General features: G+C 33.5%; 3 protein-coding genes across 6 annotated transcripts in view; all 3 read left to right on the plus strand.

Annotated features, from left to right (window-relative positions):
* Window positions 1-1,614: 1,614 nt before the first annotated feature.
* LOC113398386 (trehalase-like) lies at window positions 1,615-48,051 on the plus strand. 4 transcript variants are annotated; one of them, XR_010309689.1, is made up of 16 exons: window positions 1,615-1,747; window positions 17,818-18,124; window positions 26,609-26,746; window positions 27,774-27,886; window positions 28,732-28,887; window positions 29,550-29,715; window positions 30,280-30,432; window positions 31,426-31,503; window positions 32,198-32,310; window positions 32,811-32,977; window positions 34,003-34,173; window positions 34,339-34,554; window positions 34,681-34,789; window positions 35,808-35,937; window positions 46,000-47,312; window positions 47,349-48,051. XR_010309689.1 is itself a non-coding variant. In XM_064219179.1 (16 exons), the coding sequence occupies exons 2-16, from the start codon at window positions 18,045-18,047 to the stop codon at window positions 47,445-47,447; spliced, it is 1,920 nt and encodes a 639-aa protein (XP_064075249.1). In that variant the 5' UTR covers window positions 1,615-1,747; window positions 17,818-18,044; the 3' UTR covers window positions 47,448-48,051. The 4 variants fall into 4 exon arrangements, 2 of the variants coding, with proteins under 2 accessions (XP_064075249.1, XP_026492894.2); XR_010309690.1 differs by having other exon boundaries at window positions 35,823-35,937; XM_064219179.1 differs by having other exon boundaries at window positions 46,000-46,125; window positions 47,444-48,051.
* Window positions 48,052-49,902: 1,851 nt separating this feature from the next.
* Window positions 49,903-59,312, plus strand: LOC113398388 (procathepsin L-like). The gene is made up of 8 exons (XM_026637110.2): window positions 49,903-50,248; window positions 51,645-51,797; window positions 53,014-53,136; window positions 53,586-53,719; window positions 55,274-55,406; window positions 56,990-57,150; window positions 58,702-58,836; window positions 59,191-59,312. The coding sequence occupies exons 1-8, from the start codon at window positions 49,913-49,915 to the stop codon at window positions 59,249-59,251; spliced, it is 1,236 nt and encodes a 411-aa protein (XP_026492895.2). The 5' UTR covers window positions 49,903-49,912; the 3' UTR covers window positions 59,252-59,312.
* An 8,014-nt stretch (window positions 59,313-67,326) lies between these two features.
* The window catches only part of LOC135194166 (facilitated trehalose transporter Tret1-like), a 3,430-nt gene continuing 1,597 nt past the window's right edge, over window positions 67,327-69,159 (plus strand). The window contains exons 1-2 of the mRNA XM_064219120.1: window positions 67,327-67,489; window positions 68,918-69,056. Coding sequence (XP_064075190.1) covers window positions 67,454-67,489; window positions 68,918-69,056 — 175 coding nt within the window. The 5' untranslated portion in view covers window positions 67,327-67,453. The remainder of the gene's footprint in view (window positions 67,490-68,917; window positions 69,057-69,159) is intronic.

The raw sequence follows: 69,159 nt of genomic DNA on the forward strand, positions 1-69,159 counted from the left end.
TATGATACGATCTCCCAATCATTTTCTGGTCCAATATCGATCGAAACGCTCCTGATAGTTATGATAGATCAAGTCATTAGAACCCTTATGCAAATGTTAGTACGTATATCTATTATTTTTCCGTTATTACTAGAAAATAGAGAGTTGCGTCGACTGCGTAGTTTAAATATGGAGCTGATACTAAGTTCAAAGAAATACAGCATTCTTGTGGTCTAACAATTTATGCAAATGGAATCTTGTGTTTCACATTTTTATAAAGCATCTTATTGAAATATTGCTTAAACTGCTAATATACATTATTTTTTAAAATTTTTAATCTATTACCTTTAAGTTAAGATACAGCTTCAAGAAAACGGGAACATCAAATAACTAACAATACAATACGAGAATTAGTTTCCAGTTTTTTCAAAAACAACAAATGATCTTCTCGTACAACCAAGATTCAGAAGACCAATGACAATTTCAAAATATCCTTTTTACACATATTGTAAATATAAGACGTCAAACCAAAAAGTATCTATTATATTTTAAATAATTCTATGATTGATTAACTCAATAGATGGCAGCTAGACATGATAATGATTAATAAATATGTTATGTAAATTAATTTGGAGGCTCACATATGTTTCATTACACTTTCTCCAGAAGATAATAATACTACCGATGATGTAAAACTTAAGAAGATAACTGAAAAAAAGAATTAAAATACCAAGATAATTAGGTCCTAGTAGCGTCATGCGATCGTAAGACTACGTTCGACCAATCAGAAAGAAGACCGCAGCCGCACCTACAAACAGATACACAAGAAACTCACAGCGATACAGCAGCGCTTGATAATTTAAACAAATAGGACATTAATATTTTCGAAGCGCTGACGGTATAAACATTCTTCTGACGCGTAATGTCGATGGTTATGTAAATCAAGGTCCAATAGCTTAATTTAGTCATCATAATGAATGTAGGTACCAAATATGCAGCTTTCGTAATTTTACTTTATGCATCGACGTTATAGTAGAGTTATGTAATCCTATTATCCATTTGGTCTTAAACTGATAAAGGTTTAATGGAAAAATACTAAATAGTTCTATCACTTATAATCTTTTTTGATTGTAAAAAACGTGCAATAATAAGTTTTCTCTGTAATAATTTATGGACTTTTTTTTAGATCAACGATAAAATTATCTAATCTCAAATTGATTAAGATTGTTATATTATATTGTGTAATAAAAATTTCCGTAAACGAAGGAATTAATTCACAACAACAGTTCGGGTGGATTAAAGGGCAGGACCCATTTATTAATATTTTAGGTCACTCAAAACTGATGAGTAGTATAATCTGATGTATTTGTGTGTGTATGATTTTGATATGACAATGCATAAATTTTACTCCATATTCGAATTCGTTAAACAATCATATTTGTGCAAAACTCTCACGTCCTTGTCTAAAGTCTTTCTAAAAACCACTTAATTCGACAACGAACGATATCGTCAATGCGTCATTGTAGATGTATCGTTGTTATTACCCACACAAACAAGTAGTATGTGCACGTCACTTTCATCCAATGGATGATGTATGTGTGCGTTGGTCAATGTAACTACACTTTACTCTGCGAAACAATCGTTTTTCAGTCAGTTGATACCGGATTTTCGATAGAGACGGACGTGTTGATGATCGAGACTCGAACTCGTCGTAAATTGTAAATTGTGAACTAGTGTCTTGTTGGGATTAACTCGTACATAGTTCTCGGTGAGTTGCATTGTATCTATTGTATTGTTTGTTCACATTGATCTTCATACGCTTTGCATATTCTACATCCAGAAATAAACTTTTTGGCACAACTCGCCGCGCTTTACCCTTGAAGTGGAGACGAATTGTAATTTCATGTATAAGATTTTTTTTGCAAATGACAATTATGTCCTCATTATGTTTGCAAATTTTAATAATACGTATATTAAACTTTACTTAAGTGTTGCATAATGGATTAAATCGAATAAAACATGCTTGAATTACGTTGATTGTCATTGACGTAATCTGACAACTGTCGGTTACTGTCAGTGCTGTTAGGACTTTGTTACCTAACAGAATACCACATCAATCATCATTTACTACAATGTTATATTTTCTTGTATTAATACTATTTAAATTATAAAAATATTATATAAAAAAAAAAAAACTGAAATTAATTTTTTACTGTTTGCAAATCCATGTGATGCAAGAGATTTGTTGTAAGAAGTTAACAACTACTTACGTATTAACTGTATTAACTGTTATGACAGGTACATCGTTGTGGTTATTTTATTCCGTTTCCGTGCTAACCAAAGCTTCGTTATTTTAATAATCTTTATAAACCTTATAAAGATATTTATTATATGTAATCTTTTTATTGTGGTATTAAAATGTATCCATTGTACTTAATTATATATCTCCAGTATGTTCGTTGTGTTTAAACAGGCAGATGACAACTTTGTTACGATAATTTGAATGCTAACTTACTTAGCAATGAAAATTGTAATTAAAGTTTTGGTAATAACGTAGTTACTTCTTAATATAAAACTAATTTTACTTTCTTATATAAAATTTAAATAATCTGATTCGCAAAGTTAGTTCTTAAGGTCAAACAACAGGTGTTCCTTGAAATGCCATTCACTATGTGATATACAGGTTTCATTTAACGTGTAATCATTTCATTATCACGAGTGCTGTGTTCCTGTTGCGGATCAAAAAAGTATTTAATTAGATTTATAAATTCGATACGATTCGTTAATAGCTATTACGCACTACAAACGGTTATTGTTTAATATATCTTTATTCGTAATATTAAACTTTTATTCGTATCGAGTTTAATTTTACTTCCAAAGTGCCAGTAGTAACTTCGTTGACATTAAAAATGCATTATTTTAAGAATCCTCAATGAATACTATAACTAACTAACGAACAATATGAAGTTAACATTGTTAAGTTTTCCAAATTTAAATAAATTAATCATTTTCTATTTTTTTTTAATGTCAGTTATATTGCAGTTCATCTAATACACTACTCCTACCTTTTTTGCTTAATTGATCAAGTGGTTACAAGATTTAATATCAGTGTCGAGATATATCAAAGGCGTTTTTACAATGTTCAAGACTGTTCAATTATGTCTGGGCATCGTAATTTTGAATCTTTGCCAGTAAAATATTTGAATGTACATAAAAAAAAAGATATGCATCGCATTTGAAATGATAAAGATGTCTTTGAACGTACCGAATGAAATATATTAAGTTGTTAAATTTAAAATAGTATAAGCCGACTTAGTGACGTAAAACAAAATAAAATTATGTATGATTGTTAGGTAACATATTCGTATGTGTCTGTCAATAATTGTTTCGCTTCACAAGGAAAAGGTGATCGAATTTTGAATTTTATTTGTTGTAAGCAATTCATCTGTTTTAATTTTTTATTTTTTATTCGTTAAGATTTTTAACCATTTTCATGACTGCTTATTTATTTTTAATTTTTATTAAATTATAGATTGCCCAATTTAAAATAAAAAAGATATATTATGTTTGATACTTAACAAAATAACTAGTTAATTTTTAAATTTCGAATATATTTCATCATCATCATCATTAGCCAATCACAATCTGCTACTTACACACACAGGCCTCTCCCAGAGTGCGCCAAAGCCCCCGATTGTCCTTCCATATCCATCTGATTGGAATATATTTATGTCACAAAAAATAATTCGATATCGAATCTGACATCCAAATCTGTTGAGCTATCTTTACTAGCTCCCTTCCTAACTTGGAATCCTGCGATTTGAGTTGATTTGACATTAGAAACAGTTTTAGATTTACCTTATTTATTTTCTTCATTCATTTATTACATATGAATCAAAATGACGTTTTTTTTTTTAAATCAGTATTTAAACAATTGTCATTATATTATGTCATGCTATTTATACATATGTATACTACTGTAAGTATCCGTGTTTATTAATGTTGTTTAAATATAATTTTTTTTATTTAATTTGAAGTAGAAAATAACATGTTTGTTGAAATGATTAGACCGATTTATTGAATTTTATAAATAATTTTCGGTTTAACACATGTGTGATAGATCTACTAAGTATTTAAAATATGTACCAATACAATAGAGGAAGTCAAGAATTTATCTTGCAAATAACGGAATATTTCTTAATACAGTTGCCGACAAAAATAAATTTAAGCCTAAAGAATATTTTATAATAATTTTTGTAACTATTTTACATAATCAGCCTGTAAATTTCCCACTGCTGGGCTAAGGCCTCCTCTCCCGTTGAGGAGAAGGTATGGAGCATATTCCACCACGCTGCTCCAATGCGGGTTGGTGGAATACACATGTGGCAGAATTTCGTTGAAATTAGACACATGCAGGTTTCCTCACGATGTTTTCCTTCACCGCCGAGCACGAGATGAATTATAAACACAAATTAAGCACATGAAATTTCAGTGGTGCCTGCCTGGGTTTGAACCCGAAATCATCGGTTAAGATGCACGCGTTCTAACCACTGGGCCACCTCGGCTCTAAACTATTTTATTTTCAAATAATTTCCACATACTAATCGTCCTTGTTTAATTTAAATTAATTACTGATTTTTATTGCTAGTAGTAGAATACACGGCCTATAATTTAAATATAATTGCATATATTAATGCAGCGTCGTTTCTCAGAGAACTTCTCAGAAATAAGAACATTGTATTATAAAACTTCACCAGTAGATGATAAATTCTATTCTGTTTTTATAGAATAGATATGAATGAGATCGTGGGTTACGAGTAGATTATATAACTCGTGTTGACAACATATTGGCAATGGTATAGCCGATGCATAATGCCAATGAATAAAAGTGACGTACCATCTCTTCTAAAATATATAATTGCAGCCATACGACTGCTCATTATATTATTTAAAATATGTCATGGAATATGATAAATAAATGGAATTAAAAATATATTTAAAGAGTACATCAAATTGGATTTAATTTGAACTTATTACTTAATAGTAAACCCATCACCTAATCCCACACCCCGCTCTTAAGGACATCAATACCAAATTTCATTCGAATCCAGAAGTTCGTGCAATATTAATAAATGTCAAAATACACATATTTTCCGCATATAATAATATTAATAAAGCACATTCTTATAAGTCAGTCTTAAACTATTGCATTATAAAATGTATTATATTCAAGTATGTATAACCATTCTGCAATTTGCTCTAATTTAAGCTAATTTTCCTCTTATTGTCGCCCACGGAGGACTGTTCCCGACGGATGTGACGCTATTTATAGAATGTTCGAGAAACAAATAAAAATACTGCTCAGAAAATTTTAAAAGGAATGCGAAATATTTTTGACCTTAGGGACTTCAAGGTTGAACGTGGTGTGAGTCGCTTCTAGAAACTTCTTTATTCTAGGTACACATAAAAATGATAGACTATTCGAAGCTACAAGAAACTTTAAAAAATCATTCGAAACTTTTGGCTGAAGTTTGATAATAGAAACTTGTACAATACATTAACAAAATGGACACAATTGTACCAAAAATATTGCCTTTTCTAAATTTGTCTATTGACTGATTATATCTGTGGACATTGTTAACTGGCTGTGATTTGAGCAAACAAATCTAGTAATGCTATGTATTGTAACTGTGTTCGTACTGATACATATGTATATAGATATTTAGTCATTGAATTTGTTATGATTTGCCAAACGATCGCAACTGATCCCGATCTTCAATTCCAATGCTATTAAACCATGATCGAAACGTATCGATTTTCAAGGGTTATGTTTTGCTTTCACATTCACCTTTGAATATGTAACTATTTTAATGTAATTATATAATATAGAATAATAATTTATTTAAGGCAAATAGTTGTCCGTTTTGGGATATATCTGGAGGGTACAAGAGTCTCTGTTGTTTTAGGTTAAGCACTAATAATATCTTTACTATTGCTTTAAATTAAATTGAATTCATATGTAAACTGTTCTTCAATATTATTCATTCGACTGTGTATTCGTGAAATTGATTGGAACTAATTCAGTAAGAACTGAAATAAATGATGAATTTATTTAGTCAAATGATGAATTAATAAATTTAGTAATATAACCTTTGCTTTTTGGCCTCATAAGGCTGCTAGCGAAGAATTTATTTGAACAGTACATTCTTACCGATGAACTCTTACTTATTGGTAAGAATATTCAATAAAATATAGAATAATCATATTCATTCAATAAAATTATAGTTAAAGCAATGCTTGATAATCCAAACGTCATCAAAGTCGTTAGTTAGATGCCCACTTGACGTCAGACTTGTGTTAGTGACGCCACAAATTACAATACTCAAAAATTTTTTTTTTTGCCGTTAGCGTAATTTGATATTTATCTTAAAATAAATTATATACGTTGTAATTAATATTGCGTTCAATAATTATGTACATACTGGCGCGATATTTACTGATATACACTTGATGATACTAGAAGTTGTAAAATTATCTTCAGTGATATGACCATGCGTGTTCAGATGATGAATACCAATAGCACGAGTCGAGCATCTGTCCTGTCGTGTAAGTCATTTTTTAAATATATGATTGGTAGTCAACCAGGCAAATAGGCACCTAAAGAGCTATTCTATTAACACAATGAACTGGAAGCAACTACAATCATATAACGGCTATGACCGATTCTATTTATTTATATCGGTTATGACACGATCTCGATCTAATTCCGATTTAACTTCGACCAGCCAAAAGGATCGTTGGTTCAGTAGAATAGGAAGAAGACTGAACGGCAACGATATCGTTTCGATTCAATTGCGATTCAGTAAGAATTTATTGGTAGAATTGTCGTCCTGAATACAGAACACGATCGTTAAATGTCAGAATATGATATACTTTAAATAATAATAATAAATGTTTATTTCATCAATAACCAACACAGTAGTTAATGGTAGTAACGCGCGCGTGTGTGTGTCTCTGTATATGTGTGTGTGTGTACGTATCTAAATTTCGTGTGAAATTTTCATGTGTAAATGGCTAACTGTATTGATATCCAATCCAATCTACAAAAGATGATAAAGTAATAATTCAAATTGAATAATCTAAATAACTTATACTGTTAGATGGCTTTCAATATTTCATGGAATAAGGTCAGATTTTAGTACTATTCGAAATATTAACCACTTTTTATTAGCTGACTTTCATTGCTTTTTTGTGAATAAAAGTATGACATTGTCTGACTCATAACAACCATGGGACAATTCAGATCGATTCGTTCCTCCTTGCTGTATATAAAATAAATATAATCATAATCAGCCTGTAAATTTCCCACTGCTGGGCTAAGGCCTCCTCTCCCGTTGAGGAGAAGGTATGGAGCATATTCCACCACGCTGCTCCAATGCGGGTTGGTGGAATAAACATGTGGCAGAATTTCGTTGAAATTAGACACATGCAGGTTTCCTCACGATGTTTTCCTTCACCGCCGAGCACGAGATGAATTATAAACAAATTAAGCACATGTAAATTCAGTGGTGCCTGCCTTGCTGTATGATAGAACAAATAAACAAATACACCAACGCTTTAATTATACTAGTAGAGATTCCATATTTAAAAAATCAGTAATTAAATAGCCCATGAAACGGTTTCTTAATTATTACCTAGAAACACCTCATCACGGTATAAACTTGACTCGTACGGACAACTAACCCAAGAATTGTTACGTCACATCCCATTCCAGTCATAATGATTACACGAATAATTCCTACACGTGATCCAAGTCTATAAAATTGTATATTCAGATTGTGATTTTGACATCTTGTTAAAGATTTGCAAAGCAATAATTTTTAAAGACTTACATGACTCATGACTTAAGACAAGGTTAGCTTACGTCTATTTTTGAACCAATGATAGATGAATTTCACTATCGGTTGTCAAAGTCAAAAATCTTTATTCAATATAGAGTTGTTACACTTGCTTATTGATAGTCAATAATCTAACACCAGTTCGGAAATTAACACCTCGAACCTCAGAAGAACCGGCGAAAGAAACTCAAAAACTCAGGTGGAATGGATAAAACGTGAAAATGTAACAAATTAATAAACTCATTTTCGCATTAATAATATTAATTTTTGACGTCAAGCTTATCATCAGGTATATAAATAATACTTTTATTTATATATAAAATAACCATCAAGAAATTATTTTCCACCAACTATATAATACATATAGTTATTACACAATTTATTATACATAACCTGCATTTACATAAATTCTGTTAATATTATAAATGTGAAAAATTCGATTTCTCTTACTTTATTTGATAATTCATTAAGAAAAACGGCTCAGCGGATCTTGATAAAATTCTGAATAGCGGATTCTAGCATTAACATAGATTGTGAAGAGTCAAGCTTGTAGCTTCTGTTTCTGACAGAGATTATAATGGATTTATCTTTTTAATAAATATTGCGATAGCCCAATCAGTCTAAAGCAATCCATTACTTTTTACAAAGACAAAGGTTTATGTACTACTAGTAATATGCAAGTATTATATATTATAAGCACGAGGCAGATGGAAAAGTACTGACTTTAAGTCTCAGTTACTATTGTGAATATTTTCTCATAAGCATATTAATGACAGACGCGGTCGTAGATAATTTGTTAACAAATGATACTGAAAATAATATAGGAGAAAACAATTACATTTTGAAATTGAATCACAAATTGAATTGAAAAAGCTGTAACAGAAGACTTATCAAATCAATTTGCGTAAATTTGGAAGTCAAATCAGACTTCTGAATCAAATTCCAATTGATTCAGAATGTGGTTTAAAACTCGTCATTATTATATTATTAACAATTCTAGAATTATCCAAATAATTCTTCCTCCCCTCCTCTTCTTCTCTCATATTAAGGTTCCTCGTTTACAACCTCTTTTCACCTAACCTCAAAATATCTTGACAATATATAAATCGAATTCTAATGAAGATATTTTTTATCCACATGACAACACTAATGTTAATTGTAATACTTGGTAATATTATGCAATATTTAGTTGCACAGCGTATTAGATGAAAACACGTGCTAGACGTTCACGCAATTGTAACCCGTATTATGTAGACACAAAAATCATCATCGCTTGCATAAAATATAAGATAATTTCATGTAACGTGATACCTCATATGACGATTGTTAAAATAATGTCTTTGTATATAAATAGAATTACGATTAATTGCTTTTTTTTAAATATAATTTATTTAAGTAGGCTTTTATAAAATATATTCGAAGATTCGATATGTGTGTTAGTCTTGCACGAAGTTTTTAATTGGAGTGTAGCCTCTATTAAGAATCGCCGTCAAGAACACCCGGGCAAGTGCTTCTGAATTTTCATATACTTAATATGTGTTTATAATTTATGTCGTGGTCAGTCTTAAAGCTGAAAATTGTAAAGCTGATAGTTCTATCAAACAAGTATACACTAAAACGCAAGTGTTGTGGTATAAACTCCAAAAAATGCCTTAGTCCAGCAGTAAGACGTTTACAAGCAGTTACTTACTTTCCTTTTTTCTTAATTTAGCAACTAGCAGTTTGGATAATGCCCAAAAAATTGGTACGAATTATGCGTTCGAGTAGAAGGCTTACTAGATAATTTCTCATATACATTATTGTGTTTGTCGTATTAAATTTTTGGTATCGTTTGTCGTTTTTTTGCTGAAAAATATCCTGGCAATTATATTCTACTTTTGACAATACTCTGGACGAATCACATAAAACCTTGCTCCGTTACGCAATATATCATTTAGTTTGACGTTGAGTAACAGGTAGCTAAACTCATTAATATTATTTTAAAGCTTAAAACGATGTTTTGACAAGATGGTGGGACGTTGTGAGTGATCGTTATAAATTGGCTTTGTCTTTTGAAATTTGTAAACCGCTTGAAATAATTCGTCAAATAATATGGTCTTAACAATTTCACCGATACACAAATCATAGCTCTACAATATGCGTTTAATCTTACCCCTTGTAAAACTTTTTTCAATGTTTATAAGGAGAAGGTCAAGGGCCATGCTCTGATGAAACGTTGCTTATGGATCACATAAGGTCATTGAACTACAAGAACAATGCTGAACGTATCATAACCGTCGTTGGTTCAATGGTATTGAATTATAATGTATATATTTTTTTTATTGATAAAATTTAATTTATTGGTTTTTAGAGTTCGAAATGCAAAATAAATTATTTTTTATTAATTAAATTCTATCTAAGGAACAACTTGCTTATGCATTTATTTCGATAGAGCCTTGAAACTCTTGAAAATTAACAGTTGAAGTTTGAAGTGTAAATTATTGATATGCCTTTTTTACCTGGTACTCCTCCTATTTGTTCATTTTACTCAATATTTTAAGTACAAAATAAAAATGTACAAAACGAAAAAAACGCGTACTTATGTACGTGCGCGTTCTACTTCTTCGGCATAATAAAATGGCTTTTAATAGCATGCACATAACTAATTAGACTAAAATAATAATTTGGTACTCTTATCATTTTGTCATCAAATGCCAAAATGTATAAATTCAAAAAATAAATAAAATTCAAATTTTTAATCTGCATAATTTAACTAGATAGAAAAAAAAATAGAGTATACAAATATTCGTTTTCGTTATATTATACTTGCTTTAAAAGTGAACACACTTAATTTAAAACATAATAAAAGATGACTAATATGCACTTAAAACTCTCTAAATGCCAAAACATTAATAGAATTGTCTTAAACACCTGATCCTACAGGTCAAATGACTTAGATGAGCCTAAAGTTTATATTTAGCCGAACAAATGACCAGTCATAGGAAAATTTTACTTGATGCCAAATTGACTTGCCAAGTCTGTAACCGTAAACATCACGGTTTGATCTAAATCCATTCTTGTAGAGGACACTCCCTCAATTGCCCTCTTAAATATGTGTAACGTATTACACGGGTTATCCAACATTTTGGCACCTGAATTTTCATTATTCTTTTCCAAATACCTACAGAACTTCGTTAAAAATAGATTAAGAATAGATTAATTGTAAATTATTACCGATGGCTCAGTCATATGTGAACATAAGGTATTGTAAATACAGGTATTCAGACATACATTTTAGTAACAAAAATTGAGTCACTCAATCCTGAAATCCGACGGCAGAAATAATCGTTTGTCGCTGTTTTTATCTATTTTACATTCGGATTTGTCGGAAACCAACTTGAGGCCGGTCAACTTAAATTGCGCGTATTATACGCAAAAATTTACGGTACTAAATTAGTAATATGGAACAAATTATCTTGTCCATATTTGGCACTATCCCAAAGTATGTTGTAGCCATCCATTGATGGCATTCAAAGATCATCCGACATTGATACCATTTTAGTCCTTGACGTCATCACACCTGGGGGTGTGCCGATTGGAAGATAGCCGAGCGCGTGCATTACACCCTGTGCGCAAGTCTGTGGGAGTAACTCACGTGATTTTGTTTATAGTTCGTTTACGTCTTTTATATTGTTTATTCAATACAGTTTAATCTAGTAAATCTCTCCGAGATATATTTTATGAGATGACATAAACAGGTACTATTACCCTTCTATCTTTAAAATATAATAATGGAATGGCTCCAAAAGCGGCATATCTTATTATTTCCAGAAATTCAAAAATAAAGCAACCATGCAAAGGACAGATTACATTCAAAATGATGACCTAAAATGTTGTAATACGTCCTCACCCTAACTAATATTATAAATATGAAAGTTGGAGAGTGTGTTTGTTTATTTGTTTGTTCGTTACGCTTTCACGTCTACCTACTCAAATAATCATGAAATTTTTCATACACGCTGTCATAAGTACTTAGAAACACATGGTACCTAACATAAGCCCCCTTTACACGCGGTGAAGCCGAGAACGGAAGCTGGTCATGTATAAACAAATAATTTTGGCACAATAATATTCCATTTACCATACAAGCCACAAAATAACGTACGTAAAAGTCGCCCGTATTATGAATCCGAATTTCTAAAAAAAAAGTTTGGTTTATTAATTGGCCCAATATTTGAAATGATAAGACCAAGGCTGGCCAAAGGTAACCCGTAATCTTCCAATTGATACAGCGCAGTCAATTGGCCGTAAATCAAGCGACGGAAGTCTACACTTTGTTGTTCCGTGTTTGTTTGTCTTATAATCGCTGAAACGCCGTTTTTCAAACAAATATCGTTTTTAAAGGAAAAATCGGTTCTTACATCACTATTTGCATTATTATATCTCGTTCGTTTTATAATATTAGTGTTTATTTGTATTTGAAAATATCATTTATATATTTTATTACTGTATTTCTTCAATTTGGACCAACTTGGTACCATTTTCCTAGATTCTATTAAAATAAATTTTATGTATGTAGACTGTTTATAATGTTACTTGAAACCTTTGTTGATTAAAAAAAATGTAATAAACATAATGAATCAAGTAACTTTAATAGTTTTAAATAGGAAATAATGTTTCAAAACATTTCAATTTTTTTTTAATTATAACTATACTCTGACGATGTTTTTTTTTTAAATTCAATGACATAAATACAGTTTCATAAATTCTTACAAACTTTGACGCATAAAATAACAAAAGTTATTAAACACCATGCTAGATGCACTTAGGGTTTTATTGCTACTTAAACTAAATATAAATATGTTTACACGTTGTATTGTACTTGCTGTCGCATCGTGGGCGTGGAATTTTGTTTGTGAGTACATAAGTACTTACTTAGATAATTTATATATCTAGATTATTTATTTATATATTTATTTGCGGCACTGCAAAAGAACTAAAACAAATGAGCAAACTTTTTTATCTTGGTGTGCGTGACAGCTTGATAATCACCAAACGTGACTTTACTTGTGTGCGTGAGGTGCATAGCTTTCTTAATTACGATTATGATAGTAGTGATATAAAAATAATTAATTGAATAAACACATGTTGCTAAGATTTGCGTTGTTGCGAGATTGCAGTGTACATTTTACAACACAGGCACAAAATGTATCAGTACCCAGTTGATGCACAGTGGGCAATTTACGTATTAAGACAAACCGATAATGAAATCGCAAATAATAATAATTATCAGAATCCGTGGAAAGTAGTACGGAGTCAGAGCGACTTCGAATCCGTAATAAATGAAAAGTAGTCGGTTAGGTAAAAAGGTAATATTACTGTGCTTAAAAATTATACTGAAATTTAATTTGCGCTGACGACCATGAAATGTTAAGGAATTACTATAATTGTATATTTAAGTAAAGTATTATTCTTATATTATTTCTTGGTGCCACGCTTCGTGAAAGCCTGTTTCGGTAGGTACCACCCACTCATCAGATATTTTACCGCCAAACAGCAATACTCAGTATTGCTGTATTTCGGTTTGAAGGGTGAGTGAGCCAGAGTAATTGCAGGCACATGGGTCGTAACATGTTAGCACCTAAGGTTAGTGGCGTATTGATGTGATGTAAGGAATGGTTAAAATTACGTACAGTATCAATGCCAACGGTGGTGACCACTTACCATCAGATGGCTCATTTGCCCGTCCGCCTACCGATTACGTAAAAAAAACGGATGCATTTACGAAGGTCATTATTCCATTAAAAAACGAAACGCAGTTACGATAGATTGAGATAAATAAAACCAAATTGAAGCAGATTCAGTGTCAAATGACGCTGGACCATTTATATTAATTTAAGCCGTGACGTAGGTAAGAAGTGAAGAGGCGTCAATGGTAATGTTCGGTCATGATAATGCTAGCTGTGTATTATTTAATCTCTTATGAGTCTAAGTTTTAAAGGTCAACCTCCGGACAACTATAAAGTTATTTCGACACCCTCCACGCATAAAGTCGTAACATGATTTTTGGTCAAAATGAGATTTTGGTACTATAAAGCGAAAAGCCATATTATAAAACTATATTTTTTTTATTTCCTCTAAATACCGAGATTTTAACTCCCTAACGGCCGAATACTAAAACGTCCCTCAAATCAAACACTCAGTTGAGCGCTACTAACTTTGAGCAGCACCTAAATTTAAATGATATTCTCAAACGTCACTCGTGCAATTTGAGGGCGTGATTAGCTGAGTGATCCTCAAATGTTTTTTTTTTTATGAAAAAATATAAATAAAAGAGTCGGTTTTCGATGACCATTTTATTTTGAGTTCGGTTTACGCAGAATGTAATTGTCGTAATGATATAATACTACTATACTAATAGTCTTATCATATTTAAACTCCCGCGCATATCGTCCGCGTCGTGTCCTCGGTCGGGCCGACTTGCGTTGATTTATATATTACAGCGCGCACAAGTGAACCATGCCTCAGTTCCGACGTCGTACAATGTAAGAACAGAATATTACTAAGGTGTTAAAAAAGTAAAAATACAAGAAACTGTTTGTTTTTTATATTTTAATGTTTTGTGAAGAAATTATATATTTATATATTATTTTTATTTTTTACCAAAATATGAATTTTTCATTCAACGAAGAAGCCTTATAGTCTCTAACCTACAATCAGTGCTTTGTTCTAAAATTAATCACAAACTGTATTTGGTGGCTCAGCAATGCAAAGTTGATAATTAAAAATAGCTCTCTTGAAAAATCACAAATTTTGTTATACGACTTCAAGCACGGGAGTGATCGATTGTAAGTACTCATTCCCAAGCCTTAAGCCATACTTTGGCAGCGCCTGAACTGTCTCCTATTTTATAGGATTAATATTCCATCGGACTATGAGAACGAAAGTGTTCCTTCACTCAAATACCATGTGTACATTTATAATTTATCCTAACTAATTTGATATATGCAAAATTGGGTTTGTATGTTTGTTAAGCTTTCACGTTTTAATTACTCGACTGATCATCAAACCTTGCACCTTCCTCGCCTCACCAGCAGACGAAGCCGTGAGTGGAATCTAGAGGCACTATAATTTCTTTGGCGCAGTTTGCCATTCGCAACGCGTTCTGGCCCCGGTGAGAATTAAACCGTTTAAGAAATATTGCTGTTCCATTAATATTATTCGAAATAACAACCGCAAAAATAGCAACATAATTTCAAAAGAGGCCGAGGTGATTGTGCCTAGATTATCCTAGGGGCCTTTGAAGTGTTTAACAATTTAGTCCCCTCTTTGCAGTCATACGACATTTAACAGCCAATGAGTAAGAACTTTAAAGTCGCACGATTATTAATACCCCTGCGTTAAACGTATGAGCTACCCGTTTCGAATTCGCACGGGTACTATGGCCAATTGATCTATTCGCCCATACGTCATTCTAACCAGTGCCAATACAATGGTCTGTGTTTTTATTGTGTCATGTTGTACAGGAAATCAAACTACAGAAGCACCAATAAACATTGTTTTAGTTTGAACGAGAGAAGCTAGTTATTAAATAAAAGAAACAATAATGTTAATACACTAATACCGATTTAACTATAAACCAAAAGTAAACTTATTAAATATATTACGTTGCAAAATATAATATAACACAAAGTAATTATATTTTTAGAATATAATAACATCGTTTTACAGTACGAGGCATAGTTTTCCGCCTAGTTAACAGATAAAACATTTGCTTACATTGAAAACATTGAAGTGTTCCGTACAATACTAAATGGACATATCGGTAACATCTATATAAATAAATAACTAGCCACTTATCGCTTATTAACTTATTTTATTAACGATCTAAAACACCCAGGCCTCAAAAACAAATTAAAAAAATCATCGAAATCAGTCAACAGAAACTGTTTAGGAGGAGTTCAGTTACATACACATCTACGGAAGATTTATATGTGATAAATATGTATATAAAAATAAATATTTTTTTAAATTGGTTTTGGCATAAGAATGAATTATGGAATCTTCTTAATGCAATTTGAGAATGCATTATAACAAAGTTATCAAGTGATAATTCCACGGCTGTTCAAACTCAGAATTCTTAAACATGTATTTTTTTAAACTAAGGTCTAAAGAGCTGACTAAGGCGAGCTGACAAAGGGAGGATTGATTGAGTTGAAATGAGTTTAAATCATACGAGTGGCAATAATATTTTTTAATTTACCTACTTCGATTGTAACTCTTGAAGGTCGGATAATTATAGAATTCTTAGCGTAGATAAAATTAACTGTAATTAGTTCATCGGATGGTATGATTTGTGTTATTTTGCTTATTAGATAATAAGTAGGTTTGATATTTCAAAATGGGTAGGCAGACTGCCAAGTGGACCACGTGATGGCAGTTACCCCTTTCCATAGACATTGGTACTGTTAGAAATATTGATCCTTAAATCAGCGATGTCCCACCAACCTTGGGAACTAAAAAGTTATGTCCCTTGCGCCTTTAGCTACACTGGAAACTTAAAACTGGAACCCAACAATACTAAATTGCTGTTCGTTGAGTGGGTGCTACCCAGACGGTCATGCACAAAGTCCTGTCACCGAGTTTTTTTTTGGATCTGTTTTCTAACAGTGACAATGGCTTATCCTGAAATGCTGAAGAGCCACTTGTAACCGTTTCAAAATAAAAAAGCCTTATGTTAGCCTAAATTAGTTGTAAGCTAATTGTAAAATTCCACAAGTAAAACTCCAATGTGTTGAACTGTTAGGCGTAATAATTGGGAGTGCAAAATAATCATAATTTAATTTGAAACGTCATATTAATACTATAAAGCAGGGCTGTGCCAATAAAAATTAATAAATGTACTGGTAGACAGTGTTCAGGTGGTCAAATAAGCTTCCTTCAAAATTATCCATCTTTGTGTAATATTGGTGCGGTAAATCAAAAACACGTCGCGGGCCGCATAAATATAAGCTGCGGGCCGTGTTTTGGACAGCCCTACCATAAATAATGAGGCTCTGAATTAGTAATACTTTGCCAAACGTGATAATCATATGATATTACAGGATTTGGCGCGAATTAAATTTGTTGATTTGCGCCAATTTGTGCGCAATATGTGCAATGTAGCGAATAAAAAAAAAATGAAAATTGACAGAAATAGTACAATTTATCCATCATAATAGTTTATTAATTAAATGAGAACAGAGAGACAAATTAATGCTAACTATGAAAAGGAGACATCTCCCACAGATTTAAACTATCATTCAGCTGCAGCAGCGAATCATGTTATCCAAGATGTCATGTCTAATATCTTATAAAAAAAAACAATATTAATATTCTTTTTTCAAAATTTAATTACATTGGTATCAGACCAATCAGAATCTTATTACAAATGCGAAAATAACTGTTTTTTTTTGTTTTCTCATCACGTCTGAACCACTGAATCAATCCTCATATGTAAGAGCTATTCAAATCCTGGATAAAGATATAATTTATAAAAGTACTAGTTATGATCCGGGGATTTAAGGTATTTTAAAAGTAATCTATGTTCTTCGTGGAGTAATAACTTGTTCATACCACATCAAAATCGGTTCAGTAGTTTAGCCGTGAAAGAGTTACTTTCGCATTAATAATATTAGCATAGATTATATAGTTGGTCCGCACTGGATGCGAAAATACAGAGAACAATGGCTATCTCTGGAGGAGGCCTTTGCCTTTCGTCGAGACGGTTCTTGCAATAATAAACTATACAGAAAAGAAAAAAAATAATGCATGCACACTGTTTCTAAACTGTACAGTACAGATACCGTGAAGCTAGAAATAAAAGACTTTTTATTTCTATTTAAGTATTTATTATATAGTTCGTCAAGTTTTATTATAAATTTTGTTCATATAATACTAATCAAATATATATTTGTTACAGAATCGGGCACATGTTCTCCTAACGAAGTTTTTCAAACACGAAAATACCGCCCAGAATGACCTACCTACCCTTCAGGAGCAAGCCGTTCAAAATCCTCTGCAATTACCTGAACACGTAAAACACGTAAAAAACCAAAGGGACACAAGCTCATAGTGATATTATAATAGTTCCTCTATTTATTCAAATACAGTGATATTAGTTATAAGTAGCTAAGTGCCATATTGACAATGATTGTGTTAAGTGTACTTTTAGTTTTGTTGAAAGTTGTGGTGGCGGACAGGAGGCACTTGCCCCCTACGTGTGAAAGGTGAGTTATTTAATTATATATATATTAATACTGAAGACAATAATGACAAAACAAAAGTAAATACTAATAATAAATATTGGACATCACATACATTACTCTGATCCCAATGTAAGTAGCTAAAGCACTTGTGTTATGGAAAATCAGAAGTAACGACGGTACCACATACACCCAGACCCAAGACAACATAGAAAACTAATGAACTTTTTCTACATAGACTCGGCCGGGAATCGAACCCGGGACCTCGGAGTGGCGTACCCATGAAAACCGGTGTACACACTACTCGACCACGGAGGTCGTCAATTATGGCATTTGTTTAAAGATTTACCGAATTACAATGTAACTTTGTACATAATATGAATTTATGTTACTGATATTATTAGTGCAAAATTTTAGATGGATGTTTGTTACTCAATCATGCCAGTACAGAACAGCTTAATGGATCTTAATGTCATTTGGCACAGAGTTAGTTTGTAGCCTGGAATAGCACATATGCTACTTTTTATCCCTAACACCGCGTGCAAGGGGAGGGGATCACCTAATACGCAAGCTAATACTAGTGTATATTAATCTTTACTAATATTTATCTACGAAATTATGAAAAAAAAATCCATGGAGGTAGTTTGTTACCGGGGAGGGACATAGGTTAATTTTTTTTAATCCACCCCTTGAGGGGTATAATGCCGTTACGGTTTTTGTGCTATAGGTAGAGTTGGTAAATTTCAGCTAGTAGCTTGTATTCCTGGATTCGATCTAGGGTATATTATAAAGCATCGTAATCCGATACGACTAGAGAGAGAAGTACCATTGCCAGCTTAACTATAACCTACCCAGGAAGAGCCGAGATGGCCCAGTGGTTAGAACGCGTGCATTTTAACCGATGATTACGGGTTCAAACCCAGGCAGGCACCACTGAATTTTCATGTGCTTAATTTGTGTTTATAAAACAACGGGAGGAAACCTGCATGTGTCTAATTTCAACGAAAATTCTGCCACATGTGTATTCCACCAACCACCTTGGAGCAGCGTGGTGGAATATGCTCCAAACCTTCTCCTCAAAGGGAGAGGCGGCCTTAGCCCAGCAGTGGGAAATTTACAGGCTGCTAATGTAACCCAGGACGAAATATGGAACGTTATAATATTATATCACTATATGGATGTGACATTGAAAACACGATTTTTATAAAAATATAAATATATACCTATGTATGTATAATATATAAAATAAATGAGACGGGTTTTTTTAACGCCTAACTGTAAACTTATTAAACCAACATAATAAAACGAATACCAGACAATGCGCGTTTCTGTGAGTTTTGATATATAAAACTAGTTTTCGGCCGCTTTGACCTCGTATTTATTTTGGGGTTTGGTTATAGGTATATAAAAGTAGCCTATGTCCTTGCTTGGGGTTCAAACTTGCTTTATACTAAATTTTATCAAATTCGATTCAATATTTTGGTCGTGATAGCGTAACAGACAGAGTATCTTTCGTATTTATAATATGAGTAGACATTTTATTAGTAACCCCGCGTCGCAGTTCACCCGCTTTAATTTAAACTATTTACGTGACGAGCGTAAACTTCATATACTACTTGGTGGTAGGGCTTCGTGCAAGCCCGTCTGGGTAGGTACCACCCACTCATCAGATATTCTACCGCCAAACAACAGTACTCAGTATTGTTGTGTTCCGGTTTGGAGGGTGAGTGAGTCAGTAACTACAGGCACAAGGGACATAACATCTTAGTTCCCAAGGTTGGTGGCGCATTGGCGATGTAAGCAATGGTTAATATTTCTTACCACGCCATTGTCTATGGGTGGTGGTGTACACTTACCATAGGTGGCCCATTTGCTCGTCCGCCAACCTATACCATATTTTTATTTATAAAGGAATTAAAATAAAATTTGAATATAAAAAGACTCATTTCAGTCAAGGTGAACTAACTAAACTGTAAGAAATGTTCGTCAAATTTCGTTATCAGCAAAGTAATTATATTACATTTAAATTTGGCAATCCAATCCAATCAAAAATTTATCTCATGTCCTTGATTCGATCTGAATAATGGCTACTTGAACTCATTTCGCCGCTATATGCGAACAATTGACATTGAGGTTTAAATGAAGACATATCGGTCGCTAGGAATCGCTTTAATTATAAATCAAAGTCGCTCCTCATCTGTCTGTTTGTGAGAAAACCGGCCCAGTGCGAGTAGGATTCGCATACAAGGGGTTCCGTACCATTATCTACAAAAACGGTAAAAAAATCATGTTTGTTGTATGGGAGCTGCCTTAAATATTTTATTTTGTATGTTAGTATCTGTTGTTATAGCGGCAACAGAAATAGATTATCTGTGAAAATTTCAATTATCTAACTATCACGGCTCATGAGATACAGCCTGATGACAGACGGACGGACAGCGGAGTCTTAGTAATAGGGTTCGTTTTACCCTTTGGGTACGGAACCCTAAAAACTGATTTCCATACGTCTTTTAACAATGGACGAATTGGTTAGGAAGCTTTACGTGTATGTGTAATTAATTAGGGTTTTTAAATTGGATAAATTATGACAGTGATTATTTAAGATTTAAAAAAATCATGCCGACTGCGTGCATTGACGTCCCGTAAACCAATGGTATAATATGTTTTTTTATGTAAGCCCTTATTGTATCCAAATGATACCGGAACGTTCTGGAAACCTTTAATTGAAAAGGTTTTGAGCTTATTTCTTGTTTCATATACATGCGACGGAATATTTGAAAACTTATCCATAAAGAGCAGCTTCTTCTTTTCCCTGTTCGTGTTCCAATCTATTTGGGATCGGAGCATGCCTTATCTTTCTATTCTCCTTTATCATAAATCTCTCTCAAATCTCTCCACACACTCCATCCACGTCTTCTTAGGTCGTCCTCTTCCCATCCCTCCCTTTATGCTCATCCGCATAGAGCAGCGTGGTGTAACTTCCTCCTCAAACGGAGAGGCTACCCAACAATGAAACGTTAAACTCACAAGTAGTAGATTATCAAACACATACAAGTAACTTTAACTTTAACCAAAAAGCACATGAAAATTTATTGGCGTTTAGGTTACTCCACAATAATCGGTTAAGATTCAGGTGTTTTGTTCAGCGAACGTAGGTTTAAAAATGTTAAGCGCAGTTACTTTCCAATTTAGGTGTACCAAGTACAGTAGGGATCATGGCAACGGTACTTATATACTAATATTCTATAAACCAAAACCTCTATATTAAAAAATTGGCCTCTTTATTTATTTACATTAATTAACATTCTATTTTAAAAATAAACATTATATAAAAAAACTGTTTCTTTAAGCAACAGAATCACTATTGTAGATTGTCCTTTTAAGTTTTTCTTTTACTAGTGTTGTTCCTTTTAAAATACATTAATAAATGTCAGTGATATTCATAAAATAATCATTGAGTAATCTAGTAAAAGAAATAAGTCATTATTTTATCTTGAAAATGTTGCCCCTAGAGGCCTCACTTACCTTAGGGGCCCTAGTGCACCGCATCGCCTTGCACCATGATAGCTACGTCACAAACAACAAATTATCCATACTATATATATACACATAGATACGCTACATATAGTATGTAAAAACGGATGTCATATCTATATATTATGTAAAAAGAACATTAATGCAAAATTGTAGATAAAATGTTTTATTTAAAAACAAAGCTGAATGCAGTCGCGATTATACCGGAAGGCACGTGGCCTTGTCCGTTTGTATGTCGTATTAGTACCTCCAATTAAATCATAATATGATTAATAGGGTTGCCATTGCTAACATAAGACCAAAAAAATATAGGTGATTTTCGAATTTTGATTTTAGATTGTGTCAGAATCGTTACACACAAACGTTGCACTCAAATTCGATTCGACATTATAATTTTACGTTTACCACACCTAAGCCCTACTTTTTTTTTATGTTAGAGGTGGTAAACGAGCAGGAGGCTCACCTGATGGAAAGTGACTACCACCGCCCATGGACATCTGCAACACCGGGGGGCTTGCAGGTGCGTTGCCGGCCTTTCAGGAAGGAGTATGCTCTTTTCTTGAAGGTTCCCAAGTCATATCGGTTCGGAAAAACCGCCGGCGAAAGCTGGTTCCACAGAGTGGTTGTGCGAGGCAGAAAATGTCTTAAAAATCGCGCTGTTGTAGATTTTCGGACATCTAGGTGGTATAGGTGATATTTTGAATTTTGACGAGATGTCCGAAGGTGAAATTCAGCAGCCGGGATTAATCCGAACAATTCCTCGGAACATTCCCTTTGATAAATTCTGTAGAAGATGCAGAGTGATCCAACATCTCTACGCAAAGCCAAAGGATCAAGCAGATCGGAAAGGGCTTGATCGTCGATAATTCGAGCCGCTCTACGTTGGATACGGTCAAATGGAAGGAGCTGGTACTGGGGAGTACCCGCCCAGAGGTGAGAGCAGTACTCCATGTGTGGCCAAATTTGTGCATTGTAGAGTCTTAGACGATGGGCCGACGTGAAATACTGTCTTGCCTTGCTGAGCACACCGAGCTTTTTTGATGCCAATTTCCTTCCAATTTGCCTTCCAATTTGCCTTCCAATTGACCGCGGAACTGAACGAGGCTTGTAATATCGACGCCAAGTATTCCGATACTAGCTGTGGCGGCTAACGGAATGTTCTCAAATCGTGGAGATACGAAAAATGGTGTTTTTTTAGCAGTTAACGCGCAAACTTGCGTCTTTTTGGGGTTGAAATGGACTAGGTTTAGCTGGCCCCAGTTCGAGACTTTATTTAACGAAGACTCGATTTCAGACACAAGTTTGTTCCGGTTTTCTTCGACGTTTTCCCGAGAAATACTAGCACGGCCGATGTATGAGGTGTCTACGGTGCTATCGTCTTCATAGCAGTGAATGTTACTGATTTGCAACAAGTCATTGATATGCAGAAGAAACAGAGTGGGTGATAGAACGCAGCCTTATGGAACACCAGCATTGACGAATTTAAAGTCGGAGCTTGCACCGTCGACAACGACTTTGATGCTCCGATCTGCCAAAAAACTGGTAATCCAGTTGCATAATTTCCCGGGAAGCCCATATGAAGGAAGCTTCGAAAGAAGCGCTTTGTGCCACACGCGATCGAAGGCATTCGCTATGTCCAGACTGGCTGCTAATGCCTCCCCCTTGCTCTCAACTGCTCCGCTTGGTGATGTACGTCCTGAGCATGGATGCCCAGAGAGGGATTCTCCACCGCAGTCGCTGTTGGTACCCTCCTGGGGTAATGAAACCAAATTCTGCACAACCATTATGTTTTGGGGGGTGGGGGATCGGGCCTCCGGGACTCTCACATACCGGATGAAATGCGGTAGCATAGCTACCACTTTACGCCGATTTTAAGTGTGAGAGTGGTACTTCCCCGGGTGTGCCAGCCCATTCGGCTGCAACCCGAAGGTATGCAGTGTGGCACTACCACTAGGAAACTTTTGTAATTAAATTTATTTGTACGATGAAGTATGTAAATGATGATTACATTGTATTCATTACAATCGGGATGAGCTCTCGCTTCTTATTCGATATTCGGGAACATTCGGCCAGACTCGACACCACTCGACAATTTTCGCAGTACTAATAACTATATTAAAATGACGACGATGCTCTTGTTAGTTTAAAGAATCATGATTCAATATAGAAGCGTTACACTTGCTTATTGATAGTCGTAAATCTACCACCGGTTCGGAAATAAACACCTCAGACTTCAGAAAAACCGGCGAAAGAAACTTAGCGGGATTTAATGTCAAATATTACAATGATTTTCATATAATAATAAAATTCTATAAACAAATGTGTAATAAGTTGGACTTTAAAGGTCTCGAACGTGGAAGTTCTGCGACGCGTCAACCAAAAACGGCAACTTTTGGAGATTGTCAAGAAGAGAAAAGTTGCATATCTCGGACACGTGCTTAGGCATGAAAGATATGAACTTTTGCAACTCATTATGATGGGAAAAGTTGCCGGAAGGAGAGCTGTTGGGCGCAGAAAAAAGTCTTGGCTGTGCAACATCCGAGAATGGACGGGAATTGCGAGTGCTGTCGATCTCTTTCGCCTCGCGAAGAACAAGAAGGAGTATTCAAAGCTGACTGCCAACCTTTGCTAGTCGGAGTGGCACTCGAAGAGAAGAAGAAAACAAATGTGTATGCCGGGATCACGCGGAACCCTGCTTTCGTTTCTCATATACACATATGCGTAATCATGTACCAAGTAGATCGGTAAAGTGCTAGACTCAGCGAAAATAAAACTAGATTTTCATTTCCTCTGTATATCATACTAGCGTCAGTCTAGTGGCAAGATTATAATGTTGTAGGCCTCGAGGTCCTAGGTTCTCAGTACCCGCTCGGAGCCTGGAAGTTTGGCAGCGTTCTCCTCCCTCTCTCCCATACCTCGGAAAACATTTAAATCTTGTCCTGCAACTGAAATCTTTCCAGTCCTATCGAGTGAGATTAAGGTAATGCAGAGTGAATTTGTGTTTTCATACAAACTATAACGCTATAATACGTCCCCGTGCAGAAGGCTAGTCACTTCTGAAAATCGTCGCCGTATCCGAAATCGTTACCACACATATTTATCGATATCATAGTTATATGAAATAAAATATTAGCATAGTCATTACGCAATCTCATACACAATATTATTCTCAAACAAATTTAAATTATAATAATCAATGCAAATCAGAAAACAGTAAACAGCCCTGCATTTCAAACACAATAGTTGATACAATTATAATTCTTATAACGTTAAACTAAAGATCATAATACGTTGCATATATTATACTTTTCTGACATGCTAGCCAACATGTGATCCGTGTAAAGGAATCCAGATAAAACCGGTTATGACTCGGCTGTGAAGCACATGGATACTATCGCTGTCTTGATTTCATAATAAAATAGACAAGGTGAAAATTAAGGTTCATAATAATGGGAATTAAAAATAAAGTTTAAATAACGATAATTCAAATTAAGTAAAAAAAAAGACAAGATATTTTTTTTCATTTTCGATGTGATAATTATAGGAAAACGTATCTTTAGTCAATTTCAATGGCAAGGGGAGTAAAGATTAATAAGCGTTAACCTTGAATTGACGTGACATCATTGGTCGAGATCTAAACATTATGCAGATTATTGTGGATTCGTGCAAAACTTACATTTTGAGATGATTAAGAGCCGAGATGGCCCAGTGGTTAGAAAGTTTGCATCTTAACCGATGATTGCAGGTTGAAACCCAGGCACACTAATTTGTTCATGTGTCACCAACCCGCATTGGATAAGCGTGATGAAATATCATCCAAATCTTCTCCTCAAAAGGAGAGGAGACCTTAGCTCAACAGTGGGAAATTTAAAGTCTGTTCTGTTGTATTGTTGTTACATTTTGAATATCGATTGTCAATTTTTAAGTAAAATAATTGATATAATTAGTAAATTGGAATAGTGTCTTATTGTAAATGAAGATTTATTAATCAAGAACAGATTGCATAATATTAGTAAATCGCATGGAATATGTAAATCTAAGGTTTGTTTATCTTTGCTCATCCTGCTATTGGAATAGACCACAGAAACGGAGCGGCTGTTTCTATAACAATACTATTCAATTCAATATTCAATGATTAATCATTTTGAATGTTAAATAAATATTTTTTATAAACTGTAAGCAGTGAGTACGATAGAAATGTTAAAATCATAAAGTTAATTTATCAAACAACAGAAAACACAACATACTTCAAAAGTACTAGTACATAGAGTGGACAATGTTTTTGTAAATCTTAGGATGGAATTCCATGTAAATAATAATTAAGAAATAAATACTTTAAAATTAAATAATAGTTAACTGACTCCAAATAATGGAGATTATTCTATAATATGTCTTCTTGGCATATTTATAAAAATTATTTTACACGGTGCAATAGTATCTTCCAAATCCCGTTTTGCGAACGGTATTTATGGACACTCTAGTAAATAACAGCAAGTGATAATTAATACACGTGACAGGAATTAAACATTCTTCATTGGAATAGTTTTACTGAAACTTTAGATATAGTATGTACGTTGTGTCTATATTTATTTAATCTATTACATACATACATTAGCAGCCTGTAAAATTCCCACTGCTCGGCTAAAGCCTCCTCTCCCTTTGAGGGGAAGTTGAGAAGTCCATTTCTGGTTGTCTGAATACACATGTGGTAGAATTTCGTTGAAATTAGACAAATGCTGGAAACCCCTCACGATGTTTCCCTTCACCGCCGAGAACGAGATGAATTATAAACACAAATTAAGCACATGAAAATTCAGTGGTGCCTGCCTGGGTTTGAACCCGAAATCATCGGTTAAGATGCACGCGTTCTAACCACTGGGCCATTTCGGCTCTTATTTAATCTATAATCAGTAAAAATTAAGAGATAAAATTGTTGTTTTACTAAGTAATTAACTAGACATGTTTTCTTTTCAGTACGATATTCTGCCATGGCCCCCTCCTAGACACGGTCCAGATGGCTGGCCTGTACCACGACTCCAAGACCTTCGTAGATATGAAAATGAAGCTGTCGCCCAACATCACATTGGAACATTTTAATCAGATGATGACCAGGTAATCACTTGTCTCCAATTAACAATTGCAACGAGTTAACTAATTATTTTGGTGGTACACTGCTGATTGTGAACCCTTTGTCCAGAAAAGCACTTCAATACTTGGCCCTTAAATTGCAATGATACGTTTATTCATCATTCACTACCGCAATAAAAATTAACATTTTGATATCTAAAAGAGCTGTTACACATCTTCAGTCTAGTGTCAGCATAAAAAAAATGCCTAAGAATAAGGTAAACTCAGTTTATTACTTAAAAATAAAACAATAAAGAGAAACAAACGATTTTACTATAATCGTGTGAATTCCAAAACCCAACGCTGATTTTCTATGATACTATTTATAGGCCGGCTGTGATAACGTGTCTGTATAACGACGTAACACGAATCAAGATAAAATAATACACAAGATGAAAAAAGTCATATTATCGTGGGCACTCTTTAAATATTCAGCTCAATAATATTATAGAAATTACGGGTACAAGTGATATAATATCTTAGATTAGGTTAGCACAGCGTTAACGGCTTAAAAGCTTATACTTCTTGTCATGGTATTGTCTATGATCTACTTACCAACAGGTGGTCCATTCACTTTACCAAACCATTGACGAATGGCATAGCTGCATTTATATTTAACTGATAGATTTTTACGACAAACTCTATAAAAATAATATAAATTTAATATATAATAAATATTGGACAACATCACATACATTACTCTGATCCCAATAAAAGTAGCTAAAGCACTTGTGTTATGGAATATCAGAAGTAACGACGGTACCACATACACCCAGACTCATAGAACATAAGACAACATAGAAAACTAATGAACTTTTTCTACATCGAATCGAACCCGGGACCTCGGAGTGGCGTACCCATGAAAACCGGTGTACACACTACTCGACCATGGCGGTCGTCATATGTACCAATATTGTATTTTGAAATCATTGTTATGTAGCAACGTTGTATGTTCTGATTGCATGTCATTTTGATATATGTAAGTTTATTATATGATACGTTATTCATCCAGGACAGGTTCCAGACCAACGAAGGCTGATATCCAGGAGTTTGTTAATCAAAATTTCGACCCTGAAGGTTCCGAATTCGAAGAATGGCGACCTACAGATTGGAAAGACAATCCCGGTAAGACGGAATCACTATAAAATATACAAGCCATTTTAAATATAGAATAGAATTTGTACAATTTTGAAAGTACTCGATTAATTCATTGATAAAATCGCCCTAACGGTAATAACGGTCAATTTCAAAACTGGTCATTTGCCCAGAAGATATTATTGTGGAAAAGTGTACACAAACAAAGGTGCACTCACTATTTCCTCACTGATCATTTGATGAGATGGCATTACGATACGTTTAGTGAGATTTTGGACGCAGGACCAACGGCTGTATGTAGTTTACGTACAAACCTGTGCACTGCAATATGACTTGAGCACTTGGTATTAAGACAACTTAAATCGGTCAGGAGGACATTATCACATCATCAGTTATTAGTAAATGATCATAAGAAATCTAGATAGTCCTCAGATGCTCTCAACTTTATTCTGACTTCCTGAATGCTAACATTTTTCTCGGTGCAGCAATACTTGGTATTGTTGTGTTCCGGATTGAAGGCTAAGTGAGTTAGTTTAACTACAGGCACAAGGGACATAACATCTTAGTTCCCATGCTTGGTTACGCATTGGCGATGTAAGGAATGGTTAAAATTTCTGACCATCGGGTGTCCCATTTGCCCCTACCAATGCTATAAAAACAAGTAAATTATTATTATCAATTTATCTTCTTCTTTTTTTTATGTATTAGGTAGGACGGGCAAATGGGACACCTGACGGTAAGTGGTCACCACCGCCCATTGACATAGACGCTGTAAGAAATAATAACCATTTCTTACATAACACCAATACGCCACCAACCTATGTAACATTTGCTTAAGTTAGAATACCACTAATGTCATATTTTTGGTTTCACAGCATTTCTTCAAAGGATCAAAGACCCTCACTTCCACCAATGGGCAACGGATCTAAACCGACTTTGGCTACAACTCGGCAGGAAGATGAAGGATGAGGTCAAACAGAATCAAGAACTGTATTCTATCATATATGTTGATAACCCTGTGATTGTACCTGGTAAGTATAATTATCTATTATTTAAGCTATGCGCTGCCATTCATTCATTGGATCTAGAATTTGAAGTACCAAGTAGTACCACAGTAGGTTCATTTATGTGACTTTATCTTCTAATCGTTAATGCAAACTAATTATTTCCCTTGAATTAGCATAATTTTTGATCTGATTGATCTGCTTTTCGAAACTAGAGTAATCAGACCCCTCAGTCTTAAGACCAATCCTCGAGTAGGACCTTTTTAAGAATGCGTTGAATTTCTTTGACAAGTTTTCCGTCGGTTGTCAATTCTTATAAATCTTAACTCTCTTTTCGAATCGAATCTGCAGTCTCACAATATTATGAGAGTATGGGATAGAGTTCTCTTGTGCAGTTTCAGTCTCTCTTAAGAATGACGTTCTTAGACGAAGTTCGCTAGGAGATCATCATTCTTAAAATATATGTCCATAAACGAATAATATGTCCAAAATTATTCTTTTGGACATTGTATTGACACCAAGTATATCTTGCCATTTAATTTAATTTATAAGTAAATATGGGTCAAATCTATCAACTGAATTTTAAAAAACTATAGAAGATTAATGTGTTAATCACTTCTAATGGTCCATAAATCAAAAACATTAACATAAGTATTTTTTTAATATCATTTATTGTATTTGAATTACAGGTGGTCGTTTCCGTGAATTCTACTACTGGGACTCGTACTGGATTATCAAGGGTTTGCTGTTATCTGAAATGCGCACCACCGCCAGGGGGATGGTCACTAACTTTTTGAACATAGTCGACAGATTCGGCTTCATACCCAATGGAGGAAGAATTTACTATTTAATGAGGTTAGAAAAAACTTAAATATTGCCTTACTAATATTAAGTAAGCAAAATATTTTGTTTTAAAAATATAAGCTGACTTTTTGAGCTTCTTGCCGGTTCTCCTTGATTGAATCCACAATACGAACCTGACATATCAAAAGAACTTCTAAAAGTCAATTTTAATAAAAATATTTGATTTTATAAAGTGTCATTCACTCGTGATGTTGATTGAAGATAAAAACATGCCTACATAGCAAATTCTAAATAATTGATCAAATAATAGAAAGTTAGTAAGTTAAAAGGCGAGGACTTGCGTCTGTCACGTAAAGAAGATTAAATAAACAAATCAAAAACTAGCAACCAGCCGCCACTATGACATAAAACTAACTATCGTTTTGATCGATATCAATAAATGTGTGTGCCTACTGTTCTTTACCTTTACAATGATACGGAACCCTTCGTGCGCGAGTCTGACTCGCACTTGGCCGGTTTTTTTTTTAAATTATATATATAATATATATAATTCTTTGTCTTATTTTGTTATTACCTATTTTTTTATTATTATTAAAAGATGTTCTTTTTTTATAGATCTCAACCGCCTCTCCTAATTCCCATGGTGAAATTAATAATGGATGACTTTGGTGATATTGAGTTTTTGAGACAGCATATAGAAACATTGGACCGTGAATACGACTTCTGGGTGAAGAACCATACCATTGAAGTGGATTATGATGGACAGAAGTAAGTTCAAATTAAAACTCAGTAACTAATATCTATAAATATCTCTGAAACAAAATGGTCCATGTGAATACTAATTTAAGATTGCGACGTTAAACCCAAACATATATCACAAAATTTTCATGTTTTGTTGGTAATAGGGCTTTTTACAATCATGAACTGATCAGATATTCTATCAACAAACAGCAATACTTGGCATTGTTCCGGCTTGGAGGGCTTAATGTTCTCAAGGTCGGTAGTGCATTGGCGATGTGAGAAATGGTTAACATGTCTCACAACGTTAATGTCTATGGGCGGTAATCACCGCTTACCATCAGGTAGCCCATTTTCCCGTTCGATTACTTATTAAATAAAACAAAAAAAAAAGTTCATAATTCATCTCGTGCTCAGCAGTAAAAAAAAACATCGTAAGGAAACCTGCACGTGTCAAAATCTATCACGTACACTTCCAAAAACACGCATTGTAACCGTTCTCTTCTCTGCCGTATAATATTCTCTGCTTTATAGACTATTTATTATTCTTTAACTAACCTACCGCTTTACTAGCTTGACAGTTCTCGCAATATTGACAAACGATAAATGTTCCACATTTGGGCAATGGGCATCCATGGATGAACTTCGATAAAGCTTCCTTTTAAGGAGATATTTTAGAGCTCACTTCACATTGACTTGGTGGAATATACGATATGTGGATATGTGACAGAATCCGTTATAAGCATGTTCCCTCACGACTTCACCAGGAATGACATTCATCGTAAATCCAAATAGCCATAATCAAACTCAGTAAGGCTAATGCAATTTGAATCTTCGATTTAAGATCTTTAACAAACCGGTTACTTATGTCATTCTTACAATTGAAAGGTTACTATTCCATAAGACTTATCTGTTGCTGCTTTTTTAAATTATATTATTAATTTTTGCAATGTAGATCATAAGAAAAGGGAATTAGTTACCGTAGTATTGGATGCCATTAACCAAATCTCTTATGTCTTTCAGATACAAATTATTAAGATACACCGACCAGTCCCAAGGACCCAGACCAGAGAGCTACAAAGAAGATATTGACTGCGCTAGGTAATTTCACGTAACTGTTTCAATGTTATGTTGTTTATTTGTGTGTGTGTGAAGATGTGTGTCTTGTAATTAATCGTCTCACTAAGTAATTCGCGCGGGTCAAACGTGGTTTTTGCGCTCTCAAAATACATATATTACATATTATGTAGACAAAAATGGAATAAGAAGGGCTTAGCCGATACTACATTTTTTTACAAAAAAATAATTGGCTTAGATTACATGTTAGGGATAATCAATATATTAGGATAATTTAAGACATTTGGTGTGTGTGGTGGTGTGTGTGGGGGGGGGGGGGTTGTGTGCACGTGGTCTATAATTCTATTTACACTGCTTTGTTTGTCTTGTGGCTTATGAAATTATTATCGATAAAATATCTTCTGTGTAATTTGCGAGACTTTACAAGACTCGACAAAACCTGTCAAAAATCAGTCAAAAATACATAATACGAGATAAATTGTATAATGACCTGATTGTAATGTTAAAAAAGTCATCACTCTGATTGGATAGATTCTATCTAGATGGACGTCATATTCCAATCTCAGGATTAATAGATTAATTTTGCCATTGAATTGAAATTGTTATCATTAGTCGCGATTTTGAATAATTACATACATATATATACTACGAAAAGGTTTTGAAAAAAACCTGCAGCTTACAATTACCTCAAGTGTTCTAAATAGCGTTTTTTCTTCAGACATTTCGACACAGAAGCCAAAAAGGAAGAATTATACGCCGAGCTAAAATCAGCTGCTGAATCCGGGTGGGACTTTTCGTCGAGATGGTTCATACTTAACGGCACTAACAAAGGTACTGTAATGTGTCAAGGTTTTTATTTACCTATCACATCATTATTTTGTTATTTCAAGTAGATGGACTGGTGATATGTGGTCACTTACCCCCCCCCCCCCCCTCCCCTTACAGTGTCAATACGCCACCATGGGACTGTTAAATAATTATAACAAAATAACTGTTTATAACGACTGGCGCTATCTGTTATCATTCGTAGTTAAACCGATAAGGAATGAATGTACTGAGCTACTGTGTGAACGAATAAAATAAAATCGGTTCAGTTGATTTCAAACTATGATAGCGTTTTATTAGGAACTACGGTGTTATGTTCCTTGTGCCTGTAGTTACACTGGCTCATTCACCTTTCAAACCGGAACACAACAATACCAAGAATTGTTGTTTGGCCGCGTGTGATGAGTGGGTAGTACAAACTCAGGCGGCCTTGCACAGAGCCATCGAGTACGACGTTAATTATCTAAATAATACATCTAATAATCTGTATGTTCGTTTTGTTACAGGAAATCTGACGAACCTTAAAACGCGATCAATTATTCCCGTCGATCTAAACGCAATACTGTGCTGGAACGCTCAACTGATGGCTGAATTTCATGAAAAATTGAAAAATTTTGACAAAGCTCAATATTATAGAGACATGCATGCTAGACTAATGGAGGCTATTGAAAAGGTGAGAAGATATACATTTTAAATACATTCCGTTTTAAGGGTATTTAGAAGTAAACGAAATTACTTTAATTGTAAAATCTTTGTATAAACAATTTGTTAGTATCTGTAGCTAATTAATTTATTTTATTTATTAGCTATTAATTTAAGCATATAATTCAACATAATTAAATAGATCATAATAAAGCGTGGAGCTAATACTTGTTGAGTATCAGGCAGGATATATTATAACATACTAAAGACCCGCCCCGGCTTCGCACGGGTGCAATGCTGATACTAAATATACTACAGAATGTGTTTATATATAACTTTGACAGTTTTTTGTCATTAGACAATACAAACCGCTATGTCCATGCATTTTAAATATGTAATCTTCGAAAATATTCATTTAAATTACATGATTTATTGATCTATATGAAATGCACAATCTATTTAAGTTACTTACTTGGATAAGCATTAATGCTGTATTGCTTTAAATCGCTTCGTAAATAAGCCATTATTTCTCGTAAAAGTTTGTAGACCTTTTTAAGGTGTAAAATACTGCAGTACATTATTTTGATCCATCTCGTAGGTTTAGCCAGCGTATGCAATGTAAACGCAAAAAAAAGTTCACACACATTAGAAACCTCTAAAATTAAGTTATACATTAAAACTTTTCTCTTGAATCACTATCTATAAAAAAGACGAATCAAGATACGCTGCGTAATTTTAAAGATCTAAACATATATAGGGACACACAGACAGCGGGAATTGACTTTGTTTTATATTATGTAGTGATATGTAATTATATGTAACTGTTCCTCCCGGTAGAATCTACATTCCAAACCGGCGGTAGCATTATTTAGTCGTTCTGTAAAATAATGATTCAAAAGTACTAGTATAAAGTACCTACTAGTATAAAATATATTTTGATTTGTAGATTTTCAAAAGTTTTCTTCTAGTAAAATTTGTCGTTGTTCTTGATAGAAAACCAATTTATAGGTTTGTATTAAAATTAATTATATATTATATGTTAAATATATCTTCCAGGTTCTTTGGCACGAAGACGTCGGCGCTTGGTTAGATTTCAGTCTCGAATCAGGCAGACGGAGAGACTACTTCTACCCATCGAACGTCGCTCCTCTGTGGACCGGAAGTTACGACAAAGCAAGGAAGGACTACTACGTGAATCGAGTCATCAACTATTTGGATAAAGTTAAGGTAAAGATGATGTCCCACAGGGAGGAGGAAATGACACAGTTTATCTCAGAAGTCGGTTTACATTAAGTTAAATACGTTGATAAAAATGCAGCTCCAAGTCAACGAATCAGAATCCTAGTCAAGCTTCAGATGCTAACTACAATTAGCGTGTGACCATCGGCGCAGGTGGACATCTTCGAGGGCGGCATCCCCACGACGTTCGAGCACTCGGGCGAGCAGTGGGACTACCCCAACGCGTGGCCGCCGCTGCAGGACATGGTGGTGTCGGGGCTGGCGCGCTCGGGCGTGGCGCTGGCCGCGCGCGCCGCCGCGCAGCTGGCCGCCAAGTGGGTGCGCTCCAACTACGAGGTGTGGCGCCAGAAGACGGCCATGCTGGAGAAGGTGACGGTCAAACACTAGGTTTTCGTCTGAAAGTAGCGTCAAATATAAAGTTCATATAAGTGCAGTAACTGGATTGATTATTTACTGATTAATTCGGAGCGAAGTGCAATAAAATCGTTTCCACAGTACGACGCAACAATATTCGGCGGCTACGGCGGCGGCGGTGAATACGTGGTACAAACTGGCTTCGGCTGGACCAATGGCGTTATTATGGCCCTTCTCGACCAGTACGGAGGTAAGAAATTAGACTTTATTTCATTACTTTAGAGTCTATATTCGCTTAAAATTAAAATGATAACTAATGCTGTTTATAATTCCATTAAATATAACACTATAACCGCAAACAGGTATAACTACTTACTTTAGTGCTTCATTATATAATATTTATAATTTGACTTATATATAAATGAAGCCTTTCCTATGTGAGTATAAATGATGAAATAATTATCCCTATGTAGTCAAACATGTATATATAATATCCATTATCTATATAAATGTAAATCTTTTTATGTGTGTATGCAATTGAAGTCCTAAACGGTTATGATTCGGTTACGATTAAATTTCTTGTTTGTTTGAATGCTGCCCTCTATGATCGATTCTTATCTCACTCGAACGAAGTTAAGACTTTGTTTGATTTATTTTAATCTTAAATTTATTTGTAGTGTTTATATAAACATACATATTTATTAATTTGTAAATTCAATACAAGTATATCAATGATCGTTTTGTGAGTTATTTAAAAAGTTTTCAGTAAAATTGCATACGAAAAATATTTTTATTTATTCTTGGTACATATGTGTTTCCTTTATATATGTTTTATTTAATTTTATTATGTTTATGTATAATGCATGCGTCGGTGGGCATTCTAGACTTCAATTGGGCTATGTAGCTTCTATATCTATGGTTTATGGTAATAGACAATATTTTCTTGCACGTAGAATCTCTATTCCCTTCTATACACATTAATGTTCTTATGTATTTTTTATAAATTTAATAAAATGATAGCTGTTACATTTAGACCAAATTTTCTTATTATTTTATTAACAAAAAATTCTAATAAACACAACGAGTACTGTGTTCTTTTTTTAAAAATTGATAGGATTCAAATTTCGAATCCATAAAAGTCAGACAGAAGTAATACTATCTGTTCTCTTTTTAAACATAAAATTCAACCATCGAAACCAAAACCAAACCCCGAAGCCCGTCTAGAAGCCCACTGGTTCGCACGGGCTGACCGGTTGGCTGTTTGACAGACACGTTATCTGTAGCGGAGGCGTTCGGCGAGGAGGGCGCGGAGGAGGTGCGCGGCGCGGCCGTGGGCGCGGGCGGCGTGGCCACCGCGCTGCTCGTGGTCGCCGCGTCGCTGGCGGCGGGCGCGCTGGGGTGAGGTGAGTCGCGGCCGCGGGGCTGACGTCCATCCAGCGCAGTCCAGTATCACCAGATCAGCGATGCTTTTTTGTACTTGGTGGAAGGGTTTCGTACGAGCTCGTCATATATTCGATCGTCATGCAGCATTCCTGCTATTGTTGTGTTCCGGTTTGAAGGGTGAGTGAGCTGGTGAAACTAGCACAAGAGACATAACACCTTAGCTCCCAAGGTCGGTGGCGAATTACCGATAAAAGGAATGGTTAATATTTCTTACAGTGCTTATGTCTATGGGCGGTGGTGACCACTTACCGTCAGGTGACCCATTTGCCCGTCCGCCTACAAATATTATACAAAAATAATAGCAATGACACTGAATTAAACCAGTATTTTTTTATTGTTGAGTTGATTACACGTTATGTTCACTACAATATAATCACCAATACTACGAAAGTAGTTCCGTTTCTCTGTCTGTGTGTCTGTTACGCTTTCGCGACCAAAACACTGAATCGAATTTGATTAAATGTGGTATGAAGCAGGATTGAACCATAAGAAAGGACATAACCAACCCCTAAGACACGAACGAAGCCGCAGGCGACAACTGTCTGCAATATACTCAGTGTGCTATGCGCTTCATCAGGAGAAAGGTTATTCATCAACCTGTACGTGCGCGGAAGGATGTCCTTGACTGACACTGGTATGAGAGGCTGGGTATGGAGGTCACTGAATTAAAAAAATAGTGTGTACTCTTTTCATGCAGACCCAGCAGTTTGATTTTCATGATATCGTGTAACTGGATTGCGCTAAATTCATATAATGGATCATTGTACACCATTACAATTTAAATTAATATTCGTGTTTAAAATTTAATAAATTGTATTTTTTTCTTGTTTCAGATATTATTTGGTGATACCTAAAATTATTATGAGGCCGAATAAAAGTAAGATCATTCCTTTTTATTTCTTTTAAAAATAATTCGAGGTGAAAACTCCACTGTGCAAAATTATTATTAATCTCTAAAAGTATATAATGACGACCTCCGTGGTCGAGTAGTGTGTACACCGGTTTTCATGGGTACGCCACTCCGAGGTCCCGGGTTCGATTCCCGGCCGAGTCGATGTAGAAAAAGTTCATTAATTTTCTATGTTGTCTTGTGTCTGGGTGTTTGTGGTACCGTCCTTACTTCTGATTTCCATAACACAAGTGCTTTAGCTACTTAAATTGGGATCAGAGTAATGTATGTGATGTTGTCCAATATTTATATTTATATAATATCTTAGATTATTATTTATAAAGATAGAATGATGAACTACAAATGAAGTAAAACCAAACGAGCCCACTTGATTACCTTGGTGCGTTTGACGGCTACGCTTGACACTCATCAAAAGTCACACTTTACTAGTGTGCGTTCTCAGATTTGACAGACTATCTAGACATATTAATCAAAAAATAAATAAATTGTCATGTGAATTTATTCTTAAACTTTTTTAAACACTATAATTAAAATTGACTGTAATCTGTCATTCTTATTAAAGATAATAAAAAAATGTGCCGTAATTTTTATAATTATAATCTGTTGTCCTTGATGATTATTGTTTATGGTTCTTGGAGTTTTTACCTCAATTTAAATAGAGTTAGTTTTACAAGGTAATTATTAATATTAAGTACATATATTTTATCGTAGTACAATTCTTGCATGTAATCTGTAGTACAAAGTTATTTCTTTAGTATACTTAATAATAATATAAATATTTACGGCTTTACATATTTATGTTGTATAAGCTGTGATTAGTTGAATAATGCTGTCTTTTTCTTTCGAATGTTAAATCTATGATGACAGACAGAGATAAAATAGTGTTTAATTAACTAGACACCCGCTTTATAACGCTTATAAGTAAGGCCACTAGTTTTTTAAACAATACTGAAATAAAACGTGTTGTTAGAAAATTTGAAAAGAAATGTTTATTTTTTATTTATTTTTATATAATCCTTCCACAAAATCTAACATTAAAATATTCTATGAAACATATATTTTACTAACTAATATTTATTATAAGTCCTTATGTACAGTCGGACAGTATAATATAACATATAATTTTTAACTGACTGTTCCTTATTGTTATATCAAAATGTATGTGATAATGTTTTTCCAAATAATTGTATTATTTATAAAAGTATATACATATATTCGAATAAAACAGGTTGTGATGTAGATATTTACTTAGTATCAAGTAATTAGTTTTAATTATTGTTTTAATAAATACTTGTATTTAAAATTTCTGAAATATCTTACTACATAAATGTCAAATTCAATAATTACTTCAAACTAACAAGTTCTTAAAACATGGTACATTTTTAAATTTTAATTTAAAAAAAAACTAATTTTGATGACGTTAATTGTTATATAATATTTATAAAGTTTTTATTAACATATGAACTTCAAATTAAAAATTCGATAAATAATGTTTCTACGCCATCTACCGCGTAGATTATTAAACTTGATCTTCTAGGACTATACCTAGGTGGCGCATACTTTTTTTTAACAATATTAAATTAAAAATTATTCATTTTATATTTATGTCACGATTGTAATCTGTAAGTTATATATTCTATAAGTAACAAATAAATAAAAAATATTTTTGCTATATCATACAAAATGAAACACAAATTATTTCGTAGTATTTATTTAATTTATTAAAAAGAAATTAAACTTCTAAAGTTACTATCTGCAAATGTTAAAACAATTGATGCTGAATCGCACGTGACATTGACGTAATAACCTGTGCCCTTTCGGCACACAAAAAAAAACATATTGATGCGGAAAGTGAAAGAATACAGTTTTAAGTGTAAATACGTTTTATTCCATAAACATGTAAGAATTCGTTTTATCTTAATGAAGTTCACATCATTCGATATAATATCGACGAATTTATAATTTTTTTTTTTATTATAATTAAATTTAACGTTTGTTTTTACTTTTTAATTTAACGTCTTAACTATCTCTTTGATTTTTAGGAGGCAAGATTTAATTATGCCAAGTTGACAGAGTTATATTTTGTATGTGTGTGTGAATATCGATTACATTGACTCCGACTTTACTATTCGTTAGGATATATGTCATGAGAAATTATTTTTGTGATTTTTTTTTTGGTTGGCTTTGGTTAAGTTCGATTATCCCGGATTTCGAATCTGTGTTATGCTGTAGTGTGCAAATGTATTGTGCATATGTGTGTGAATGTCCCAGAACCTTGCATATGTTGCAAATTATAATACAATTTGATCCCATGTTCTATTGGTACAAAATCATATAAGTTTTAATCGTTAATCGAATAAATAGATTATTTTATTTCAAACTGAAACACCCTATATACAGAAACATAAATCATAAATAAAGTCGATCCGTTCCCTTCAGGATAAAACCGACGAGATACGGAACACTTAATCCTGAGACTACTTACAATGTTATTTTTAACCTGTGCTAACCTTGTATAATGTCAGCTCCACACTTATCACCTTAGGTTTTAATAATACTATTAAATTACTGTGTAGACAGTAACATTGGGTATATCCATTATCCACAGTTATGTTTAATTATATAGAACAAAATGGGTTGAATCTATTTTACCTTTGCCAGTATATATATTTTTGTAACGCCTAAATAAAAAAAAAAACGACCTCCGTGGTCGAGTAGTGTGTACACCGGTTTTCATGGGTACGCCACTCCGAGGTCCCGGGTTCGATTCCCGGCCGAGTCGATGTAGAAAAGATCATTAGTTTTCTATGTTATCTTGGGTCTGGGTGTTTGTGGTACCGTCGTTACTTCTGATTTTCCATAACACAAGTGCTTTAGCTACTTACATTGGGATCAGAGTAATGTATGTGATGTTGTCCAATGTTTATTTATTTATTTTAAAATATAATCCTTAACCAATATATACAAAAGCTTATACCAGAACATAAAGCGCGTTTAAGCGAAGGTTTTAGTATATTATATACTTTGTATATGATCAAGACAACAACCGTCGACAGTTTTGTCTGTGATATTAAAAAAAATATATTTCATAAAAGGCAATAATACATCAAGATAAGAATTACCCGCACGTAGAGATACTTCGTTTATCTCTATTCATCGTACCTAGGAAACGCCATCGCCTTGACAAAGGACAGGATACATGTAGATTGAACAATCAATGACGTCAGATAGGGTTAGAATATTCTGGAAAACTCGTATTATTCCGCTAAAGAACATAGTTTTTTTTTTTTTTTTCACATAGGAACGAGCGCGTAATTTAATCGATTTATGAATAAATTAAATTTATTTTTAAGTATTGTTTACTGATAATGATAAATCTTGTAAAATGGAAACTACTGAGGTATTAGTTGAACGAATAAAATGAAATAAAATTACGTATTCAAACAAACATAAAAATATATAAATATTTATAAGCAAGTATATTATGTAAACAAATATATAATTGAATAAACATATCGGCCCCTATATAAAGATTTCATTAGCTCAATGTTGTTACTATCGGCATAATAAATGCAACCGTTCACTCAACCTTGTATTTATTTTGTATTAAAAAAAAAAGTATTAGTGTTGCCAATGTTGATTAAAACTATAATGTAAATCACCAATAAAAAAAACTTTTTTTAAGAAATCATTTCTATATCTTTAGATTATTTATAAACCTTTGTGACGAAACAGTTTTTTATGTTTTATTTTATTAACGAAGTTAGCATGTAAAAGTAATTCAAATGATAGTTATAATATTGTACTATCGTGTTGATCTGATGACGGTTGGTAGAACTCTTCAATCGGCTGTTTTGAGTACAATACGTACCAGTTACGAAAGCTAGTTTTACTATAATTTATGTGATTGTAAAACAAAACAGTTACGGGGACAACTAGATAATAAAACACGTCAACCAGTCTAGTACATTACTATAAAAACTAGTGATCAGTTTAAATTTGTAATAGTTTTCTTTTTTTTAATTTTGTATTAATTGCTTATGACCTAAAAAGTAAGTGCTTTATTAAAATCTTGTAAAATCCAAATTTAAAAATGTATGAAATATTTTATTTAATTATATTATCTATATTTAATTTCAAACAAAATCCAGCTCGAATTGGACCGATTCCTTCAAGACAAATGACATATTTCGATGTGACGAAAACGTTTATAACTGTCAGTTTCAAACGAAAGTAACATGCATTATATTATGAAATATATTTTATCAGAACAAACAAAGATAGCACAAAAGCTTCGTCTAATTACCGTTACAATGACAACACATAAAATACGACGTAATAATTACAAGGTCACCGAGATAGCACATCTGCATTGTCTCGTTTAAACATGGAATTATTGTGAAGATAATAAGGCTTTATAGAGCTGTATCATTGCTCACCTTTAAAAAAAAACAGCCTGTTTTATCTCTTTTCATATGTAAAGGATTGTAAGTGATAGCATGTGTCTTCGTGTCATACAGAATAACCATAAAGCATAATTATTCAGCGCCATTTTGAATTTAGTCTCGTTATGACGTCATATTTTAACTTCAATAGTTAATACATAAATAAGCATATTAAAAAATTATATTTTTTTACTAAAATTTTGTTACATTATCAATTTAATTTTTAAAGTATAGTCGAAAGTATCGTGTTATTTTTATTGATTGTTCAAATAATTTTAAGTAAAGTTTATTTTTCACGCGTTGCTTATTGGACTGAATTTTATTTTTTTTGTACGTTACCTTGACCAGATCGTTTTGATAATGGTTAAATTCAATATTTGTATGGATTTAAATTGTTTATTTAACAAAATTTGTTTTAATACTTATTATATTTAAAGTATATAAGATACTAGTCTCGCCCGTGTCTTTTGTGACATTTATAATTATATTCGTTTGAATTTTGCGTAAATATATATTTATAAAAATTTATTATTTCGATTTAGACTGAATTTTTTTAGAAGGGTCTTAACATATATTTCAATATAATATTGTTCGAATTCGATAAATTTAAAATATATCATAACAGAGCGTGACTTCTTTAAGATATGTATATAGTACATTTTACGTTATTTTGCCTGATATTTTCGAGATAAGTCTGACTGTAACTAGAGGTGATCATTTTATACAATTACACTGGTTTACCGTTCCGGTACATGAGCACAAGTGAGCATTGCTCTATAATAGATAAGTGGGTGGTACATAACCATAGCGCCATATTTCATACTATCTACTCCCAAGTAATAGCCACGAAATAATCTGATTTTCATTAATTACTAAAATTCTTATAAAAAAAAACCATCACCTTTCCAAAGAGAATAACTAATAAAAATATGTAGTTAATTATAGACTTTATGGTTATATGAATACGACTTAAATTCAATTACTAGTCATTTCGACATGGGTTTGGATCAGTTAATTGAATATAAATATTAGGAGTCATAGAATCCATTACATTCATAAATAGGAGATAAATAAAACTCGAAATCTGCAATTATTTAATAAGAAAACACAAATTACGTCATTATACCTACGTGTTAGTTAACATGTTATTGTAATTTTCAGTTGTTAGTACAAATATATATTTTTTTATAACTTTACATAAATACTCCAGTATTAAGTTATGTAATATTTTCCGAAAGAACTAACAACATTTTTAAACAATTAGCTAACAAACTGAAATTAAAAATAATTTGAATAATACATATGAATATTATTTACTATTATTTACCGTATGCATCACTTAAGCCTCGATAGTTATCTGAAAAAAAAATTACGTTTTAAATTAAGAACACAACACAAACATAGAAATTACTTCTAGAAAATTCTTATAAATTTATATATCAAAGAAAAGTTGCTCTCATAGTTTTTTCTTCTTTAGTATTAAATATTATATTTACTTTATAGGACTTGCTATATATTTGCGGGTTAATTATAAGAATTATTTATACGTATAATATTAAAATTAATTAATTTAAATTAAAAATATTAATTAAATGACGTCATAACGATTCGTCCTTTGCCATTGGGACATAAAACAATACAAAAAAAAAACATTTCAAAAGTCACCTAAAATATTTTATATTTAAAAATCGAATTCGTATAATGTTATTTTAAAAAATGTATCCGAATCTCTTAAAATATTTGATTACCTTATTCTCTGATGATAATGCTGATAGCCTTAAATAAACATTCAATTAAGATTATATATTAAGACGTGCTCTTAACTCGGCTGTCGGAAAACGACTGAATAAATCGTAGATATGATTGCGTATGCGCTTCTCGCTGTTTCAATTATTTCACCTTTATATACAGAGTGTTCTAGAATATTTCAAATATTGGTAAATTTATTTACTTGGCATTTTTTTAAGTATCATTATCAACTAATATTTTATTTATTTCTTTTCAATAGCATTTTGAAATAAATACATATATTTTTAAATTAAAATACATTGATTTTTGTGTCATTTAATACTTTTTAACAAACAATAATAAACCTCACCATAAGACATGTTGAGGTTTTATTCGTTCGTCAAATTTTACCTTCCATATTTGTCGTTCGATATAAACATTTTATTCTGCCCCTGATATACCCATACGAACGCGATACGGCTAGCTACGTATTCAGATTAAATGTAACACGTACATATCTCCACAAACCCTTGAAACATCTGCCGAATTATTAAGAAGAGAGACAGATTTTATCTAACGGTTTTTTCGATCAGTCAAAAAAAAACACTAGACAATACATTAATTAAATCACTAAAAATGTATCAAGACTTTAAATTAACGTGGTTATTTTTATCACTACAAGTATTTAAAACGGGATATTTACCATGTCTCGTGAACAAGACATTCGTAGATAATATCGAAATATCGAGCTCCAACGAATAAAAATAAAAAATATAAATATTCCGTTTTAAATACTTGTATCAAGATTGTTTATATTCGAAAACTATACTATAATGGCGTCCATGTTTATTTAACTCTAATATGTCAGGTGCACAATAATAGTTTTATGTAAATGTATTCATCAAAACATGATGTTATCAAAAACGCATTATGTAAACCTATGTTAAATTCAAATGCGGGCTGATCTTTTGTTACTGTAATAATTTATCTGCATTTGTTTATGCACTGTTATATAATAAGTATATAAATGTTAACTCTGTTACCAAAAGGACATATGAGCAAAGGTACCACTCTCTAATCACATATTCTACAACAACAGCAATACTTATTATGATTGTGTTCCGGTTTGAAGGGTGTGTGAGTCATTGTTAGATTAGATGTTGAAAAAGAGTAACAACTGAGTTTCTTGCCGGTTCTTCTCGGTAGAACCTACATTCCGAACCGGTGGTAGCTTTACTTTAAATAGTTTGTTAAATGACGATTTATTTTGTAAAAGCTTACTTGAATATAGGAAATCAGATGAGCCATTTTTGACTACATCCTAAAGTCAATAAAAAAAAAAACTTGTTTTTTTTGTTGGATAATTTTCGATCAATTTTCAAACTTTACTACGTTTTTTTAAAGTGAATAAATTTCCTATTTAGCACTCCCATTAAGCTTAAAGCTTCTGTTAGTAGAGGGAAAACAATAGCCCAAGAGGTAAAATATCGCAGGATCGATCCTGCGATATTTTACATCAATACGCGACCATTAAACCATTGCTCTATAACGCTTCACAACTGTAATAACAAATTTAAAATTACCCTGTATTCATCTGTATGTACTGAAATAATGCCTCATAAAATTAACTATAAACAAATCACATTGATCCGCATGTGTCACAATAACAAACGTAAATTAAAAGCGTTTAATTTGGTGATAACTTGGTGGTAGGTATTTGTGCAAGCCCGTCTATCTACCACCCACCCATATATTCTACCGTCAAACAGGAATACTTATTGTTGTATTGCGGTTTGCAGGGTGTTTCAGGCAATGTAACAGGCACATGGGACCACCATATATATACCATCCTAGTTCCCAAAGTTGGTGACGCGTTGGTGACGCATTGGTCTTATGGGAAATGTTGAATATTTCTTACAGTTTGTAAAGATTATAATTAGTGGTGACCATTTACTGTCAGTTACCGATTTGCCAGTCTTGTGACTCGGTATAAAAAAAGGATCCAATGCCTTATGGATTCCATGTGCTTTGTTTTAATTAGAATTCTAAATAATAATAAAATATTTATTTTCTATGAAGTATATCTATCACATACTTATTCAATTTCAATTTTATTTGAAGTAACTAATATTGGTCAATTTAAATCAGACCATGCTATTTTAACCGATGTTTTCGATGTTTTTCACTGAATTTTCATGTGCTTCATTTGTGTTTATAATTCATCTCGTGCTCGGCGATGAAGGAAAACATCGTGAGGAAACCTGCATGTGTCTAATTTCAACGAAATTCTGCCACATGTGTATTCCACCAACCCGCATTGGAGCAAGGTGGTGGAATATGCGCCATATCTTCTCCTCAAAGGAAGAGGAGGCATTAGCCCGGCAGTGGGAAAGTTACAGGCTGTTAATGTAATGCTATTTCAGCTGTGTTAGATATGACCCTTATGTCACAGCAACGTGCACCAAATTTATGATATAGTTAATAAAAAAATTTATTTAATGACGTAACTAATTTTAATTATAATTGAATATGTTATTTACCTTAACTATATATATTTATGTATAATCTGACAAAATTTGATCAATTTTACATATATAAAAAGTTTATTTTGAAAATGCAAGAATTGTACAAATTAAAATATATTTAAAAAGCTAAAAAAATAATAAAAGTAATAATTGTAATATATAATAAATATAATATAATATTTTTACTATTTATCGATTAAGTATATATCGTTATAGCACAACATATAAATATTACCTTGTAAATACAAAAAGTATTTATTAAAAAGCCTCATAAGTTTAAAATAAGATATCTACACTTTTGAACAGATTAATAATATATTTGTAAGCAATTCATTTGCTTCGATGCAATTGAAAAAAAAAAAAAAAATAGAAATTTCAAAATTATAATAATTTTTCTTTCAATTTCCAGGCTCGTTATGTACAGAAAGCGTCGAGATTACGCACCTCTTATCAACGGCGAAGATCTAAAGCTCCTAGGCCGAAGACCGTATACGGAACTCAGAAGTATGAACGGAGCATCAAACCCGAGACAACGGTGAATGAAACTACCTCCCCTTACTAGAGATGATGAATTGAAGAGTCAACGAAATCAATCAAAATACATACGTTTTTGAAAACAAAAAATTACTCTTTCTTGCTCATCGACCAATCGGAACGACTCACTAAAAGTATACTAACTCGATGCGACTTGCTTTCGAGTTCGACAATAAGGAACGAGTAGTAGGGGGTAATTAGTCATTATTGTCCAGCTCTAATCTTTTTTAGAGTTGGGCTATTGGAGTTTGTGTACCAGTTCTATTATGTGCTGTGAATTGAAACTCGTGTATATATTTATATATATATAGATAGATAAGTAACCTTGCTTGTATATTTTAGGGTTTAGTTTTGTTCAATTTATAACTTGACCTTGATATGTTATTGTCAACATTTTTAGATTTTTTTATATTGTTTTACATATACCGAAGACTAGGCTTTATGGTGTAGCACCTTTGCCATTTCCAAATAAAGAAAAAACAAAGTATATAAAATGTTATGTAAAATCGTTTTTTATTTTTTATTTTATTCAATCAATCATATACCAATGTAATAAATATAGTAAAATTCACATATAGTTTTGGTCAAGTATCTTTGTTTCGGGGTCCAAGTTATGCCCAATTAAAAACCAATTTATGTTGGCCTCTCCAACTAAACAAAATGTATCGTCAAAGTAGATCAATAGTTATAGTTATATATATCGATTTGAAATCACATTTTCAATAACATTGTCATCAATTAGATACAAATTATTTATTTAAAAAGGTCTAACAGACATTTTTTAAAACCAACTGAAAGCTACTCAACTTTATCGTTTTTGATGGCATCAAAAACAAAAATTATTTTATATAACATTTTTATTTACTTGTACATATTTTAAACGTATAAACTGTTTCAAAATATTTAAATTCAGCTTAATATTTAACTTTACATAATGACAAATAGTTTATTATTAAGGTGTTCCCAAAGACATAGAATGGACTAAGCCAAGATGAGAAAAAGATCTAGTTAGAAAACTGACATCATTAGAAAGAGACATAGTGACTTATCAATATCTGTCTCTTTTAGTATTGAGGTGTCTCGGTTAGTATTAATTAAAACGATTACTATTTTATCCCAGAAAACTATTGTGAATGGGATTTAACATCAAAAATCCCATGGTATATAAATTTTACAGTACCAACAAGTGTCATTTTCGGCGATGACTTAACGACTGGCTTCAAGGTCATTAGTCTGTCTACTTCGTAAAAACAATTCTGAAAAGAGACAACAATATATCAATCGCTTTGTCTCGCTCGCACTCCTGTTTCATTTCATAGGTGAACTCTCAGTGCAAGTTCATTCTAATTCATCCTCGTCAAGTTAAAATTAGACAAAGTCAGTATAACTATATTTAAATATGTAATAATTTAGATAATAATAACAGAGTATTATTAGATTAGTGAGTAATTTATAGTTTTAAGTAGACAATTTATATTCTAATTTTTGAATGTTGTGTAAATAGAATTTTGTTTTTTTTTTTGTTTTTTGTATTGTTGCTTGCATTTAAAAAAGTGTGATTTCAAATCGACCGTCTTAGGTTACTCAAATGTCTAGATAGGGTGTCGCACTACAAAATAACTAAAACATACGACCCAACTTCATTATCTTGATTCTTGGTGTGCGTGACAGCTACGCTTGACACTTGCAAAACGTCACAATACTTTACTAGTGTGCGTACTTAGTGTTGCCAGTCTATCTAGAAACTACCATTTTTAAAACTGACACAGCGTCACGTTGAAAATTTAAACAGATATAACATGAAAGGTATGCTAGTTAATTGTGTTAGTGAATTTATTTATATTCTATGCAATCTGACATATATATCAACGTAATATTTTATTTCAAAGTGAAAAAAAAAAATAAAATAAAAATTATTTTAATTTAATTTGTTTTTCTTATTTAACACTTGTCATTGTAAATAGGTTACCGATTTATGATATAGGTATGCCATATACCATCAACTGGTAGGTGGTCGTTACCCCCCACCATTGCGCGACCACTTACTTATACTGGCTCTCATCCATCAAACCGGACCAGAACAATACTAAGTGTAACTAAGGCCTTTGACGATAGAATATCTGATGAATGGATGGTACCTCCCCAGCAGGGCTTGCACAAATCCTTAGAAAAAGCAAATTTTGTTTAAATTGTATGGTATTAAACATAAGGTAAGGCTAACAAATAGCAAATTCGCTCATTACCAAACTATTTCAATTGCAATTAAGTATCATATTTTTTACCCACCAATTAGCCAACCAGTGTGTACATATTCCAAAGATAACAGGAAAAAAGCCAAATAAAGAACATTTGACAGCAAATTGACGCGATATCATTGGACGAGAGCTTGATTAATCTATGATATTCATGGCGTTTTGAACGTCGACCAAACTGTTGTCGGTATTTTGAAAGTAAAATTAAAGTGGAAATAAGTAGTTAAGTGTAATAGTGTTGTATTATAAATAAACATATATAAATCATAAACTCTTAGTAGTGCACAATATAGCTGAGTTATTACCAAATCGCATAAAATACGTAAATCTAAGGTTTGTTTATCTTTTCTCCTTGGAATTGGATTGGAATAGGCTATATGTAAGCGTGTTTATGCCTTCCCGCATAACTTCTATACTACTTATCAAACTGCGACAAATGAGGTAACATTAGGCGTTGATATTCATCTCATCACAGGCCATGTGACGTCACTCTTAATTTAATATGGCGTACTGTAATGACACGTTACTGAACTTAAAAAAAAAATTTGAAACGCGCCCTGTTGGGTATCAAATGAAAGGTCTCAATCAGCATATTTCGAAAATAAATATATTACGAGCCCTTGCTTGGTTGCTTGCTTGAATTAACTCAATCATTGGGTGAAACGCTTAAAATCACGTCATAGTTTGCGCTTCGCAAAGTGATGCTTGCCTTCATCATCATCCTCCTGCCCTTATCCCAATTTTATTTGGTGTCGGCGCAACATGTAAAAAAAAATGTAATTATAATTTTTTACGCCAACTCTTACATTAGCAGCCTGTAAATTTCCCACTGCTGGGCTAAGGCCTCCTCTCCCTTTGAGGAGAAAGTTTGAAGCATATTCCACCACGCTGCTCCAATGCGGGTTGGTGGAATACACATGTGGCAGAATTTCGTTGAAATTAGACACATGCAGGTTTCCTCACGATGTTTTCCTTCACCGTCGAACACGAGATGAATTATAAATACAAATTAAGCACATGAAATTCAGTGGAGCTTGCCTGGGTTTGAACCCGAAATCATCGCATAGATATTATATATATAATCATATTACAAATGTGAAAGTAACTCTGTCTGTTACTGAACCGAATATGATGAAATTTGGTATGATACAAACGTGATCCCCAAGGAAGGACGTGGGTCCACGACCCATATAATAATCTCACGAGTTTATTATAACTTAAGTTATCCGATCATATATATATCTTCCAAAAGAAATGTCCATTCGTCGATACTGAAAATACTAAAATAGTGAATCGACGATTTAATTATTGCTAAGAATAAACAATATTAAAAAATAATGCTTATGAGTACATTTCAATAAAGCTATTTATACAATTTTATTAGAACGCCTAAATCATACGATTTCGTTCGATATTACTATAACAATAAATGTCAAAATTGCTATTGTATACATTAATGTTGAAACGACGAAAATGCGTTTGCTGTATTCACATTGTTCTATAAGTAATCAGTACGATTAATTTATATTAACAGAAATGTTTTTATTAATTTTTATAATTCAATTATCATTAATCAGTTCAGATTTACAAATAAATGAAACGGCTTCTAAAATTAAATACCTGTTAGGTGAATATAAATCATGTAGACGGAGTCGGTGTGCTGATTCACGTCAATTGAAATTGAAGAAATTTGCTGAGAATACGTTGAGTTTTTTGGACAAAACTGAAAGGTTTGGAGAATATTTGAAATATTATAACGTGAGCGACTGTCATGTTAGTGAGAATAGAAATTCGATGTATAATTTCCAACATATAATCGATGGTTTATTGATAAATAGTGATGTGCCAGATACGCACTGGGATGAATACAAAGTAAGTACCGAAAATGTATATACTTACATAGTTAGTAAAATATAAATATTTTGAAAAGTTTGAAGTCAAATTCAGATCAAAGAAAGATTAAGTCTGGATGGATGTTTGTTACTAAATCACACCTGAATGGATCTGAATGAAATTGGGCACAGAAATAGATTATAGTCTGGATTATCACATAAGTAGTTTTTTGCTTAACTGCGCCCAATAGGAAATCTTGTCAACCAATTTTTTTTCCGTCCTAAGCCTGGGTCTCACGGGTATAAATCCATCACTGTTTAGTATATTTAATAGTTTAACCCGTATATTGAATTTACCTTACAATTTGAGTTCATGTAAACCAAAAAAAATGCCAGGCCATAAATCACAAAATAAGACGAGGCCGAGCATTAGCTTGAAAGCAGAAATATTTTTAAGTCAAACGTATGTATTTTTTATAAGCCGGAAATACATTTTCGAAGCTAGACAAATAATATTCCACTTAGAAACTATCGATTTCAACAGACATATTAAATATTACATTGTAAATACAACTGCTGTACAGTAAGTAAGTGTAATTAATATATATTTTGCTGTATTGGAACTCGCGATGCGGTTAAGTTTAACATGTTTTAGACACCGGACTATCTCTCTTTACATTAGCAACCTGTAAATTTCCCACTGCTGAGCTAAAGCCTCTTCTCCCTTTGAGGAGAAGGTTTGGAGCATATTCCACAACGCTGCTCCAATGTGGGTTGGTGGAATACACATATGGCAGAATTTCGTTGAAATTAGACACATGCAGGTTTCCTCAAGATGTTTTCCTTCACCGCCGAGCACGAGATGAATTATCAACACAAAATAAGCACATGAAAATTCAGTGGTGCCTGCCTGGTTTTGAACCCGAAATCATCGATGTAGATACACGCGTTCTAACCACTGGGCCATCTCGGATCCATATCTCTCTTACTGAACCGGATTGCCTTACTATCAGTGTTATTTACCGACAAAAGCCAAATAGACGGAACACGTAAATATTTTACCGGACAATAATATATACTTATATCCTTTGACCGGACAATAATATATATCCCCAAGGCCGGCAACCAAGACAACCGCTTTCCAAACAAGACCGTACAAAGCCAGGCCCGAAAACCTAGCACGATCATTTCCGATACAGGCTTTTCTTAAGGACTTTAAAAGCCATCCGCGCCGCACGTGCCAACTGTCGGCTCCTTACCGTGAACTTGACGATTGAGGAGTCGAGGTCGGTAAAACAAATATGGTGTCCGTTCTTGCGCCATTTAACTATTTTTAGCTGTTCTTCTAGTCAATTCAATTGTTTATGTTCAAATATATTAAAGAGCATTTTGTTAAAACTCATCGAATAAATCATTTTATGGTTTAATCTTTACAGGCGGCATATAATAAAATGTATGCAAGTACGCATCATGAACAATCGGCTTTGTCAATATGGCGGAATAATCTAAAACGCGTTGCTGAACATAATCAGCAGTACTTGGCTGGAGAGAAGAGCTACTCTTTGCACCTCAACCACTTTGGGGACTGGGTAATATTTTTAAACGATAATTTATACTTTTAGGCGGATGCACTAAATTAAACCTAATATGTGATTTAAAAACTTCTATTAAATTTATTATTGACCATGACAACTGTGATTTCCACTCAGGATATGTTTATTCTAATAAATAATACTAGTAGGTCACCCGCGAAACTTCGCGTTTATTCAAACGACTTTTTAGGAATTTCAAAAGCTTTTTGTTTTGATTTAATGTCATTGTAAACTGCAAGTCACTCATCTATAGTCGGCGTAAAAATTATGAAACCTTTTTAAATCAAATTTTTAATGTCAAATAGTATACATTATTTCAGTTAGAATTGAAGTTTGTCGATAACAATTTACTTTAATTTATTTATCTGACGATGATTTCCCTCTTTCGATCTTGGAGCGCATTCAGCATGTATCTGATCACTCGAATCAGATCGGCTTCGTGGCTTGGATTTTACAAAGATCCTCAAGGATGGAGTTGGTGGCGGACAAATCAAGGACTTGAACCCACGTCCACCCACTCATCAAGTATTCTGCCGCCAGGCAGCAATAATTGGTATTAATGTATTCCGGTTTGAAGGGTGAATGAACCAGTGTAACTACAGGCACAAGGTATATAACATCTTAGTTCCCAAGGTTGGTGGCGCATTGGCGATTTAAGGAATGGCTACTATTTTTAACAGCGCCAATGTCTATGGTCGGGTGTGACCACTAAACACCAGGTGGCCGATTTGCCGGTTCGCCAAACACTAACATAAGTGCTCTCGCAGTTCAGTCACTATCATAATCGCCAAATTCAGACTGACCAGAAAGAGTTCAGATGAAGACCATTCAAATCTTACTTACAGTCTATAAGCCACCCAAATCTTTTATTTATTTGAGTAGGACAACCAACAGTAGACACAATATCACATGAAACAAAATTACATTACGAAAACATCTTCGGAAATGCTCTATTATTTACAGTCAGCCGTGTAGTCTCACCATGCACTAACGCATAACATCACACACACAAACAACGTCTAAATCTGAACACATTGAAATTTGAAAGAAATACAATTTGGAAATAGAATTATTGTTTATAGATGAAAGTTAAAACACTTTCTTTTTTTAATTTTTCGATTGACCTAAGTGCCATCGTGACAAATGTCTGAATCTTTTACTTGATTAATAAAAGCCAGCCAACGAAGACTTTCAATTTATATTATGACTTCAGCCTATATTCGCGTATACAAGACTGCTATTGAAGTTGATTAGAACTATCCCACTCTTCGATCCAGCCGAAGATCAGAAGAGGACAGCGTATCACGAAAACAAACACCGCACTGTACCGAATAGGGTAAGTAAAATAACAGCCTGTACAGTGTGCATGGTACACTACTGGGCCAATGACTCATCTCCTATTCAAGAGGTTTGGAGCTAATTCCACCATGTTACTCCATGAGTATTGGTGGATACACATGTGGCCTACTTTAGTGAAATTAGACACATGCAGGTTTCATCACGATGTTTTCCTTGACCGATACGCGAGATGAATTACAAACACAAATTAAGTACACGCAAAATCAGCGTTGATTGTAACCACTGATATCGATTCTGAATAGGGTAAAATAATATTAACATTTTTCGTGTAGAGAAATACAATTTTGGTAGAGGAATATATTTATTTTTATCATCTAATATTCTCCAATAATAATTATAAATTGATAGTCATTTTTTTCTGGTCTGTAGTAGATAAATATTTAAAAGTGTTGCTAACTTACAAAAACCTAATTATTTTCTTGTTAGTTCGACTGGCGTGTCCAAGGCTTCAATCCTCGGAGGGAGGAACAATGGCACTGTGGGGCATGTTATGCGTTTGCGGTCACTCACGCACTGCAGGCGCAACTTTACAAGAAACATGGAGACTGGGGAGAACTTAGGTAATCAAACAGAACGATTCAAGAGAAATATTTGTATGTATAATGCATATTATAGTAGAAAAAAGCCGAGAATCTCAAATTTCCAAGCCGGAAAAATCCAGAATGTTAATTTTTATGTTTGTTTTTCAATCTAAAAATTGTATATAGACCCTTATTACCTTATTATTGTGTACAGACCTTAGCGTGAAACTAGTGCGGGTACTAGCGTGGAAAATGTTTAAATTTAGAATTAACAAAAAAAAAAAACAAATGTAACACGTCACTTTGCTCAACAATACGTTGAGCAGTGACGCAGAGTCATTGGCGAAGCAAACTAAAATTAATTAGTAAAAACATTGTTTAATTCGTGTTGATAAGTGTCAAAGGCATAAAGTTATTTCACTATTTGCATTAAATACATATGTTAAAATTCTTAACTGACTGACTGACTATCAATGCACAACTTAATCCTATATGATTATGCGATAGCTGTACATTAGAAATCAGCTACTGTTTCATTTTGAAGACCTCCAGCCGTAGATGTGCAGAAAAATAAAGAGGATTCTTGATTGCAATTCACTAAATTGTTACGATTTAACAAAGATATTAATTTTAGAGAGCGGAAAAAAAGTTACTGGTCGGTTAGAGAGCGCCAATACTGCTGTATAAGAAAAAAAAATGGACACATAAACATTCTAACTGAACTAATTTAAACTTTATTTAAAGGAGGCTTCATCATTTTGGCAACAAATGTAAATGAGTTGCAGTTTACAATGACATAAAATCAAAACAAAACCTGCCATAGGTTTCGAACTTCCTGAAAAATCGAACTTTCGCGGGAGACCGACTTGTTAATAATAAATACTTAAAATGTTTGACGTATTACTTCCTAAAGCAACGCACCTGCAAGCCCCCAGTTATTGCAGATGTCCATGGGCGATGGTAGTTACTTTCCATCAGACGCCCCCTGCTCGTTTGCCACCAAAACCAAAACCACAAAAAAGATGTATAGTCATCTACATAATGTACAGACTCACTAAGAATGGCTTTTGTGAAATTTTGATATAAATGGTAGTTACTTTCCATCAGACGCCCCCTGCTCGTTTGCCACCAAAACCAAAACCACAAAAAAGATGTATAGTCATCTACGTAATGTACAGACTCACTAAGAATGGCTTTTGTGAAATTTTGATATAAATGAGGGTTTCCATCTATTTCATCACATTGTATTATTCCAGGTTACGAATATTGTCGTAGAAGTTTTATTAAATTTCACATTTGTCACTAAGAATGAATTAATCTAAACAGCTACCTAATATAAGTAATGATACAAATGTCTTATCTGAAGGCTTCTGGAAATTTTGATAACAAAATTAACGTATGAAACAGACATTGTAATTTTGTATTAATATGATTTGCCCAGAGAATCAGAATTGCGATTCAACGGGAAAACGCTGCATTCTTGCCACCATTCCTCGCGGCTATGATTTGAATTAAGGCCGTAATTTTAGTAATTGTTATTGAAATAACGAAATTGTCTTTCATTCCGAAAGATAAATATGCATGCAATTACAGTCCACAGCAGATTGTCGACTGCAGCTGGAGAGATGGAAATCTGGGCTGTGACGGGGGATCCTTGCAAGCGGCCATGAGATACGCGGCCCGAGATGGACTTATGATGGAAACTTACTACCCATACCTTGGAAAGGTGAGTTTATTGTTAACGAGCTACAGCAGTGATGGATCCTCACTTTATGAACGTGGATAGTGGTCATTTAACTATTCCTATTAAATGTTAATCTTTGATAATATCCATAATGGACAGGCAGGCCGAATGCTGTTCAGACTAATCTAGGAATCCATGGACTAGCTGGATCCATTGTACCATAGTACAATTTGCTTGTTTTTGTCTTGACGGCTGACTGATCAGCCGAATCGTATAAATTTTTCGTGCACAAGAGAACTGGATGATACATTTTAAATGATCGCCTCCAGGCTGTTTCAATTAAATAAAACATATTTTTGTACGAAAACAATGATTGTAAAATATGACATTTATAAATATAAGTGTTTGATTCCGAACCGGTGGTAGATTATTTAGTATTAATAGCAAGAGCCGAGATGGCCCAGTGTGTAGAACGCGTGCATCTTAACCGATGATTTCGGGTTCAAACCCAGGCAGGCACCACTGAATTTACATGTGCTTAATTTGTTTATAATTCATCTCGTGCTCGGCGGTGAAGGAAAACATCGTGAGGAAACCTGCATGTGTCTAATTTCAACGAAAATTCTGCCACATGTGTATTCCACCAACCCGCATTGGAGCAGCGTGGTGGAATATGCTCCATACCTTCTCCTCAACGGGAGAGGAGGCCTTAGCCCAGCAGTGGGAAATTTACAGGCTGATTATGTATTATGTAATAGCAAGTGTAACATTTCTATATTGAAAAAATAATTTTGTCTTTGGACTTTGAAACAGGGTTCAGACGTTGACCAATTTGTACGCTTTAAATTCGAATTCGGAATTGTTACGTGTAATAACCTATTCTATAAGGTTAATTACGCTATGAAAAAGTTGAGTAATAACTGAACTACTTTTATCCACTTTAATAGTTCTTCTAAAGTACAGACAATATCTTTGTCGACTTTAGAAACGCGAATTTTGGAATATCCATAATGAATATCATGGATAATCCAAGATCTCGCGTCAGTTCAATGTCTTAACTTATTTATTTGACTTTATTCTTCTTGTAGTTCAAATGTGTATTCCGTTTTTAAATCGGTTTCATAATTCAAATGCTTTCATTTAACCCATGTTTTTAAAAAAATATATAAAAGTACTTTACGAGATTTTATCGCCAGAAACATTATTGGCACACCCTTGTGCCAAATTTCGGTCCAAACAGTTGGTTGAAACTTGTTTAAAATTACATCACAAGACCCGCACGTGCTTTTAGGTGAAAAAAAAAATGATAGCTTGTAAAAAGATAAATAACGCAATTACCACTTCCGTTGTGACGTTTACTTGGTAGGGCTTTACGCAAGCCTCTCTGGGTACCAGCCACTCGTCATCACACCAAGTAGCGATACTTATTATTGTTGAGTTCCAGTTTTCAAGGGTGAGTGAGCCAGAATAACATAACATCTTAGCTCCAAAGTTTAGAGGCGCATTGGTGATGTATAGAATCGTTATAAATTCTTACGGCGCCTGTATCTATGGGCCGTGGTGGAATGATATAAAAACAAATTTATCGAATATGTTCAGATAATAATTACTTCTAATAATTGTAGAAAGATCGCTGTCATTACAACCGACAGGCAATCAGGGCAAGAGCTCGTCGTTGGGCAACGTTACCGAAAGGAGACGAGGACGCAATCGAAAAAGCTGTAGCCACCATTGGACCCTTAGCTGTTGCGGTTAATGCGGCTCCATATACTTTCCAACTGTACAGGTAAGATTATGTCTGTGTATGGTCGAACATGATTAGAAACCTAATTCATTCGTTATATAGGCTAATTACTCGGTAGTTAGGCTTTGCTGTCGCGCCTTCAGGAATGAACCATATAGATAACTATCAAACTCGTATGTGTGGTTTTATTTTGAAATATCTATAAGGAATTATTTTTGGCTAATTAATAAACATGTTTATTTTCTATGGTATACAATTGCATATATATTTGCCAAAACGCTATATGTGAATAGAGTATATGTCGAATGCCTTTATAATCAAATTTAATCGTCTGTCTGTTTGTGATTTTAAAACAACTGCCAATATTAAAGTTAATTAGGCTTTTTGTAACGAAATCCAAAACCACCACTTTTAAAAAATTATCTGCCCGTCTGTTTATTTGTCTGTGGTAACCTTCCAAATAGCTAAATGTTAAAAATGTAATTACTACAAGAAGTATGCCATGGTACCGTTTATTCTTTGTTTCAAAGAAGTATTGAAACATTTAGAACAACATATTTACGTACATGTATTCAAAGTGAAACCACAGGACACGATTAGTAATAAATATATTTAGACTAATATGATAATCAAGACAAGTCAAGAGAGGCTTAGTTTGTTAATAGTAGGTAAAGTTAATTAGCAAGAATATAAAACATAAAGGGTAAAGTAGAAATGGAACCATCTTTTATAAATACCTATACAACGCCCGCATGGGTCGTAATGAATCTTTAATTTATTTTGTATACAATAATGTTAAGTTGATACTATAGAATTTCACTTAGTGGTAGGACTTTGTGCAAACCCGTCTGGGTAGGTTTACCCATCATATTCTTAAACATAATATATTAATACTAGGTGAATTTTATTTATATTTCTTAAAAACATTCGATTCGATAGGTATAATAATGTTCTTAACGAAATAGTACTTACACAATATATCATGTTAGTTTAGATAGCAACAGTTTTCTTTTGACACAGAAGGTTGTGGTAGGACTTTGTGCCAACTTGTCTGAGTTGGTACTACCCTCTCATCAGATATTCTAACGCCAAACAGTAATACTTAGTTTTGTGGTGTTCGAAGGGTGCGTGAGCTAGTCCTAACTACACAGTCACAAGCAACATGACATCTTAGCTCCCAAGGTTGGTGGCGGATTATCGTCACGTAGGAAATGGTCAATGTCTATGGACGTTGGTGACCACTGAATATCAGGCGGTCAATTTGCCCGGCCGCCTACTTATTACATAAAACAAAAGTTCCACGTTAATTTCAGTAACTGGGCCATATTTTAACTCAATCGGATAAATTATGCCCGACTTAACACAGGGGGTGCAAAAAACTCGGGTGCCGTCAATTGGGTTTTCCTTGCTGATAACGGTTAAATTTAAGACCTAAAGTCAGGTCACACTGCATCCAACCGGGCGTTTATTGTGCTTAAGACGGGGTTGATTTTTTAATATGCGTTCGAACAAACAAAAGTATTAATCTATATACAGAATATATACGAGTCTTTACGGCCCAATAAATATAGTATTCTTCTTTCATTTGAATAGAGGTGGCGTTTACGACGATCCATTTTGCTTTCCCTGGAGTTTGAACCACGCAATGCTACTAGTTGGATACACGCCGGAGTACTGGATCCTTTTAAACTGGTGGGGAAAGCAGTGGGGGGAAGATGGATATATGAGGTAATATTCAGAAATTACGAAAGTTATATGATAACTAATAACAGAAATATTCTGCACTTTTTCTGAATGCGTGTCAATCTGCTCATTGTTTGAGTAGCACCGAAATGATACCAGAGAGTACCAGATGTTTGTGGATTCTAACTTAAAATCACGGGCTCAAATCCAGGCCACACTGTTTTCAAGAGTTCACGTGCTTCATTTTTGTTATAATTCATCTCAAGGAATTTATGTCATATGTAATGCATAATCCTCAGTTTAAAAGAGAGGTGACCTATTCTAGCCCATGAGGCAGATTTCATAATAACATTTAAATAAGGATGGTTTATTGAATTCTATATTTAAATTATTTTACAGAATCCGAAGAGGCTTCAACATTTGCGGCGTTGCAAATATGGCGACTTATGTTGAACTATAAATATTGCTTTCTAGTCGCGATATATCTTCTTAAGACTATAATTATTTGTTAATTAATAAATATATTGTTATCATAAATTATTTCTTTCATTTAATATTTTATTTAACACAAATAAAATACGTGTGCGTGTCCGATGCCCGACAGGAGTGACGGCTTAAACTAATCTAAGTTGAACTATTTAAGGTTAAGGTTAATTTATTCTCAAAAAGACTTACTTAAAGATTCACTTACACGAGAACAGTATGATCAATGTAACAATAAAAATATTCGCCTTATAGGTACTCAGTTAACGGAATATAATATAATCAAATCGCTGCATATATTTTTATCGCTACAAAAGTGGGTATTCTCTAAAATATATTTTGAGAGTTGAGACTTAAACCCGTTAACTGAGTTTAATTTTTTTTATATAATATGGTAAGTTTACGTTGCCGCAATCAACGATCCATCTCTCAAAAATAGACTGGCGCTGTAAAGCGTTACGTAATGAAGCGCTCTGCCATCCCATAAGAAGTTATCACTTCGAAAAACCGAATTTATTGCTTCCACTGGTGACGGGCAGGCTGGTTAATTTTTCGCTGAGAGAAGGGGAAGTGCTGTTAGCATTCGAACACGATATCTACATAAGCAATATTTAATTATTTTTTTATATACTGTGTGAAAACCGAAACCCAGGCAGGCCAATGAATTTTCATATGCTTAATTTGTAAATATAATTCATCTCGTGCTCGGCGGTGAAGGAAAACATCGTGAGGAAACCTGCATGTGTCTAATTTCAACGAAATTCTGCCACATGTGTATTCCACCAACCCGCATTGGTGCAACGCGGTTGGATATGCTCCAAAAACCTCCTCAAAGGGATAGGAGGCCTTAGCCTAGCAGTGGGAAATTTACAGGCTGCCAATGTAATGATGTAATTTGTGTTTATATACTTATTTAATAGTCCTCAATGAAAATAACTCTACAACAAATATTCAATGTCTTTAAAGTAATATGTGTTTATGCACATGCTAATATATTATAAGCGCCGCGCAGATAACCATGTGTCGACTGGTATCGCGTTGAATTTTATCAATTAAATATATTTTAATTAATCAAATTGAACGCGAATAATATATACAATAATTATTCTTATATTTTAATATATTTACTTTCAAATCATATTAAAGTTGCTTATCCGTTGATATTCGTTGATATGATTAAGTCACTTTACGCGATCATTCATGTACAAAGTAATTTCTGTAGACATTCGTTTTAATATATTTGATATATAAGGTAATTTTATAATGGCTGCTCGTTATAAATTCATGTTAAATCGATTGCTGTTGAGTTCACGATGGAATTAATCTAATTGATTGATAAAATAAATAAATATATAAATATTGGACAACATCACATACATTACTCTGATCCCAATGTAAGTAGCTAAAGCACTTGTGTTATGGAAAATCAGAAGTAACGACGGTACCAGATACACCCAGACCCAAGACAATATAGAAAACTAATGAACTTTTTCTACATCGACTCGGCCGGGAATCGAACCCGGGACCTCGGAGTGACGTACCCATGAAAACCGGTGTACACACTACTCGACCACGGAGGTCGTCAAACAGTCACGGTATCACTTTTAACGATAAAAGTTCATCGATAATATGTTATGTAATATATTTTAATATATTCTCGTGTTTAATTCAAGGTTTTTAGTCGATTAGTAAGTCAATTTCTGTTTTACAGTCCTGACTGATACAACTCTCACGAGCTGTTACCAATACTGTGAAATGTGAATTAAATTTTGTAGATGCTGTCTTAAATTCTTATTAGAAAATAATTTTCGTTCGTTTAATTTTTTATGAGATTCACATTTATCTATTTAATTAAACACTTAAACGTAAATTTTATTACTTGATGAACACATCGACATGACATTTTTATGACTGGATAAAAATAATTTATTTTTTAATTCGAAATTAACAAAAACTAAAAATCGGTTATTGTATTGTATGCTATGTATTAGTAGTGTTTGTATTTGAATTATATATAATTCAACAGTTCATTGCCTTTCCTGTTTATTAAACGATTTTTTCTGTTTGTCGACGTTATGTTGTCAATTTTATTTTCACAATACATAAGTCATGTTAGTGGCAAACGTTAACTGTACCCTGATGAGATTTTTATTTTTTTAATATTTTTGTTTTAATCCTATATAACCTTATGTAGCGATAGAATCACTTGAGTTTATAAAAATAAATGAACACTTAAACATTTAAACGAAGAGGTTACTAGTTTTATAAGACCTTCTTGGTGGGTCCCATCAATTACAACCAAGAACATCAGTTTGGCTACCAAAATCAATATCAAAATATACTTTATTCAAGTAGGTTTTCACAAGCACTTTTGAATCGTCATTTAACAAACTATATTAAGTGAAGCTACCACCGGTTCGGAATGCAGATTCCACCGAGAAGAACCGGCAAGAAACTCAGTAGTTACTCTTTGTCAACATTTAAAAATACAAAGTCATGTCTGCTAAATACAATTACGTATGTATATAATTCATCCTGCCTGGAAGTAAACAAGTATTAGCTCCACGCTTTTTTATCATCTATACAATCTTGTATTAAATAATATGCCTTCTTTACCGATGTATTTTCTACAAATCTTGAATTTATGAATCGGCAAAGTTAAAAATACCGACAAACATCAATTATTTACTTTGTTTTATGTTAGTGAGCATTGAGGAGTTTAATAGAAATGGAACATAATGTCTTAGACTAGTTGAAAGGCGATGCTTTGATTTATCAAATGTTTGTCAAACAGAAAAGACAATTATTGGTAATTGGTGAGTTGGTCTTCCTGCAGAGATAGACATCCTTCCTTCCTGCAGTGTGATACCTTACCTTACCTTTTTTTATATAACTAGATGAATATTAGCAGCGATGAGCAGTTTTACAAAGACGATATTTCACTATAAATATATTTATTATAACGCTTGGAAAATGTAATCGGTGTTAAAATTTTTTATAAAGTATCTAGCTGTAACCACCTGCTGGTAATGCTGTTCACCGCCGCCCACAAATATTGGCGCCTTAAAAAATTTAACCATTTCTTACATCGCCAATGCGCCACCAACCTTGGGAACTAATATGTTACGTCCCTTGTGCCCAATGTCACGAGATTTGTATGTAGAAAAAAAAAAAATATTAAAAATATTTTTTTTTTACTTTCAAACTAATTACATAACCAGTATTTATATCTCGCGACAGATTTCATATCATATAAATTGTGTAATGACGTTAAATTGACAGTAAAAGTTTTAAAATAAATGTTTATTTCATTCTTTAGCGGTTTTAAATAAGAACTTAATTTAAAAAAAAAAGTTTTTACTCTCAATTTATTTTTGACGTTATAGTTATCGTCGGACTGGTTTCTCAGTCTGTTGATCTCATTCAACGCATCATTGTTTCAAGATCGTTCGGCGGTTAAATTCGGACAGTCTACCACTCAGACTTCAGCACGTCTCACCTTGACTTGGGTGTCAACAGGAATGCGGCATTTATTTCAGATTGAAGCTTGTTGCTCACGAAACACAGTTCCTGGTTTGATTTTGGAATTATGCTTCTCCTAGACAGGATTTGTATCCTAAGCGTTTTGTAACTAAGTTTGTATTCTAAGGGTCAACTGCATTGGTTTGTAACAATGCTGTTGACGTTTACCTCGACAAATTACACAAGTCAAAGTTAACCAACCGATGTTACAAAGTCGAACAATTCGGCCTTAGTATCATAATCGAGAATTAAAAAAATACTAGTACACCAAAATTTCAGACTCGGATTCGTATTATCAGCGAGTCCTTTCATTTAATACCCATTGTACTAAAGCATAAAAAACTAAAACCACTTCTTTAGAAGTCCGCCATATTGGATTGAGAGTGACGTCACTTTATTTTTCGAATTATTTTATTTGATACCCATATTGTAGAAGTGATTTAAAAATGATAAGTGCGCCATCTTGGTTGTTCCGCCATGTTGGATTTAAAATGTTGTTAAACAGCTAATCATGTATTGTCAAACGTGTGTATAAAAATTCAGCTCAATCAGTTGAAAATATATGTTAAAATTGAATCGCAAGATTACGTCCTAACATAACAAACATAGTTTCATAATTGCCAGTTATATAAAAACTTTTTATTAAATTAATATTTAATCTGGCAAACAAAATATGGGATACATACTAAACATATGTAACATATAAGAATTTATTTGAATACAAATTCCCAACAAGGTATGATAACATGTACGTATATGTAAAATATGTTGAATCATATTATCGAGGAAAACTTAAATAAAGTAAATTATTTCATTACTTTTGGAATATCATTAAATTCTAATTTAAATAAAATTATTTACAAAGCCGTACACACACTGTTTAATTGTAAGTTTATTAATTCGATTTCTTTAATTATTGAAAACGCTTGCACAGTTTACATGCGTGTGCAAACCTGCGACAGTGTACCTAGCACTACTAATCCTTTAGACAGGGCCGGATATGGTATATATACCATATGGCTTTTTGGGGTTCAGCCCAGGGCCCCGTTGATTCAAAGAATACATAACTTTATTAAATTAAACAGATCGTATGGTTTACGGCCCTGCGTGTCCTGCAATTAACTTAATTCAAGTCTACGTTCAATTATATCTTAGGTCGGCCCCTAAGCAGTGTTAGCCGAGGGCCCCCTAAAGAGCGGCGCTACTGACAATTTTTGAATTTGAAGCCCAATATTTCTAGAGCGATTTTCTTATACGCGACTTACAGCAGAGTGAACTGGCAGAACTCGTCACGTAATTAAAAACCAGGCGACATTTTCCTCCCTTTCAATTGTATTCTCCTTTATATAATATTATTTAAAATAATATTTTGTTATTGTTCTAGTGCATTGTACTTGTCATTTAAATATTCTCAAACGTTGTCAATTTATTTAACTGTGTCTGTTATTTGATACACTTGGTGGTAGGGCTTTGTGCAAGCCCGTCTGGGTAGGTACCACCCACTCATCAGATATTCTACCGCCAAACAGCAGTACTCAGTATTGTTGTGTTCCGGTTTGAAGGGTAAGTGAGCCAGTGTAACTACAGGCACAAGGGACGTAACATCTTAGTTCCCAAGGTTGGTGGCGCATTGGTGATGTAAGGAATGGTTAATATACAACGCCATTGTCTATGGGCGGTGGAGACCAGTTACCATCAGGCGACCCATTTGCTCGTCCGCCTATCGATATCATAAAAAAAAAACATAATAATTAGCGAACCAACTTAACTCCCGACATATCTATTTTTTATTCCGATATCTTGATACCGGCTTTTCCAAACACAAGAGAAGTTAGTACAAATAAACAACTCCAGCAACAACAAATTGACGTGACATCATTGGCCGATATCAGAAACAATGTCTGGTCTTCATTAAGTATTCGAGAGAATCGCGTTATGATGTCGATGAAGTTGTCTTCCAATCTTTGGAAGTAAAATGTATATTTTAAGTTAAGTGGTATAGTATTGTATCTATACATTATATACATACATATAGTTATATACATAATAAAATTGGAGTTTCTGTTTGTAATATTAAAATAACCCATTTTTACTAAATGCATATGTATGTTTACACGGTACATACCAAAATAATATTTTTTACAAGTAATAAGGACTAACTTAGGCTACTTTTATTTTAGAATTATATATGGAATAAAAATAAAATCACGCTACGATATCCATATAACTTAAATTCAAACAACGCGCACGAAGTCGCGGGCACAGCTAATTATAAATAAAAGTATGTAAATCAATAACTTTTTATATTGCATTACAGCAGAGCTATTAGTAAATCGCATGGCGTATGTAAAACTGAGATTTGTTTATCTGTATTCCTTCGGCTAACGAGATATGAAAATAATAATTTCCGAGTTACAGCTAAGAAAACTCAGGTATCTTATCAAATTCGTGCGGCTCACTGATTCTGTCTTGCACTTTTCGCCCGATTCAACTTCGTTTGCAAACTTGAAATGAGAAAAATACGTATGACGACTGCCCTAATACTTCAAATAATATATATGAAATACAGATCTATAATAATACTTAAAACAATCCTGTTTTTAATCAAAACATAAACTAAATAAAATATAAACGACAACAATTTAGTTAAAATGTATTTGATTTTTGAATATATCGTGATATATTAAATATTTTATTGCAGTTTAATAAATTTTTTTATAGTAATGAAACAGCGACCCTTGCAATAACTTATACTTACTTAATTTCCTTATGATTAAGAAGGCCGAAAAATGCAGCTCACACCAAAAGAGGCAACCAGATCTATAAAATTAATTTGTTATTAATTTGTGATAAAGTTTTGTTTTTTCATTATATTTTTGCTTTTTAATTCTTACTAGGAAGATAAGCCTATTAGGAAGTGACCATTGGTCCACTTTTTACAGCAGTCATGGCACAAAAGTTTTTTTTTTTTATAATATAGGTAGGCGGGTGAGCAAACGGGCCACCTGATGGTAAGTGGTCACCACCGCCCATAGACAATGACGCTATAAGAAATATTAACCATTCCTTACATCACCAATGCGCCAACAACCTTGGGAACTAACTACAAACCGGAACACAACAATATTGAGTACTGTTGTTTGGCGATAGAATATCTGATGAATGGGTGGTTACCTACCCTTGTGGCTTGCACAAAGCCGCCAAGTAATAGTGATGACGAAGAATTTTACATATATTTTCACTAAATTTTATAAAAAACAATCTTAAGTCCGTCAATCTGGGTTCACGTGACATATAACTCGGCAATTCGCACCTAGACAAGTTACAACCGATGCATTGATCGAATTCGTCAATATGCAACTTATCTGTGACCTTCTCAATGTAATAAAGAGTAATTTTATGTACCAGAAAAATCTGACCGCAAATATTTCTAATTCTGTGGCAGAAAATTTATGTAAATCAGAATACCTGCATTAAATACGAAGTGCAGTATACACAGTTTGAGCAAAAACATATTAATTTATGTTTAGAATAGGAATAGATGCAACTTATAATTATAAAATCCAGTTTTACTCGAAGGGAAGCCTGCAATGCAAGCCTGGGTGGATAGGTACCACCCACTCATCAGATATTCAGGTGTAATGGATACAATATCTTAGCTCCCAATATTGGTGGCGTATTGGTGATGTAAGGAATGGTTAAGATTTCTTAAAGCGCCAATGTTTATTATCGGTGGTGACCACTTCCCGATCGATCGAGCCATTGATCGCACGACGCCAACCTAGAGACAGCGAACTTATTCCCTCGGTCCCCCGTGATTAGGCAGCTACACTTTCGACAACCTTCTGCCTTGCACAGCCACTCTGAGGAACCAGCTTTCGGCGGCGATTTTTCTGACCCGAAACTACTTGGGAATATTTAAGACAGGAACCTACTCATATCTTAAAGGCTGGCAATACACTGCATGCCTTTCGGTGCTGCAGATCTTCACGGATGGTAACAATCACTTTCCATCAGTTGATTCTCCTGGTCGTCTACCAACTATACCAAAAAAGTGTACAGGTTTGTTTTAGTTCGAGTTACATTATTTTCAAAAACTTTATCAATGTCAGCCACATTTAACGCGCTGATGTTAGAAGAAAATTTACTTTTAACCAATATAAAAATAAACACACGGATATACTTTTAATTCATGCGTGATTCTGTTTTATTTAAAAGAGGAACATACAACAAATTGAAGGCTATACTTTCTAATTATGTACAATTCATAATTCAAATAAAATAAAAACAAATTTGATTATATAAATTTGGAGAACCATGATAGCAAATTCAGTTATTTTATGGTAACATTTGTGAACTGACGAAACAATTGTTCTATATTCAAAAATATATTTTAATTAGATTGATCTGAAAATTATTCTAACAGTAAACTTGATTGTGAAGTTTGTTTTTTTTTAATAATAATTGACCGAATCAATACTTAAACACACAGCCTAACGTTAAGGCGATAAAACTCTGCATAATGTTTTAGTTTGTTAATTTACATTAAAGATAAAAAATATTTGAAAGCGAAAAGACATTGTACAATTATTGCTTAATGGAAGTACTTATTTAATTGTTTATTTTAACAACAAATGTTTAAATTTCGTAACTTGAAATGAACTGCGTTGGTGATATTTATTTTTGGCGGCAGGTAAGTTTTTTTTTAATATTCGTAATAGTAAAGATGCTCCATTTGTCTGCTCGGAGAAAGAGAATAAAAAAGAGTATTTATTAAACTGACTTCGTACTGTTAAAATAAAGGTTTTACCCAACAATATATTTATCTAATATAATATATTAACGGAATTCTAAGATAATTTATAGGATTATATATTCATATAATCGTACGCCCCTTGTACTCTTTTTTGTGCGTTTACTATATTGTATATTTTTCCGGTTAAATGGTGAAACGGTTATCCGTTTCGTAATTATTTACTCTACTTTAACAAGCGAACAAATTGAAAAATAAGCGAACAAAACGAATTAGTTAATAAATATAGTTAGATAATTCTTAGTTTTCAACTAAGTATACAATTACAGAAATATACAAATAATAATAAATATATAGTATTCGAGAATGCCGAGATGGCCCAGTGGTTAGATCGTGTGCATCTTAACCGATGATTACGGGTTCAAACCTAGGCAAGCACCACTGAATTTTCATGTGCTTAATTTGTGTTTATAATTCGTCTCTTGCTCGACGGTGTAGGAAAACATCGTGAGGAAACCTGCATGGATCTAATTTTCGAAACAAAATTCTGCCACATGGGTGGTGGGTGGTGGAATATGCTCCACACCTCTTAGTCTTAGCCCAGCAGTGGTAAAAAGTGTATAAATGTGTAAAAAGTAAAAAGAAATACAGTATCTAATAAGCTGGTATATGACATTACATCAAAGACGCTGGCGCTAATACCCTTCCCTGATAGCGTAGTTGAGCGAGATAGAAAAACTTCAGCTTTTTAATCGCCAAACTGTAGACAAGTCTAATACAAACGTTAATTGCATTTCTGTCTCATTCGTTGAGATTAACAGTGCAAGTAAATCCGAGACAGATATTAGTATTTTTATTATGCGATCTGTAATGCAATCTTAAAGGTATTATTGGTTATTCTGTTAAATACTTCAAGAAAAAAAAAATCAAAATCAAGTATACGTATGATAAGAAATTGGTTATCTATCTGCCTATTCAAAAAAGGAAAAAAGCGTAGTTAGCTAGAGTCCGTTAAGGCTGTCTAAATTTAAATCCAAAGGCCCAAAGGCGTACGTACGTTGGCTTTACGTACTTTTCGAGGCAGGGGGTGTACGCACCGCCAAAATTCAAATGGAGCTGCGACATTTAATGGTTACATTGTTCTACTTACTTCATTCAAAAATGCTGTTTTACAATTTAAATCATGGAAGAGAATTTAACTTTCAGAAACTTATCGAATTAACTGTTAAAATATGCTACCGTCTTTAGTGAGAGTTTAAGCCTCCGCGGGACTGATTATGTCCCGTATCTTGACGTCATATTGTTAGAAATTCAAAGTGAATGAAAATAATACTAAACAATATATGAATAGATTATATATTATTTCAGAGCTTAGTCCTCATGGCGGACTGCACGCACTCCATTGGAACTGGTTTGATGTTGTCGTTCCCGGCTGTCTTGAATCCTAGTATCTTATCTCCTAGTAGCACTGAAATCTCTGTCACACCAGACGAAGCTTCTTGGATTGGTAAGTATTTACTTATACCGAATAGGTTTAAGACTCAGGGGATTTTTGTATTTATGTCACACGATATCTTCGTCGTTTGTGAATTGATCCTCTGATTATATTT

The sequence above is a fragment of the Vanessa tameamea genome, chromosome 26, assembly GCF_037043105.1.
Source record: "Vanessa tameamea isolate UH-Manoa-2023 chromosome 26, ilVanTame1 primary haplotype, whole genome shotgun sequence".
Lineage (NCBI taxonomy): Eukaryota > Metazoa > Arthropoda > Insecta > Lepidoptera > Nymphalidae > Vanessa > Vanessa tameamea.

What these genes read in the sequence shown, in the direction of transcription:
- LOC113398386 (XM_064219179.1), top strand. Translation starts at nt 18,045, where the DNA reads ATGATTGTGTTAAGTGTACTTTTAGTTTTGTTGAAAGTTGTGGTGGCG. An exon ending in AGATTGGAAAGACAATCCCG is followed by an intron (nt 27,887 to 28,731) that starts GTAAGACGGAAT and finishes TTGGTTTCACAG; the next exon opens with CATTTCTTCAAAGGATCAAA. An exon ending in TAACCCTGTGATTGTACCTG is followed by an intron (nt 28,888 to 29,549) that starts GTAAGTATAATT and finishes TTTGAATTACAG; the next exon opens with GTGGTCGTTTCCGTGAATTC.
- LOC113398388 (XM_026637110.2), top strand. Translation starts at nt 49,913, where the DNA reads ATGTTTTTATTAATTTTTATAATTCAATTATCATTAATCAGTTCAGAT. An exon ending in GGAGACTGGGGAGAACTTAG is followed by an intron (nt 53,720 to 55,273) that starts GTAATCAAACAG and finishes ATGCAATTACAG; the next exon opens with TCCACAGCAGATTGTCGACT. An exon ending in GGGGAAGATGGATATATGAG is followed by an intron (nt 58,837 to 59,190) that starts GTAATATTCAGA and finishes ATTATTTTACAG; the next exon opens with AATCCGAAGAGGCTTCAACA.